Raw genomic sequence first — 70,346 nt, forward strand, 5'->3', positions numbered from 1 at the left:
TTTAGAAGTGAAAACTATTTCTGATTGTCCAGGCATTGTGCAGATGCCGGGATCCCAATTCTTGTTTCACGAACAGCAGGCCACACTACTGTAACTGTAACCAACGCTGTCAGCTCTGGGAACACGTCCATGTTTAGACCCTCTGCTCTGCGTTCCAAATGGACATGTATTCGTGGAGGTTTCTGGTTGCAATTGAGGCTAATTCAAACCAACAATCGATTCGACATCCAATCTGACCCTACAAATGTCTGGTACTCAGAGCCAGACAAAGGATCATGGGACAATTAGTGTGACTGCAGACCTCCTTGTTTCTCTGAGGGTTCGTAGGTGAATTATCAAATCATATCTTTCTGCTGACATAGCCAACTGTTAATCACTTCAGAGACCTGACCCATTTCACAAAGAGCCAGCACAATATGTAGTCTGTGTCTGTGCCATAATGAGCGCATTGTATTCAAGGCATTGACATAGATGGGAGCTGAGCAGATAGGCAAACTGTTATCATCTCTGTCTTTTAATGCATCTAATGCCTTCACCGCAAATCTGATAACTAAGACCTTCAGCATGCTGGGGAATTATTTGTTTTCCCATCATGCAAATCAGTTTAGCTAAAAATCCAGCAGAGCACAATGGCCGCTTTTATACTTTTTGCAATTAACATGCACAAATGCAGTTCTTAAAAAGCACAATGTCATGATCAAGTAACTTATATATTAAATTTATGATCACAAATTATTTGTATTAACATTACTGAGTTGTGTGTGTATGTGGTATGTTAATTTCAGACTTTGTTTGTACAAACTACATGGTTTTGAATTGCTTTGCAGCTAATAAAAAAAGCATGTAGATCCTTTTGAGGACAAGCTTTTTTATATTTGAATCAATTAAACTCAATTGTGATCGATTAATTCAGAAGAAATCTGCAGGCAAAGTTAAGCATCAAACTTTTACTGCAGAAGTCAGTCCACTAGCAGTGCAATGTCTCCTCCTAGAGGAGGCTCCTGAAACTAAAGCTTTAAGTCTATGTGCTGAAAATGCAAATCATGCAAATCCAGCTGTTACTTTTTCTGCAGTCTGTAGGTTAAATTGGTGTTGTGCACATTCTCATACGTCCATTGCTTCTTTTTTATTTAAAAATGTATTATTTCCATATGTTTTTGCTTAAACTTTATAGTATATAACCTAGAATCCCAATATAAGTTTAAATCATCTTCAACAGGTGGATGAAGTCAAGACACATTGAGGAACAATGACAAGGTTGACACTGGTCAACACTGTATTTATGTTTGTGTTCTGATAATGAGTAGAGCTTGTTTTCCATTGCTGCATCAAATCTCTCAGTATCTAGCTAGACTGAGAAGAGCCACGGCAGAGAGCTCCAACTCCACCTTGTATAAATATGACAGTTTGTCATCCAAGGCCCAAATTCATGATGTGAAGTTCCCCAAAACAACGAGTCAGACGAGGTCCTTCAGGCAGCAGATTGCAGAACAGCTACAGGGACTATCAGCAAAGATAGGAACAGTCTCTACCCATAAACTTACATCCGGATAAACTGTGTTTAATATGTCTTTGAAGTTAAACTAAATATTGATCCGGAAACACATCCAATAACCTTGACACGGTTCAGAATGCAGCACAGGTAGTGTCATGTTGACATATTTCACTTTCTGTTACAGTTTAAAAATGGAGGAGTTAATGTTTCCAACCGCATAAAATAAAATGCTCCCATGTAACAACATCATGCGTTTTTTGACACATAAAATAGTAAATAGCAGTAGAACTTATATTGATATAGAGTGTGTATTCTTTCATTATTTACCAAAGTGAATCATTCACCTATGATCTGTCACAAATGGCTGCTCAGTGTCAACAATACTTTGCTCAGTAGATACCATCAGTCAGGAAGGTTTTCTCTCTGTGTTCTCTCAGAAAAAACGATCTGAGCCACAGAGGTTTACACTAACACACAAAGTGTCCGTTAATATTGTTTGCCTTTGAGACAAAATAACACTCATGCCTGTCTCTGACCCCTGAGAGGACAGAAAGCAACACACACACCAACACGCACCAATCCTCACTTGAACTTCTTGATTCTCATACAAACAGTTGATGCAGTAAGGTCAGATTCAGAGATGATGTCATCACATTATACTGTCCACATTTCAGCCCTTAAATTAAAAAACACGATCAAGCAGCGGTTCACTCTACTGCCTGAGACATGTGAGTGAATGGATGAGTGGTGAAATACACAAAACAAACAAACAAAACAAACGGTTCAGTAGTTTGATCTTTTAGACGTAGAAAGGAAAGATGAAACTAACAGTTTATATATTTTTAGGCATTCATTAGGGAGAATATTCCTAGAATTCAATCTTGGGAGTGACATACATCTTTTCAGAGAAATATTTGTCCAAACATTAGTTGAATTAGCAGTTTTTACAGCTTCTATTTAATGTTTTTGCATTTTCTATGTGTAAAAAGACTCTTAAGTAAGTAATATGTCAGTGAAGGGTGTCTGACTTGACCACTGGACATTTTGACTTGTGGAGAGCTATGTTGTATTCATGTCTCAGTAAGACATGGCAGTGTCACAATGACCAAGCATGTACAACACCAGGCCTGTGTTCTGTTTTCAAGTTCTCCTTGTGTCTGCATGGAATCTCTCCTGGTACTCCATGTCCTACAATTTGTGGGAGGCTGGGACATAACGTAACATGCCTCAAACAATTAGTGGAGTCTGTCCTGGGGAGGGTGTACTCCACCTCTCTCCATGACCCATAAAAGATATAAATAGAAGAACAAAAAGATCATGAGATCAAAAGATGACAGGAAGAAAGGACACGAGGCACAACAAACATCACAAACTGATTTATCACAAACTGACACAGCGAAAACTTAAGTAAAATGCATACGTTTCATACGTTTAAAAATGCAGTCAGACCTTGTTGGGATGTGTCGCTCTTTTTGATATTTTTTAACTAAATATCTTCTTAGTCTTCGATTGGACAATGCCTGTATGTTATACTTGAATTATACTTGCAGGAAAATTATGCAAAGAAAAAAAGTACCAGGTCATTCTTATAGCGCCATTTCTTGATAATTATGAAATTATTTGCGCCCAGAAGAGGGCGATGCTCACTAACATAACAGCAGTGACTCGTCTTTCTCAGCAGTTCAGTTAAGAGGACAGGAAATCCCTACAAATCGAAACCAGCTAAACGTTCTTTAAGGGAGAATGGGTGCGACTCGTTAATACATTGTTAATACATTGTGATCCTTTTATCGATTGTTTCTATTCCCCCAAATAGAAATGGGAAAATTAGGTAGAGCTATGAGGAAATACCATAAATATAGTGGCTGTAAAAATGTATATGCCTCTCATAAAAGAATGTATGTGTGTGTGCACGTGTGTGTGTGTGTGTCCTCATTTGTTTATTCTGCTGATGACAAATGGCCTCCATCCATTACTCCCTAAACGAAGCCATATGTTCAACAGTATGTGGGCGAGGCAGAAGGACACAGACCTCTTTTAGGCCAACCACACACACACACACAGACGCACACAGACACACACACTCACTGACAGAAATATAAATCTCACTTAAAATATTTGACTGATATTTTCATATATATTGTTTCTCAGGGGTATATAGAATAACAGAACATTTGACTCCGGAAGGTGAGATAGCTGTAACACATAAATAAACAAATGAACATGACACTGAAAATTAGTGTATAATTGGTCTAATTTACAGAACAGGGCACCCAAGAGGACAAGCTGTTTGCAAGAAGGGAGTCACTCTTCCAGCCTGACCTGGGTGGGAAGTTCGGTCCCACGCTGGGAAAACAAAAGGGGAAGAGGTTTCGGGCCGGGCTGGGTGGAGTGATGTCCAGGCCACTGCAGGGCAGGACCAGCCGGCGGCCAGAAGTCACAAACCGAGCCCATGCATGGAGCGCAGGATAGGCAGTGTCGTCATGGTTCTGCACTTTTGTGGGAGTTCCTTTGCAGCAGTATCATGATGTTAGCGGTCAGTGCAGGGGCTGCAGTGTTTTAGATGAATCGCTGAGGTTGGAGAGAGTGAAGTTTAGCCAAGAAGGAAGTTACGGTAAAAACTAGAGTCTGGCTGAGGAGAATTAAGCAGATTTTGGTCAGTTTGATATGAGATGTAGCAACAGCACAGATAATACACAGCCCTCACATTTTTCGATGAAAAGTCATACAGTGACCTTTGACCCCTGGTGTTGGCAGAGACTTGTGGTTCACTCAACTGGGCCATGCTGGCAGTTATCAGCAGCCTATTAGCAAAGCGGCTGCAGGATGACGTCATACATTCTTCCTTAATGTGCTCTCAAGTGTAGCACCTAGATAACCTCAGCAATACAGCTTGGTTTAAATAGTAACAGCATCTGTCCTTGAGTCCTTGAGTTCCCCATTTACACCAGGTCTATTTGAATACTGTGTATGTAAAAAAAGTTATTTCTCATATGTATCATGGAGCGTGTCGTCTACGTCTGATGCTGAACTAATCAATGTTGTTTTAGTGAATGACGGCTCCAGTCTCCATGTGTGAGCTTTGACGGTCGCAGTGACAAACCCAACAGAGAAATGTCCCCCCTTTGCAGTTCCCCTCAGCTCAGCAGAGAGTTACAGCCTGTTTTTACTAATTGTTTCTGGTTTTATGGCCCACAACTCTACTGTTCTGCTTTAGCCCCACATGGCTCTTTTCCAGCAGCCGCAGCTGCAGAAGACAGATGTTTTCAGCAGAATCTATCCATCTATCCATCCAACTATACCCCTCCATCCATCTATCCATCCATCTATCCATCCATCCATCCCTCTACAATGCTTGTTGGCATCAGGAGCTTATCCGAGCCGACATTGGCACAGGGTGGGATTTTGCCCGGACAGGTCACCAGTGTATCACAGGGCCGACATACAGAGACAAAAACATTTGCCTTTACACTTACTTATATGGTCAATTAGGGTCTTCAATTAACTTAATTTGGGGGGGATTCACTCAGCCAAAAGTGTTTGCACATATATATGTGTATGTTTGAATTTCAATCATTTACATTAAATCAACAATGCAGTCATGAACACAAACAACTTTGCTGTAAATTAATTTAACGATTACATCTTATGCAGAACTTATGTAATTCTCTTGACAATACACAGCAATTTCCCATAATGACTTAATCTGTGTGGATGCATCTTCTTCTGTTTACAGTAGCTTTAGATCATTTTCCCCTGTGAAGGAAATGCAAAGGGTCCATTTCCCACACTCCTCTGGTCTTGGTATGACTCAGACGATAGACAGACCACATGAATGTTTCTCATCTCATGTGCAGCAGGTCACTAAAGACAAAGTCCTGACTGGGACTCATGTGCACCTTCAGTCATAAAAGCTTTGATAGTTAAATGCTATGTAAATATCAGTCATATAAATGAACACGGCTGCAGTCCTTATACAATAACAAAAAGATAGAAATGCTCAAGTTGTTCTTTCTGCTCCACTTAAGTTTTGTGTCTGATTAAAAGAAATAGGATTTTCTTCTTTTTAACTTTTCACAAAGTCTTTTCTCCGGCTTCCACCCTGCTCTCCACCGTCTCTCACTGTAGCTTTAAATGTGACTATATCTTAGCCCTGTTCCCTGGTGAGGGGAGTTTTGGGGAGTTTTTTACCTTAAAAGGCCATGTGGAGTGGAGAGCTGGTTTCCTGTGGGAGGGCTTTCCTCTCTCTGACTCTGGAGCTGGAGGCCGGGCCCATCCTCATCCTCTCTCTCCCTCGCCCCGACGGCTTCGGTCACTCCCACTTTACACACACACTCACGCCTTCCTCTCACCACTCCCAGAAAAGTGGTGAAATCCAGCTCCAGCCAGATGTGTACGAGTGTGTGTGTGCTTGTGTGTGGAATCCACACTGACCTCCTTACTTAACAGGGGGTGAATGCACGGTCGCACAGGAAAACAAGGTAGAGAGAGACAAAGAGAAAAGACATGAGACAAGAGAAGGAAGTCAGAAAGAAAGATTAAAAGGGCTTGTCAGGAATTAAAAGTGAGGGAGGGAACAGGAAGAAACTGCATTACGAAGAGGGAAGAAGTGTGGGGCGGGGACAGTGAACGCAACTTTTTGGCATCGAACCGAAGCCACTGAATGCCTCAGCTCGCAGCGTCCCGTCTGTCAACAGGCAGTCAGATAATAAATGAGTCAGGAAGACGTTGTCCTTATAAGGTCTGTGCTGCACTGATGAACCATGAACCAGGCCTACAGCTGCTGGTGTATCACCACCATGTCAGAGTGAAGTCATAGCTATCACACACTGTACCGGTCTGACTTTCTCTATCTCGTTTCCTGCACCTATGTGTTAACTCAGCCTCTCTTTTCATAGGAGCTCTGTCATTGTCTCCCTGCTCCTCACCGTCTCTCTCTCTGTTTCATGCAGTTCGAGGCCGTGTCCGCCTTTTAAACATTTTTCAACCATAAACCTTTTATTGTTGATAATCCGCCTTATATTTCCACCGCTTGTTTTATGTTCCCTTTAGGCTGTGGTATGTAATAATAGTTTTTTATTGTTTTTATACGAGCTCACAAAGCCAAATTCCTTTTACTTGTGTTGAAATCCCAGTATTGTCGTGACTTGTGTTCTCAGAATGTTGAGATCATTCCTGTGTTAACATATATGTGTGGATTTGAAGGGTTAGATGATGAGAAGAGGAGGTTACATTGTTCAATGACACCTATAACCCAAGTTTCTTGGACAAATTCTGATACATATAATGTGTAGAAAGTGTGTTTAGACAAACTTAGAAGAAAATGTATTTGCTATTCTCCATCAGGATTATTTACCAATAGAAAAGGCTTTGAAAGAGCATTTAGACTTGTATACAGCAGGAAGATATATTTGAATAGTAATGTGAATATAGGCATTCATCCATTTCATATCCTTGGGTGGTTGGTTGGAGTTGGAGCCAAACCCAGCTGACATTGGGCGAGAGGTGTGGAACATCCTGGACTAGTGGCCAGCGGGTTGCAGGGTGTGTCAAGACGAATATATTAAAAATCATGTGACACTTTCCACTTTTTGATTGTTTGGCCATAATCAAAGCTCCACAAACTTTATGTCCATATCACTTATCACGACACAAAAGTTTACAAGTCAAGTTGACAAGTGGACATGAGTCAAAAACTCTTACTAATCGTTAATACAATGACAAGAACTACATATGCTTTACTGCATTGAAATAGAACAGCATTTAAAAGCCTCTGCTCATGTTGGTAGTGGACAAGATTTAAATAGTGACAGTACGTCCTCTCTGCCCACAGCAAACAGTAATTTAGTTTTAGTCAGTATTTAGTTTCCATCACTCAGCCCATAATAGTCACACACAAGTTCATCTACATCCAATGGAAATCGCTGCTGGCAAAAATGCTGAAATGACCAAGTCAGTTTTTCAAGAGAGAGGAACATTAGTCTGAAAGCTTTCAAAACTGGATGTCAGTAAATGTGACCCTTCCTACAAATCTTAATATAGATTGAATGTCTGTTTTTACCAGTGGACTTCCTGGAAAATGATGTTGATACTAAATGTTTTACGACAGGGAAAACCCCCATAAATTAAAATAAAGCAGATTAATTTGTAACTAATTTCCTCATTGATCCTTCTCCCTAACCCTCTTTCTGCCTGCCTGTCTATCTGTCTGTTCTTTTATCACCAGTATTTAGTAGGTCAGTCATTCAAGCTCTCACCTGTTTTTAGGAAGTTGTGTGGCAACATTCACAGAATATGGGTCAAACTGTATTGTGCAAAAACACAATTAATTAATAAAAATCAATAAATTTGTACAGTGGATATTCCACAAACATGATGGTCCAGAGGTCCCACATCAGATTGCATTGACCTAGTTGACGTGTGCCACAGTGAATTTATCCGACTCAGAGAAAGTAAGGTTAGACCTGTGGCATTCAGCCAAACACGTCACACTTCCTCATCTAACTACCTTGAATGTTAGCGGTCAGATTCCTGTCTATTCACGCAGATCCAACTCCTGCTATCTGAACCTGAACTGCCAGTTTAAGTCTCCAGGCTGAACAACAATTCTTTGGCACGCTGACTTATGAGCCCAAGCTGAGTCTTTGTGCTACGCTACCGTAAACCTATTGAGCCGCAGACGTGTTAGGTGGTGGAAATACCTGATTGACCTTTCACAGATTCATTCAATTTAAACCACTGACTCTTTGTGGCACCGAGCTCTTCATGCAGATGCACATTTTCAGATTTTCTGATCTTAAAGAGAACATTGAATTGGCAAACAGTCAAATGTGCATCTTCAGAAATCATATTATGTGGGTGTGTGTGCATGTTTGTGATTTCACCTCCATCCGATTTACCGACAGTGACGTTGAGACACGCAGACTCACAGCTGATTGGTTTGCTTTGATCCAAACATCTGTGAAATACCTGTAGAAAAGGTGTGGAGTATGTGTGTGTGTGTGTGTGTGTGGGAGGGGGCTCATGACGTCACCTCAGGCTGCACAGAAGCCCGATGTCATACAGGAAACATGTGCCTCTACTTGTACAGACAAAATTTTTTTCAGAGGAGATGCACCTCACCGTCTGTTTGTGTCTCTGTGTGTGTTTGTGTGTGTGTGTGTCACTGTCAGTGCGTGTGTCACCAGAATCCAGGTGCCCTGTCTAAGTGAGTCATTAGGTATGTTTCCACCTCAAGGCCACAGCAGTTCACATACACAAAAACACACAAACACACACACACACACACACACACACACAAACACACTGAAGACCTCAAGCTCCATCTGAAGAACCAGTTCTTCAGCTGTGTAAAATCCATAATAATTTACTTACTTCTCCATCATAAATCAAATATAAACACTCTCATTGTCTACGTGCATTCACAAACGATCTCCATGTTTAGTCTGGGCCTCACCGCAGCATTTCTGTGGCTGTGCAGCAGTGAGAGGAAATATACTTGGAACATTGTCAACATTAAATCCTACTCTTATATTAGCAGAGAGGCTGCAGAAGATGGCAAAGGAGAAGCTTTCACTGCTTTTACAAATGTACTGAACATATTATTGATATTGGTGCAATGCTTGTTCTAAACATTCCTGTTTGCTTGGCTCGTGTTAATGCTCCTGAGCTACTTTAGAGATATTCCACATTATTAGTGAGTCCTCCTCAAACAATTGCATGATATGCTGTCACTTTGTTACTGTTTCCATGCTGCGACTTCTGTAGCAGAAGTAGTAGCAGTAGTTTTAGTAGCAGTAGTTGTTGTAGCAGTAGTTGTAGTCATAGTAGTAGTAGTAGTAGTAGTAGCAGCAGTAGTAGTTTTCTAAACTTTTCTAAACATTTAAAGAGCACTTTTAAAACAAATTACAAAGGCCTTTCAACAACACACATAAAATAAGAGCAATTTTAAAAACTGTTTAAATGTCAAACAGTGCTTATATATTGATAATACATTATTAGTTCATAAAATGTTACTGTTAGAACTTTCACTTAGTGTAAAAGCAGTTAAGATTGGAGGGACAATCAAACATCTGTGAAAAGAATAACACAACAATGCAAAGCAGCTACCTTCACTGAGAATTTTACAACATCAGCTTCCATTAAACTGACGATGCAGGTCATAACACACAACCTCCGACTGTTACATAACAACTGAAGCCGCAACTTCACACAGGAATGTTCTACAAATTTTATCTACAGGAAGCTGTCATCTGTTATTAAACACACAATAAATCCTTATTGTTGGCTGTATACAACAGAGATGTTTAGAAGGTTTTACTGTTGTTCATCTGGAGGCTGTGCTTCATGATGCGTTCACAAAGATCATATATGAGCAGATGAATTCCACCTCATCCATGTAAGACTTGGATTCAGCGTAACTGCTCCCTTTTCCTTCAAAACGTTCAACGTTCAGAAGATGTCAGGATGAATTTAAAGTCCCACATTTCTTGAGTCAGGTTTCGTGAGAGGTGTTGAATAAGAAGTAACCTTGATGAAACTCTGCAGATCGGCGGTTTTCAGCCTCTGATGTGAGCAGCAGCTGTTTGGAGGAGCCGCAAAACTGATCCAGAGCCAAAATGTTGAGAGAAAGCCAGGAAAAAGAAACTGATAGAAGAGAAGAATGTCACAGCAACCTTCTTCTGCTCAGATTGGTGACGTATAAAAAACAACTTGGTGTCTCACAGCCTTTCACTGCGACTGCAGCTTAAACAAGTGATGACCATGGCTTTGTATTCCTGTTGTTTGCTGTGGCTTCAATTTGATTCAAAATGGGTCAATCCAGACTAAATTAACTCTGATTATAGTGGGGGGACCTGAGCATATGTATTCAACAGCACTCAGGTCTCGAAAAGATTTGTAAAACTCTATGGAACAAACTCCCAGAGGAGAACAAACCTCCTTTTTCTCCTTTAAATGGCTCGTCAAAAGTTATTCTCATAAATGCTTTTACTGGGCTTGTGGTTTGAACTGGATTTTATCTGTTTAGTCACCTTATAACACAGATTTTTATAGAATGACATTCACGTAACCCTATTTCATTTGATTACTTTCAATATTTAATATGTAATGTTTCATTTATTTCTTATATTTAGCTACATCTGTATTTAACTAGGTTGTAATTCATCCTCTGTTTACACAACATCCTCTATGGTTGCCCACATTGTTTTCACAACAAGAAAATATATAATTATAGAAATTGGGGCCTCTCGACTGTTTGTAATGCTGTTTTCTATTTATAGTATTCTTGAAGATATTTTCGGCTCAGTCACAGCGGAGACTGTGAACTTTGCAGATTAGCACCTGAGTATTTAATGCACATCTGATGGCAGTCAAGTTAGTATAGCTAATCTTAGTGAAACATGCTGTATCCTCCTTCTGTCCTTTCATAAAATGTTCAGTTAATAAATAATGTCAATTCTTTTTTATTCCAGGAGAAGTAATGCTAAATATCAAGAAACAGTCAATGTGTGTCAAATAAATAAATGTGTGTCGATTTTAGTTTTTGTCATTGAGGTGCATACTTTAATATCGAGGGATCCTCTCCAGGGCCTTCTGTCTTTCTACACTTCTCTCTCCATGAGCGTCAGGGAACAGAGGCCTCCATTGTTCACATAAACTCTGATTATCCATCTGTTTTCACCAAACTCAAATATCAGGTGCAGGGAACTCACAGCTCCAATTTCACATGGTGCTTCTTACCTTCCCACAAACTTGTACACATGTTTTCATCTTACTCGAAACAACCATTCAGGAGCTGTGTGAATTATGCAGAGCCACATAACCCAAACAGCTGAGTGACGACGGCACACAGGTACCATCACAGCAGTGTGTATTACGGTGGAGTGATTCATATTAAGATAATGGTTCTAATTGAATCCTTACTCATCTTAGTGTTCATGTTTTTTGTATACTAGCTGGTTTGTGTTTTATTTCATAGCTCCAACGAGGCCCAACAGCCTCCATTTAGTTCAATCAAGTCACAGGGAATTGCACATACTTATGGAGATCCTGCAAAGGTTAAAGACGGTGATGAAGAATTCCTGGATCTTCCCCCGATCCGATTTCTGCATAGACAAACACCTTCAAGTTTAATGCTAATATTTGATGCCGTGGGAACTCCTTCTCATACTCTCTCATCCATTCACTTTGGATCTCTCTCTCTCTCTCTCTCTCTCTCTCCCTCTCTCTCCCTCAGGTGTTGGAGGCTGTGTGCATGCAGGACTCTTTATCCACTGACAGGAGGTTAAATGTGGAAACGGGACCTGCGCTCTTCTCAGTGAAATCACAGAGACCCAAATAAGGCGATCGGTGAGCGAGCTGCGTGTGGCAGCCAGGACCATTCCTCAGAGAGGACTTGGACGGTGGGCTTGATAGGGTGGAGTGTGTGCCTGAGAGGGTGATAGTCAGGGAGTCAGTGTGGAGCAGAGTGGTGAGTGAAGGGATGGAGAGAAAGGATGGATGGTAGGAGGGAGGGTGAGAACATGGGAGGAGGAGGTGATCAGAGACTGGAGGCAGGTTCTGTTGCAGTTTAAATAACTACCCATATAGGGCTCATCTATCTCCTTCCCTCCGTCTCTCCCTTTCTGTTTCTCCCTCTATCCCTCTCCGCTTCTCTGCAGCTTTGTTGGGCTCCAGCTCTCGTCGGTGCTGAACCTCCTGCATCTCGCCAGACATCCAGACAGGACGGGACTCGAGCTTAATCATCTCAGAGAGGAACACACACCCCAGCCCTCACCATGGAGGCCATCAAGAAGAAGATGCAGATGCTGAAACTGGACAAAGAGAACGCCATCGACCGAGCGGAGCAGGCAGAGACGGACAAGAAGGCGGCAGAGGATAAATGCAAACAGGTGGGGGGGTGAGAAAAGCAGATCAGAAATGGAGATAGATCAGATCAGGTCAGTGGTTGGGCAGCTATAAGTGAAATCTAATCGAGATCAGGCAAGAAAGAGCCGAAAGTCAAATAATATCTTAAATGTATGCATAAGATACTGAGCAAACAAACCTCCTGCTTTAAGGTTTCACGATAACTTGGAAAAGTATTGAGAAATAAAGAAATCTCCATGTACAAGAAATATGCAGAGCTGGCGTATACGTCTGTCTGCTTTCCCTTTTAAGGTGCTCTCTTAATCCAGCTCTTAGGCTAATCACAACAGTGATACCATACCAGACATACCTTTATGGAAACGGTCTGTAAACACTTCACATTTATTTATGCTACATTCCTCACAGCTAATTTAGTTTGACTTGAGCTGTGTCTCAGATAGAAAATATTTAAAGTTTCTTTGCCATGGTTGAGAGTCTGGACGGAGACTTTGGCCAATGTCAGTGACTGTATGAGAAACACACGTCACTCCTTAAAAGGTCAGGAGAAACTTCTGAGGATACGTTTTATTTTTTCAACTAGAGCTTAAACTTACTCAAGTAGGAAGAGCAAGTCCAAGCCTCCATTTTAATCAATATAGTTGATCGCTACAACACACAGCACAGACAGCAAACCATGATACGCATCAACAGGTGCTGAATTTGTGGACAATAGGTTGAACTTAAATCTGTTTACAGTGAGGCTCAGGGAGAAATCATCACACCCCCACACCGGCTCAGGTGATGAGACCACCCAGGATCCGGAGTGGGTCTTTGGGGAGAAATAAGTGGAGACGTCACTCCATCCCTCCAGGAGCCGTTTAAAGAGAGTTAATGGAGCCTCTGTCTCAGCGGACATCTGTCATAAAGTCTATTAGACAGATCTATCCAACACACAGGAGACAACACACACACACACACACACACACACTCACATAATAAGCATGCAAATGGAGACACAAATGTAGCCACACAAATGGGAGATTAGACGTACATACAAACACACCCATCGGGCCAATGGTTCCAGGCGTCTGTGTGTTCTCACTGATAACAGCTGTATTTTTAGACACCAGGAGAGAATGACACTGTGGAGTTCAGTGGGATTATCAGAAGTACCTCATGGGCTCAGAGGGGGGACACTGATTAGGGGGGCTGGGGGGGGGGACACTTTACCCTCTGAGCCTGCATGTGTGTGTGAGAGAGAGAGAGAGAGAGAGAGAGAGAGCGAGAGAGAGAGAGAGAGAGAGGACTAGTCTCTACATAGCAGACCTTCTTGTCATGAGAGACTGATAGTAAACTATTACCATTAAAATGTCCCCAAACATCATAAATACAAATTAGACTCTCAAATCAGCCACAGCCGCTTTATCAGACGCCTGAATTTAAACACCGTGGCTTTACCAATGTTCAATCGGCCTCAGCCATTATTTAACCAGACACTGCAAACACACGACACACACAACAACAAGAAAGACCTGATCTATCAAGTTGCTGTGTAGCTTATAATAATAGACATTAGCCTTTTGTGAAGCGGTGTGGACTGACAGGGTTTTGTGTTGTAGATGGAGGAGGAACTGCTGGACCTCCAGAAGAAGATGAAGCAGACAGAGGATGAGCTGGACAAATTCTCCGAGGGCCTGAAAGACGCTCAGGAGAAACTGGAGCTGTCTGAGAAGACAGCGGCAGACGTGAGTGAGGGGGTCACACACTTGTCCTGTGCAGATGCTCACACACAGGGGGAGGGGTCAACTGAGTTTCAATTCACTTGCCTGACAATGTGAAATGAAGCGACCAATCATAAAACAATGACGCGGCAATCCTCCTGACTCATTAGAAAAAGGACTCGGGACTCACTGTTTTTGATTACTTGCTGTCTCCTGATCTGACACACACACAAACACACACACAATCACATATTATTGTAGCACTTCTGAGAACCCAGGCCCCGTTATTCCACAGCTGGACAGTTTCTGAGGCAGTGTCAGCTGCCAGTTTACTTTGATCATCCATTGTGAACCGTTTGGAGCACTTCACTTCAGAGACCCTCACATTCCTGTGCAGCCACTCCTGAAAGATGAACACATGGATAAACTGTAGCCCCCTCACCCACCAACATGCAGCACACACACACACGCACACACACATGTTAACACACACACAAACTTAGGCCCTTCATGCCATCAAACCATAGAGCAGTCAAGGGTTAACAGAAAAACAGAAAAATATACTGTATTCATGCGTTTTCCTTTTACCTTATAGTTCTGTCACAGGTCAGTCCTAAGGAATCATGAACATTACTTATTTATATGTAAATACACAAAGTCACACTTCCCACAATTTGTATAGACTTGTACTCAAGCTCTAATGACAACAGAATGACCAAAATGAGGAAGTGTTGTTTTGACTGGTGCCAAGTGTTGAAACTGCATTTACCCAAATTCTCTTCTGCTTTGGTTCTATTTTGAGGTAGCGTAGCATTTCCATTGTTTGCTACACTGGTCTTACTACATTACGTTTTTATGGTTAAAGGATAGTAGTATTTTTACTCCTGATAACTTAACGTATATAGTTTGCAATACTTTTTACTTTTCATTGATTTGGCATTACACTCCTTCAACACTGTCACATTCACAACTGACAGTTTGTTTTAGAAAAGAAGGATGAAAACCGACGCTGCAGAACAATGGGTATCATTCGTCTTATTCTAGGCATTCTTCTCGCTTGTCAAAACCTGGTGGCTACATTACCCACAATACAACTTGACTGATGATAGTTCACTTGGAGGTAAAGGTGTGTTGATAGTAGCAGATAATGTAGCATCCATCCCTTTCAGCTGAGGTCAGGTACACTCACTTCCTTCTATCTCCACACGATCATATTCTTTGTATTTTTAAACTTGTAGTCCTCAGAGACTCAACCGGAATCACTTGAGGCAGTGAATAAGATGTTAGCAGAGCTCTGTGTGGAGTCACACATGACTTGTTTCACATCTAAAGGCCTGCAAACACACTTTATTGTGTTTGAGGTTTAAAATCTGCAGAGTACATCTTTAGTTTAACTCAAAAATCAGGACTTGTACTTATAACAGGCTATTTTTACACTGTAGTATTGATTTATTTTCTTTATAGTAAAAGATCTGATTACTTCTGAGAAGTATAAATAAGTTATGGGAAAAACTTAGGGTGGGATGACTGTGTCCTCTTCATCTGATCAAAACTAAACTCGAGTTTTGTAAGACTATTTGTGTGTTTGTGTGTGGACAAATATCAGTTGTGTGGCAGAACATTCAAAAATCCAGTTCTTCTTAGGCTAATCAGCTGCCATCTGGGGAAAAGGATCATATTTTAGGTTGTTGGCAGCACCACAAACCACAGAGCTATGTCTGTCAGGGGCTGTTTCTGAGGCAGTTTCGCATGTGTGCACAGGCGTGTGATTAGTCGTGTGTGTGTATTTGAAAAACAGTGGGTGTAAGAGAGGGGGGTTAGATTAAAGAAAAGTAATTTTGGGGGGAATTTGTTATGTATGCCAGTTTAGAAGTGAAATTTTACTTTAATAGCAACAGCTAGTAATCCTGTTCAAATTAGATTACTAAACAAACCATGAGCAGAGAAAGAAGCACAAAAAAGATAATATACAAGAAAAACCTCTCGGTGCTTCCACCGAGATGTGGTATTGTTTGAGTCTGGCAGAGGATATCCCTTGGAAATGCCGTGTTTTTCTACACACAAAGAGAGGGGAAGTGTCTGACACACAGACACAGAGTCGAAGGCCGAGACACGCTGGATTATCCTCACGCTGTGATTAAATAAACTCTGAGAATACTTCTGAGAAGCCTCATGCAAAGTGGGTCAAGTGGGCCCCTGGTATACTGAGAGGGCTTGTTGGAAGTTGTGGTTTGAAACAGACCAGTTGTGGCTTGCCATCCTGAGTGAGCGGAATCAGGACCAATGTTCAGTTCAGAATAGATTTTCACAACAACACTGGTAAAGTGAAGCCCCCTGATTTTGGAGTGTCCAGCCCGGGAAGCCTTTCGACTCCGCTTCCGTGAATTCCCCTCCACATGTCACTGTATTAGAGGCAGCAGTCAAGTGATTACACATCTGAATTCACACAGAGGGAGCATGACCAGACTGGAAACCTGGAGGGGGCTGGGAAAGCAGACCAGTGAGCCAAAGACCCCGACAAGCTAGCAGTCGATTCACATTTAGGTTAGCCCAGTTCACTGCCCGTTTAAAACAAAGTGTCTGTCTTTGGGTCCCAATATTAAGACACAGCATATAGGTGTCACCATGCAGGTGTCTATAACAACATTCCCCAAAGCAACAGTTACTGCTTGAGGGGAGAGCTCGACTGTGGTGGCCAGCCGGGCAGAGAAAGCAGAGAACAGGCAGGAGGGGGGGCTCTGGTATGTGAGGAATGCAGCTAAGGCAAACAGAAAGCCCCACAATCCTGTGTCTAATGAAATCAATGCTTCCAGCTTTTCCGGTGCAAGGGGGCAAATCAGACAGAGAGACCCAATCAGCAGAGGAGACTGATTTGTGAGAGGTTTTCTTCTTGGCGCTGACCAGCTGGACTGAATTTGAGCTGAACTGAGCCGAGCTGATCTGAGATCTGCCTGCCCTGCTCAGCCACCCGCCATCCTTGCATGCGGCATGTTTGCTCTCAGGCCGATGGAGTGAATGGGAAAGGGTGAGGGTAAACACAGGGAGGGCTCGTGGCAGAGAAACATGGAAGATGGAGCATAAACCTGAATTACACCCACACAATGGACATAATCCACGAGCAGGCAGATGATAGATGATGTTTGCTGATCTCTGCCCTCAAGACAAACAGTTCCTCAAACAGAATGATGTATGATGATATTGCAGATTTAAAGATTGAACCTACAAATGAACTTAGAATGCATACACAAACTATGTAGTACAACAGTTCCTAACTTTGCAGTTTCTATACCGTAAAGTCTTTCAACTATTTTACTTACTTTAAGTATATATACTTATATGTACATTTAAGTCCATGCAACTGAATTTCAAACTTTCCTTTTTGTACCGTTCACTATTATCTTATCATATCCCCTATTGTCACATAGAGGGTCTTTGAGGCTTCTGCAGTTTAACCAGGAGGTGACGCTCAATGATACCATTGTCTCATTTGAAGTTTTTTGTCACAAAGAAAGACATGTCTCTAATGTGTAACAAAAATATATATTTATATCAAAAAAGCAACATAAGGGACATTTATTTTTCACCCCCTTTGACAGTCCTGTACAGTTGGCGTGCAGGGTGGCAACTTCAGAGTTTGAAGATGGAAAAGGTAAATGTAATGGTTAAATCAAGTTTGAAGTTGTTGAAGTTTGAGTGTGACATCTAAACTATGGGCCCTGCGCCTTGACACTTACTGAAAGTAATTCATCCTGGCTGTTCTTTTTTCTCTTGAAAGTCTTGTAGTGGTGATCACATCAGTCACAGGGATCAGCTTTTCCACACACACACACACACACACACACACACACACACACACACACACACACACACACACACACACACACACACACACACACACACACACACACACACATTTTTGTACTTCTATCTTGGTGAGGACACTCATTGGCAAAATGCGTATCCTCATCTCAGCCACCACAACAATATACCCCACCCTAACCCCTGGCCCTTACCCAAACCACTTGACCATAATGCCTAAGCTTAACCACCTCGGTCTGAAACAAATAACCTAGAGGTCAGAAGTTAAAAGCCCTCTTTTGGTCTACCCACTAAAATCGCTCGTCTGGGTCATAATGCCTTGATCAACCGAGCGTCTTAGCCACTAGATGCCTAAACCTAGCCGTCTTGGTCCGGTACTAAATGACATAACGTTAATCCAGATCTCAACCGCTTCAAGACTAAGCTTCAAGTCGGAAATCTTTCATCTAAAAGCTGAGCTAGAACTTCACTGTGAATACAGGGAACAGAAGTCAGAGATTGGACCAAAATCCAAACCACTGAAATCACAAATTTGGACGACTCAGTCTGGATCCCACCTGAGAGCCTGAGCCTGGAAGTCAGAGATATGATTTGGTTATTAAGTGGTATGTGGATGTAGAGCTATTGACTTACATTTTATGAATAATGAATTCGCCCTAACCCTAAAAGCAAATCTTGACTCCTAAACAGCCTATTGAAAAAGTGAAGACCGTAATGTCCCAAATATTCTTACTTTTCCAATATGTCCTTATTCTAAAATGGTCCTCACAAAAATGTAAGTACAAGTACACGCACACACTACAGATACACACACTGTACAGATACACACGCACACACAGGCCCCGCCCTCTCTGACCTCATAGTGCCAGTCATCTCTCTCCTCCTCCTACTCCTCCGTCTCTCAGTCTGGCGCTCTCTCTCTCTCTGCTCTCCTCTCCGCGCTGCCTTCCCCAATCCTCCTCCTCAAGCTCCAGGCGTCCGGACCAAAACTGCCACATTCCCGAGGACAACTTTCAACTTTCTGCTCATGAACTTTACATTCCGTCAGACCAGGGGAAACTTTTGGACCTCACCTGGACACCCGCACTTCCTGGTTATATAACCTTTGTTGCACTTGAACGAATCCTTCACATTCCAAAGACTTTGGCCCCGGACGGAGATCGCTATATATATTTTTTTTTTGTTGTTGGTCTTTTTCGATCTTCAAAGCCGACGATCACAGGCGTTACCACAACATTCCGCATAGACCGAATAATCAGGGAGCAGCAGTTTACGTGTTCTAGCTTTTGCACAACTTTTAAGCAGTCTTAACTGTTTGCGTGGTTATTTTTCTACGTGTAGTCTTAAGTTAAGTGCATAAAGAGTGAAGAATGGCAGGTGTGACCTCTCTGGATGCGGTGAAGAGGAAGATCCAGTGTTTGCAGCAGCAGGCCGACGAGGCGGAGGACCGGGCGCAGGTCCTACAGAGAGAGCTGGACAGTGAACGGGAGGTCCGAGAGAAAGTGAGACAAATCTTTCTCTCTTTTAAGTCGTTCTCTCCTCTTTCACCACCCTTCTCTCATAGTCTCTCCTACTTTCGCTCCCTTCTTCTCATCCACTTCTCAGTCCCTTGGGCTCGTGTTATTGATTCATTCGCGGGCGTGATTGTGCCACAATGCAAAGGCGTTGGTCTCTAATGAAAAAAAGAGAAAAAAAAGTTTGGATTCCTGCAGGTCCGTGCGCATGCGCAGTGCGGCCTGATCTACAGGCCTCCGTGGAACTACAGTGAATAATGTGGACCACGTAGACATTCTGTGCCTAATTCAATTGACCTATTAAGACTCAGCAAATCAATTCCTATTAATGCCAATTAGGCCATTAATCGTTGTTTGTGTTGTGATGCTGCTCTGCTGCCAGCGTTCAGAGGGATGTGATCGTGTTTGGAGTCAGTGTTAATCCCAGTGGCACTTCAGCAGGGTGGATGTGTGCCAGCTGAACCACTGCCATGCCATCCACAGAGGAGAGGAGGAGAATGGCCGCAGAGTTAGAAAGTAGTCTACTCTGTTATTAGGGAATCAAAGAAAAAAATATATAAAGTTCAAATTATTATCTCTTTTAAGACAGATTTTTTTGCTCCTGAGACTTATTTGAAGACTTATTTGAATTGAAATGGTTTTGTTTTATTGCCCAGCCTGAGTGGAAGCTGAATATAGTTGTGTTTTGTTACATGAAGACGTCTCTTTGGGTTCTGAGAACCTGTAATTAACATATTTTTTTTTTGCTATTTCCTGACACTTAAAGACCAAACTGTTGATTAGTGCAATTATCAGTAATGAATGAATGGTCAATAGTCGCAGCCCTTTTATACGTTTATATTTCAGTATCAACCGCAGTTGCACAACCAGGCCTGTAAATATTCACTGCTGAACTTCACGAGGGTGGGGGATTTCCTCATTCTACAGGCAGGCAGGCATGTGTTGAAAGTGACTCGACTGTCTTTTACTGTGAATTGGCCCAGCTCGGTCACCTGCCTGTCTCTTGACTCTACCTACATTCAGAGTTTTACAGCTTTACACAGAGAAGGTGGAGGCAACAGACAAATGCTGAGCTGCACAGATAGATAACAGTCTTGACTTGTTTCACATGTTGCTTTATGGCGCACGATGCCATATCCTTTTGCATAGGAGCTGGTTAATGACAGGACAAGTGGAGAGATTGAAGGAGAGTGGGAGGGGAAGGTGTGGCTGTAAAGATATGGCAGCAAGGATGATGAAAGGAGGAGGAAGGCTGGGGGAATAACCCCTTTGTTACAGACTAACTATTAGGTAACATGCCTCTTTTTTAATTTGACAGTAGGCGTTCGCTCAGCTTGTGGATAATTAACTTGTACATTTACACTGGTAGCATTCATAATCATTATTTTAAAACAACTCTTTTTCATAACCTTTGAGTTCAAAACTATCTTGGAACATATCAAGTACAGTGACTTTAACGTAAAATAATGGAATGTTGTGATTGGTCGATGGACGTCTGTTCTTCTTCTCTCTGTAAATATCTTCAGTGAATTATCCCTGTATGACCTGTAGAATCCAGAGCATTAAAGTAGAGATAGTAAATGTGCAAGTAAGTCATACTCGTTTTATTTCATAGGGTAAATGAGGTTAATGTTTCACTTCCTGTCATTTTTAAATGTGAAGACATAAGTGCAGTAACCTTTTTAGTAACTATTCCTAAAGCTATATCTCCACCATTTGAGAAACGTGACACATCATACAAGATAACAGTGTAAATCACCTCTATATTTTAGAGTTATCAAAGCACAAACTTTAACACTTTCCCTTAAATGCCCTCATTCATCATTTATAAGCAGAATATAAACTATACTCTAATATAAGAAAGTTTTGCCACTGCCATTGTTAACTCTGTATACTAATGTACAGTTATAGATGCTTCACATGAGAAGTTTAATTCATTGATAACTATATTATTAGGCATTTATAAAAAACCTGTATCTGCGTACCACAACATTATAGTGTGTTTTAAATGTATTAAACGTGTGCCAACTGATTATTAATGCTCTATATTGATGCTTGAAATAATCTTTTATCTGCCGAGTGGAAATATCACGTTTATTTCTTCCATTGCATCCTAGTTAGCTATGATGTGTCAAAGCAGTTCCAGCTGTCACACATTTCGCTGCGTGTGCGATCACAGTGAAACAGAGCGCTGCGTTTGTGTGGCAGTGCTGGTGTGGTGCCATATGTGAATAATTAGGACAACCTGCAGTTATTCCTTTGGCACAAAAACTCTTTCATAGCATCACGGGGAGATCAGAGCAGGAATCTTGCTGAGTGTGTTAAGGTAGTGAATCATGCTTTGAAAATGCGAAGGCAACAGGCAAATAACAACAACACTCAGCCACATCTCTCACTAAAAACTAAAAGTAATTGCTTTGTGTTATTTATAAAGTGGTTTCGTTGCCTCGAGACGTTACTCAACTGCTCAGTAATGCTTTTAGGGTCCGTGAGGTTAAGAGACATGACTTTGTCTTGAAACGCTCATTGGAGCTGATTAGATGAGTTATATTTACGGCCTTTACCCTCAACAAGCTGTTCAGTTTTCACGGTGTTCACAGTCGTTATAGTTGTTTGCTGTTGGGGGTCCAGTGTCGAGAGTCGGACCAAAGATCTTTTGTGCTTCATTGACAACTCTTGAGGACTCAGTGAGCAGCCAGATAAACCTGATTGGCTGGTTGTGTGTGTGTGTGTGTGTGTTCAAACGATTTTAAAAGATTGAAATAACTATGAATGTCAAATGATCATCAGCACAAGTATCTGTTGCCTACTTTTGAGGTTTTTATGTTGTGTTCATGTTGTCACCAGAAAACATTCTGGTTGCCATTGTTACATGTAGTGTGTACCACGTTGCATGCAGTGATACAGTTTGTGGTATAATGACCCACATTTAAAACCGCATTTAAAAGGGAAGTGGGGCTCCACTGAAGTATTTGCTCTGGGAAGGCTGTCCCTCCCAGGATGTCGTCTGCCGACTTGAGTCCAGCACTTCCTGTGCTTCTACTCCCAACACTTCCTGTCCCTGAGCTCTGGCCTTGATCAACAGGAAGATAAGCGTGAGCCGGACTTATTATGTGTGCTTAATGGTGGTTCCAGTTAGTGTTGAACAACTTAAGTAAAAGTTTAATAACATTTTTTTTTTTTTAAATACCTTCTAATGTCAACATTTCCAACATAGAGTACATTTCTGAAAGTAAAACATAAATCATGCTCATTCTAAGGAGAGCCTCTCACCAGTTTGTCAAAATCTACTGAAGCTATCATCCATTCGCTCCTCTCTGTGCTCAGTGGGCTCCAAAGTTTTCTGATTCAACAGTCCGACAGTTTCAGTGGAAAGAATTACTTCCTGGTGTCACTGTTTTCTTTGGACTTTCTCCCCGCGAGTAGCTCAACTTTCCAAATATAACTGCCACATGTTGATACTTTTTGGCAGTGGTTGGCATTCTGGGGAACACTCCCCTGTAACTGGCTTTGTGGCTAAACTGACTATGCAGGCCAAGGTTGCGGGTAGTAGAATATTTCTGTAGAATCCTTACTAGCGAGTTTGCTGAAATGTCATTAAGTAGCATTTACAGATTGGAAATTGGTGTTTAAACCATTTCAAAGATTCTGTCAGATGCTAAATGTTCAGGGATGTCAAAGCAGGATCCCTACATGTGTTAGCATGACAGTGCTACTGCTGCAGAGTTGAAGTGGAATTCATCTTCCCTGAAAGGAGTGTAAACTTTTATTGGAAGAAATCCTCAGCTCTTGGTTAAGAGTGCAGCTACTGTCATTTGTCATTTTACAAATGGGTTGGAGTCAACTCCCTGTCAGGTTTTGACACTTAGCCTCAAACCAGCCCACAATATGTGTGGAAATCAGAAAACACACTGTAGTAAAAATGGCACAAAGAATCTCATTGTTATGTTTTTCTTGAGGTTTAATGGTCTTCTTCATCGTCTGTACCTCATGACAGGCTGCGCTCGCACTGTATGCATCTGTCTTTGCATGCCACATCTCTTTGGGATGATAACGATAACACATGTTCACATTGAGAGTAGCGTGTGGCAGTGTCAGGAATAACTTACCCTGAAACCTCAACAGCATTGTGCTGCTTATTAGCCCACTGCCCCAGAATTAGCCAGTAATTGGATTCCTCTTTCACTCGTCCTTGATCCTGTCTCTAATGCATGTAATACACAGAGGTATTTATTAAGTCATTCCCAGTAGAATTGTATCTTCAATGCAATGTAGACTGCCCACTATGTGGAGGTGAATGAACATTTGTCAACCCCAAATAGCACATTAGAGTCCTGCCTTCTAACATATTGTAATTTATGTCACTTAATGATGCAGCTGGAAACGGCCAAACAGCAGTGACTGTAAAAGGAACAGTTGACATTTAGCGGAAATTCTTTTTTTTGCTTTTTTGCTGAGAATTACGTGAGGGATGGGATAAGATTGACACCACCCTCTTGAATTTACAGTTAATATGAAACTACAGCCAGCAACCAGTTAGCTTAGGTTAGCATTAGGCCAGGAAAAACAGGTAGCCTGGAATGTTGGTGTCTAAATAGCAAAACTTAGCCAATCAGCACATCCAACGCTCATTAACACTGTTTATGTTCTAAATTGTATTCATAAAAAAAGCATAAAAACGACGTGGTGATTTTACGAGCTTCAGTGACAATCAGACTGTATTTAAAGATGGATTATGCGTCTCGACTTCCTCCCACTATCCAGAAATTAAGCTAAAAATATAGTTGTAGCCAGAATCTGTTTAGTAGTGATTTGGGGAAGGAGCTGTGGATCCGAGGACCTGAAGGTACAGGTCCTCGACCAATCAGTCAGACCTGTCTATCATGACTTATCATCCCTGCAAATTACTAATTAAAACCAAACTTACCACTTTAAAAAACAGTGTGTTAGCAGTGTGATAAGAACTACCTAAAATGACAGCAAATATATTTGACTTTACTTTTTAGTTTGGGCTATGTGCCTTCTGTTAACATGGAGAAGGTGGGACTTGTGCCATCAAGCCAACCAGCAGGTGGTGGACGCAATGCGTTGGCTTCACTTTTGGGAGCAGTCACGTTATTCATCTTTATAGTCTATAGTCTATGTTGCTGCCAGGCAGATGTTGCTACCTTTGGACTGAGCAGTTTCCCTTGGATTTTAGTCTTTGTGTTAAGGTAAGCTAACTGTCTCCTGGCAGTAGTGTCATTTTTACTGTACAGTAAAGAGAGTAGTAGGAAAATGCTGTTATCTAACTCTTGGAAACAAAGCATTTAAGAACCTCATCCTTTAGGAATGTGGCTGCCAATGTTGCCAAATGCCCTTTAGCAAGGCATCAACTGGTCCATGGGAACAGTTAAGTGGGCATCAACTCCTGAAAAAACCATTCACCTCTTAGAAAGCGCTGGTGTTACACATTAAAGTAGCTTGATAACAGAGCACACACACACACACACACACACACACAGTGTTTGTGTGTTTCTGTGCAGCTCGCAGCCACAATCTTCACGATACTCCACCACAAACCTTCTCCATAGTTTGTTTTACCATATAAGGCGGTGGCAGCACGGGAATGCAAAGTGGGTGCTAAAGGAAGGGGCACGGCCAGAGAGAGAGAGAGAGAGAACACCGGCTCAGAGAGAAAGAACAATCAAAGGGAGGATGTGAAAGGATGTCGGGTTGCTAACTTCCTGTCACTTTTTTTGAGAATCCCCATTTACAGTGATGTCAGTCATTTGACAGAGTAAACTCTCATGCCCTGAGACCTTTACCTGGGGATTACAGTGAATAACTTGTGCAGCAGCTGTGAAAACTTTTCAAAAAGCTTGTGTTACCATCAGCTACACGTCATGTCACTTAAATCATTTTCTAAAGCCGCAAAGGGAAAAGTATTTCAAACATCGCCGTCAGAATCCACAGCAAAAACAATTGTCTTCTCTGGTCATGGCTAAGTGATTTAGAGACATGAGACTATGTACTGTATGCACCCAGGTGTTTTAAAACTTAACACAAAGCTGTCTCTGTCTATAAGGGGACCCTCCTCCCCGACATGTGATTGTGAAAATCTGAGGCCAGATAAATCAGGTTGCACACTTTAGATTGTGTGCGTAGATATACTACCGCCATAGTGGTATGAGCTCAGAGTTTGTGTTTGTGTTGCTTAACAACAAGCTTTTTACTGGGCAGGAAACTAACAGGTCGCTCGCTGGCAATTTTATTGTGTGTGGCAGACATTGACAGAATGAAAGTTTCTGTTTGCATGTTTGCAGTGTGTGTGTGTGTGTGTGTGTGTTGTGTGTGTGTGTCTGGAAATGCATTACAGCATCTGAGCTGCCAGTGTAGCTGACCTAAAGCTGAATGAATGGCGTGTTTGTTTGTAGGCAGCCTGTATTCTTCTCTCAGGTCTCAGGAAGTAACGCTATCTGTTATTCCAGGCTCCGGTTTAACTCTGTCCAACATTTCTCCCCGGCCAGATGTAGTTTGGACAGAAATGGACCCATGCAAAGGGACATCGCTGATGAGATTTCAAGGTGTTTTGACCGATTTACGACTTTTCATTCATTCTGCGTTGGTTTAGGTTTTCCTCTTGTCGAGTTTTGGTTGTTTTAAGACACGTCAATGCTCGTATCTGAGGCAGCTTCATGGCAGCGGTGGGTGCAGCAGGGCAGGACCTGTGAGAGGAAGAAACAGAGCTAAAAGAGGGAGAGACACACAGAGAGAAAAAAGGAGATGTGGAAAGAGTGAGTGGCCAGTCAGCAGTTCTAGACGACATGGAGAAAATGTGAAAAATTAAAGAAGCGGGTGCCAGCAGCCGACAAGCAGGAAACCTTATGTTCATTTCCTGAAGTATTGAGTGTATGACAGAATGGAAGAGAGGAGTGGATGGAGGTCTATTTTATTCTCGGCACAGACAGACTTAACTATTTTCCACTTTGGTTTCAGAGCTCTCTGTCACTTGCTTCTCTGTGCAGCAAACCTTCCCTTCCTCGATGCCAGTCCTTTGCTTTCAGACTTTATCGGCACAGATGTGCAGCAGAATGACTCAAGCACCTGTAAACTCAATGGCAGACCCTTTGACTTTTGATCTGACTTCTGCACCGAATGACTAGCTAATGAGTCACTGACCTAGTAAGTGCTGCCTGGCGGCAGTGCACAGAATAATGTCTCAGCCGCTCGGATTCAGGCACGGGCTGTAAACGTGGGTTTGAATGAATGGTCCAGTATTACACCGGTTCAAAAGTGCAGCTATGTAGTGCTCCCTGGTTGTTAACTAAGATTTTAACAGGGGAAAGTTTCTGTGAGGTAACGTTGAAAAGTGAACTGGGCTGGATTTCAGCTTGAATGCGGCTCCCTAGGAGGTGGTGGTTGGAAAAACTCCCTGACCGACAGAGAGGAAATGCCTGTGTAGTTGTCTGTTTGCTTTCTTTTTCCTCTCTGTGCCTTTGTTTACCGAGTGCAGATGAGAAGAAGCCCATTCGTCCCCCCCTACTTGCCCCAGTTCTGCATTCACAATCCCTGGAAATTGAGTTCTAAGTAAGCGTTTCATTCAAATCTGACGATCTTCAGATATTAAACAGGTTTACGTTCTCCAGCGTGACTCAGCTCCAGAGACTGATTATTTCAGGGTAGAAGCTGCTCCTAAAGGAGATCCTCTCGCTGTGTCTATTTCACATATTATTCATTAGCTAGAGTCAAGTATTGATTTGTGAAACATGAGTAACCCCATAGAGCAAGAACAATCGATTACAGTATCTTACGTTCTCAGAATGACGGAGTTGAAAGTATTTATTTCACTTGCGGTCAAACCTCTATGTCCATTCAGGCTTCAGTGTGATAAGAGAATGATACCGTGCTTTATGACAGAGAACTGAGAGATCATGCTAAATATTTATCTGTAGTTACCGTGGTTACATTTGGGTATTTTAACATTAAATTGAATGTTGCTTCTTGAGCTGCCTCTTTTCTTTAGCTGCGTGGTTTTCATAAGAAGATGCACTGTTGTGATGAAACATTGGAAAGTTAAGAATATTTGAATTACTGTTCTCCAATCTATTTTAAAATCTGAGTCATGTTTTTTTTATAGCTTATATTTCATTATTTTTCTATATAATATCAGCACACTTGGGAGAAGTCTTCATTATACAAAAAGCTGAGTTATTTAGGGAGGAGTTGAGTTGAGTGCATCTAAATTGTAATTGATTTATTACATTTACAATTTATTTACAAACCATTATTTAAAAACAAGTGGAAGTAGTTGAGTTAATAAAAGTCCGGTTACGCAGGGACTCTTTGTTACGACCAGGGATATGTGATGATACGTTTTGTTCATGTCATTTTGATGAGTCTGCTGCACAGCATCAACGAGATGCCTGGCTGCTGGTGGCAGTGATCCAGGAAACTCAGACTGTGCAGATTCCCCTGATCTCGAGAAAAAACTCTGACTCACCTGCTTGCTCCTGCAGAGACCTCATCAGCCATAAAGCAAAGAAAGCAAGAGTTTAATAGTTGCTGCTGTGCAAACATGTAAAACGTGGCGGTCTCTTCTTTTCTACATATTTTATGTTTGGCTGTGGTCCATGTCTCTCTCCCCCCATTGCCCTCTTTGTACCTTTCCCCTCTCTTCCCTGTTTTATGGGTGGGAACAGGGGGATGGGAAGACCAGTTTGGATGATTTAAAGCTGAACAAATGACTAAAGTTCTCTCTTCTCCGATTCCCCCCCCCCCCCAGGCGGAGGGAGATGTAGCAGGCCTGAACCGTAGGATCCAGCTGGTGGAGGAGGAGTTAGACCGAGCCCAGGAGAGACTGGCCACAGCACTGCAGAAGCTGGAGGAGGCCGAGAAGGCTGCCGACGAGAGCGAGAGGTCAGAACAGAAATCCACCCTGATATCCCTTTAGACACCTGCATTTCATTTCCTGCTGGGCGGATTGAAACTTTTACTATTGCAATAATGTGAGATTAAGTTTTACCTCATTTGTTGCTATACCTTGGCTTTCACAAAATAAATCATCTGAAGGTTAATTTCTACTCTCAGTACATTTGGAGTCATTTACACCTGACCTTCACTGTGTCCTGTCCTCTCAGAGGGATGAAGGTCATCGAGAACCGAGCGAGTAAGGACGAGGAGAAGATGGAGATTCAGGAGATGCAGCTGAAGGAGGCCAAACACATTGCAGAGGAGGCTGACCGCAAATATGAGGAGGTGAGATGGAGCCTGTTAAGAACAACACTGACATTATCAACACGGGATGACTTCCACTACTACTTTTTGCCTTCAGCCGCTTAGAGTTAGGGTTGATAATCGGTTTCTCTTATTTGTTGAAATCCTCTTCCTGTCCCACTGGCCATCAATAAAGAAAGCCGTCTGAAAAACAATATACGGAATATGTGGATCTTGCAGGACTGTAATAAACACAACCAATCATTTAATTGGGATTGAATGAAATGATTGGTCAGCTTACCTGTCTGTCACTAACTGACCTGCCTACCTGCATGCACCCTGACCCCTGCTCTTCCTCCGCATGACCTGAGTCACAAAGCCAGAAGTTAGTGAGCGAGTCCCGACACGTTTATGTGTTTTGGGGGCGTAGCTTTGACGAGCGGGTCGATGGGAGGGGGTTGGATCCAATGCTTGCGTTTTTTCAAAGTGTTGCCTGCTCTACTGCTGACATGTCCAGGAATTCCAACCCTAGCTTTACGTTTTTTTTTATGTTCTTCATCCCAGGTGGCTCGTAAGCTGGTGATCCTGGAGGGAGAGCTGGAGAGAGCCGAGGAGAGGGCCGAGCTCTCAGAATGGTAAACCCACTGACTTCTTAAATGGAACTACGCACATAGGTAGCACGTGCCCTCACCTCCCATTCCTTTTCCATTAAAACCAAGCATGTGTCTATGATTATCTCCACAGTAAAGCCAGTGACCTGGAGGAGGAGCTGAAAAATGTGACCAACAACCTGAAATCCTTAGAAGCCCAGTCTGAGAAGGTGAGACTGAACTTCATAATAAACCAAGTATATTTGTTACATTTAGGATTAATATTTCTATTCTCTAGCCCCCTGGAGTTTTTCCACATAGGAAGACTTTTAGTTTTTATCAGTAATGTTAAAGATAAGCAGGGCTTCATGTCAAAGCTACTGTATATACGCCATAAATTGGGAAAGGAAAAAACACTTGTTTACCAAGTTAAGATGCATTCACTGACTCTGACAAACATCTGGCCAAACGTATGCTTCAGTTGTAAAAACATATTATTTTTATCAGAATAGCTACTATAAGACAAAGTTTACTCACACTGCAGCTCTCTTTCACAAACAACCTAAATTTATACAGCAGTATTTAACGAACAGCAGGCACACACTAATCTCCACGTCCTTGCAGCCTGTTATTTGGGCTGTTTTTGTGGCTCGGTTGGTAGTCATTTGAGTGAGTGTTGGGGGCGGACACCACATCACCAGGGTATTGTTCTAAACTCATTATAGTATTATATCTACCGACCCCTTACATATGAACCCTATTTTTTCGTCCTCAGCTTATTTAGAGTCAAAAATCGAAATGTATCGAGAAACCAGCCCTGGTTTGTCAGCCAGCAGAGACCTGCAGCACATTCTTCCTGTTCGCTGTGTTTCCTCCCTGGGCGCAGACAGGCGGCACGACAGCATGCCAGGCTTACCACATGACCGCGCTCCCTCAGCGATACGAGCTCTCGCTTTGTTCAGTCTGGCCTGCCAAGGCTGACATCATAGCTCAACCTGTTGTCAGGCCCGGCCAACACCTCTGTTCTTTTGTGCAGCTCCCTCCCTTTTTATTTTTTTACTAGTCACTCCTTACAGGGAGCGGTTTTACAGCTCATGGACTAATTGTAATGTGTGATGGCTGCGAGCAAGTGTGGGCATGCCTTTTTTCAATATCTGTTTTCTAATTATATTAATTGTCTGCGTGTCTCTCTCTCTCTATCAACAGTACTCAGAAAAGGAAGACAAGTATGAGGAGGAGATCAAAGTTCTCACTGACAAACTGAAGGAGGTGAGCTCTTAGTGATTCCACAGCAGAGAATATTTCCAAAAGATGGCTCCCTCCAGTGGCAGTAGTACACACTGTCTGAGCATGCACTGTATACTTTTTATAGACAAATGAGCAATGTCCCACATAAATTAAGGTTCTTAAGGACTTTATTATCTAGTAAATGGACTTTCAGCCGAGTCTAATGACATTTGCTGCATTTCATTGTCACTTCTTATTGTCCTACACTGTATGAAACTTTTAAAACAGAAAATGATCAACTCATATCAACCCCAGCTTTATTTTATTGGGTTAATTATGTGCATGCATTCAAAACTAAAATGTGAAACATATGATAAGATAAACCACATTAGTTCCACGCCAGGGAAATTCACTTCTCACTCACAGTAGCAGATGAGGTAGACAAGAGAAGATGTGAAAAGTTAAAGTATATAATAGAGGAAACAAACAAGTAGAGATATAATGTACATAATATACACCTTTGACTGCAGACTAAGTAAGATATGTTTGTAGTGGGGTCATTGTCGCACACCCTGTGACAATGTGTCTGTGTTTCCGTCAGGCTGAAACCCGTGCAGAGTTTGCAGAGAGGACAGTGGCCAAACTGGAAAAGTCCATCGATGACCTGGAAGGTATGAGACCGGTGCAGCTTGGATTATATAGAATCGTAAAGTTGTGGGTTTGATCCACTTAGAACCAAAATACACAGTCGTCTGGTCACAAGGTTACATTCAGTGTCAGTGCTTTAGGAAATGTCTGTTGATGAATCACCAGTATACGGTCTAACAGTTTCCTGTGGGTAAGAGTTTAATAACATGCACAATGGTATAGTTCAGTTTGACAGATCCAGGAAGGAATGTCCAATTTCAGCATAAAAATTCTTGTGGAAAGGAAATGCTTTCCTGCCAAATGTATGGAAACTCTTTACCTAAGACCAGCTAATAACAGGTCCTTGTTTCCAAAGGAGCACGGCTTTGTGGCGGCCATGTTGTAGAGAGTAGTCACTTTTTAGGTGTCAGGCAGCTGAATTTATAGAGTTATTGGAGCGGTTTTATGTGACAATCAGAGTGCTTTAAAATGCTCAAAGCTCACGTAGCACGAGAACTGACATAATTAGCGATGCATCGTTCTGTCTTCCAAGCAATTTCTGCATCTTTAAAAAAATAAGCCTGACCTTTTTTTTGTCTTCTCCTTCCTTCCCTCTGCTTTTTTCTGCCTCCCTCTGTCTCTCGTTCTCGTGCCGCTTTTGGCTTGCTTGTGTCGCCGCTGTCCTTGACACCTGCCCTTACTTCCTGTCAACCTCTGACCTCCAGATGAACTGTATGCGCAGAAGCTGAAGTACAAGGCCATTAGTGAGGAGCTGGACCATGCCCTCAATGACATGACTTCTCTGTAGATGCTCTGCTTCTCTCTGCCTCGCACTTCCACTCTTTCCTGACTTTCTCTGAATGTTTGGACTCCTCGTCCTCCCTCTGTGGACGATATGTGCCTTCTGCTCATCTTACTATGCAAATTAACTAATTAAAAACTACTTTGCAGCTAATGTCTCTGTGCTTGATGATCCATACCAGCATATAGCTTGTTGCATCACAGAATAATTACATATTTAACCCATAGCCTCAGTTTCCTACAAAGTTTATTTTTCTAACTAGGCAACCAGCAGTTTGTTGTTGTACTATTGGTTGTGACTGTACATTGTCCATCTGAATATCAGTTATACAAGGTGAGCTCTTCGGGTGATATTTACTTTGGTTTTGCTGTGAATTAATGGAGTTTTCCGATCCCCCTTAACCCTTGAAAACCCCTTTAAGTCGAATGTGTTTTTGATTGTTTCTGATATTATAGATCAATTTGTCCACAATTTAGCGTCTAATACAGGAAATGTGTCCACAGTGTTGCACACAAGTCTTCTAATAAGTCCGTATACGGTTCCATACTAAGAGTCTGCAGTTCGTGCATGGACGACACATCGTGTGGTTGAATATTTTGCATGTGGCACAACTTACCCAAAGTATTCATGCATATCAACTGTCTAGTTACACAGTGCTCTGTTTGGTTCCTCAGGGGAAGCCTTCTGGCAGACCCACTTTGTGAATTAGCATGACATTGCATTCGTGAGAACAGTATTATTTGCCGAGGTTTACTCTGTCACTTTTCTTTCCCTCAACAGAGAACTTATCAAGAGCCAAAGAGGAGAATCTGGGCATGCACCAAGTCCTGGACCAGACCCTGCAGGAACTGAACAGCTTATAAACACACAGAGAGGAAACTACAGAGGACGAGATCGTCACGTCACATTCCATTAGATGATGTTCGACTCCATTCCACAGTTCGAGCTGTAAAATCTCCCCCCACCCCCCCTCCCCCCCATGTACCAGGGGGATTAACTTAATGCTTGTCCCTTAAATTTTTTTTTTTCTAAGGCACAACTTTTCTTCTTTAATTTTTGGGGGGATGGGAAGTCGTTTTTAAACCATCACTTGTTTGTTTTTTATCTCCAGCTGCGATTACAAAAATTTTATTTTTGACCACTCGTTTAAAAAAGAACTGGCAAATTAAAACACCCAAACCAACCTCAGATTCGGTCACTCAACCACTTAAACTGGCTCATTTTTTCCATTTTATATGCACATACATTAAAGCCTCTGTCTGATTATTATTATTACACAGGTTACAGATGGTGCTGGGGGGGTTCTCTCAGTCTGCACAAGTGTGGCCCTGAAGTGCCACCCAGTGGTGACCTAAAGTCATGAAGTTTTTGATCATGTTCTAACTCCTGAGGAGGCTCCAATCAACTCGTCTGTCTCGGCAGCGTCCTCGTCAATCTGTTTGTGTGCGAGATGGACAGCTGGGCTCATGGAAAGGTTTCATTCAGAAATAAAACAAGTCAAGACACATGGTCTTACATGTTGGAAGATGCAGAGTATTTACAGTGCATCGCTTTACTTCATCTCTATTCATGGGATGTGGGAATCAATGCCATGAAATGAACGACCTTTCCTCAAGCACCACCTCCTCATCGCGACTCCTGCACCATCGCCGACAACATGCAATCATGTAGCCAATATTAACTACACTTACAATATGTTGTATTACATGAGCAAGCTAAACCCCAAACCACTGGAATCTTGGTTAAGTTTTGCCAACCATGGATACTTATTGTATATAGTAGAATAATGGTTGGTAAGTCGTATTGTTTGATATTTTTTTTCCGTTGGATGGGTGGGGGGTGGGACTGGGTTGTTTCATTTACACCACTTTTTTTTTTTTTTCTAGGGGAAATCTCAAGACCAAAGAACACACATTAGACTAGACAGTTAATTCTTCAAAATGTTTTATTATTATTTTTTGATTGTGATGGTCGTCGTGGTTTCATCTTGTGCCAGGGCCACGAGCAGCGCCTCACATCTGATTATGGCTTTTTTTAAATATTACATTCACCACCCCCTCTAATGTCAGTCTAATAAATGTTTTACAGAAATCTGGAGTCCTCCGACTGTTTTTTCATTTTTGATGATTACAAACACACGAAACATGATCATCTTGGTAAAAGTATTTTAATCAATACTACATCATGTGCTTTGCTATATCATTCTGATACACCTACAATTCAATATGAGCGCATTGGAATGTATATATAGTTCCCTTAACCTACTCTACCCCATTCAGCCCCACAGGGGGAATTAAGTTTTACACCACATTATCAAGATACAGATGGAAGCGATGTCTCTTCTCTCTTTTCTCACATTTAAATCATAAACATAGAGTTTGAGCCTCGGAATCCTTTTCCCATCCTTCCTGTCATGGATGCTCAGTCGCGTCTGCTCAGTAAGAGGCTATTTCCGTCTGAAGGCGCAGCCTAGTGAGATTGAAAAGATAGATTTCATTATCTCAGCATGGACAAAATTGTGAGCTGGACTTATTTGTTTATATATAGAGTAATTAAAGCAGTTGGGGACATTTTCCTCACCTGGAGTGAGTCTGCATTTCCCCCCTTGTGGTTGGGTGAGGATTAAGGAGCAGCCCGCACATGGTACCACTGTCTGTGAATGGCTGAAGATGGTGGTGATCCTGTAGCAGCCTGCAAATTATCCAAATGTGAGAATAAAGAGAAATACAAATAAAGGATGATTGAATAATAGGTATAATAACTGGTATAAAAAAACATTTTTTGCCCTGGAGCACAGATGCAGAACACTTTGAGTTACCAGTTTATTAAGTACACTTAATCTTATCTACACAGCCTGATTCAACAATGCAATGATGAAACACACCCAACCTTTATGATTACAATGTTCGGTTTGTGTTTAAATTGTTTATCAAATACATTGTAACATCAGTCTGGGAATGAGATGTGTGGTGCAGCAGGGACCCAAGGTCCTAACCTGTGCATTTAACATCCATGAAGTAGGAGTTCGGACTCTGCACCAGCCTCTTCTTCTTGTGTCGCCTCCTCTCCTCAGTGACGCTGGGGTGCATCAGATCCTTGGCCAGCTGCAATGAGGAGAGACCCACAGGATTTTTCATTGAAGAATTTCATTCACTATTTTTCATCACTTATTCATTGAATGACGAGGCCACTGTTTGGTTTTGGTGCCTCCTACAGTCTGAGAAATGAATCGCAAGGAATAACAAGTACACAAACATGTCCAGACAAGTCCAAGCATCTTCCTGACAGCTACACTGACTGCTCTGCAGAGTTCATGGTAAACTCTCCACATATCAGCTGATTAAACTTTATAACAGCTCTCTGTCAGACACAATTGATTTGCAACCTCTAACCACACAAAAAAACACATGGAGTTGATTTTAAATCCGCAAAGAGGCAGGGTTGACAATAGTTCTCCACAACAATCGAAGTTCAAGAATAAAACTAAATAAAATGATTTACAGCAGCACAAGATATTCACTCACCGGCATGTTGGTTCAGATCACTCAGGTTTTTCGTCTAAAACAGACAGAACGTGATACAGTGTGATCGGCCTCTCTGACGGTATGATGTTGATCTGAACCTGCTGATGAACGTTCAGTACCAGAGTACACCAGGAGGCGAGTCCTTCTCGTCAGGGGCGGGGTTACTCATAATACTGGCTGAACTGGTCCATGTTATGAACAATGATTTTTATACCTACAATTTATGTATGATTAGCAGGAGTCAAATACAAAAGATGTACAGATAACTAGGTCATTGTTTCGATCACTTCTCTGTCTAAATCCAGTTTTAAGAAATGATCTGTAAAGTTTATACTGAGCTCACCAGATGCAAAATTGTGTTTTATCAATTTGATTCTATTCTATCGAAGTGTTTGTGTATTTCTTGTGTTCATACCAAAAAGTCAAGTATAAAAAATTTGCTCTGTACTACTATGATAAAAATATGAAATGTTCATATTTGAGAATCTGGTACTTGTAGCGTTTTATTGAGTATTATTGCAATGAAATTACTCAAATTATGAATACCTTGTAAATATTGTTGACATTAAGTTTTAATCGTTCTACAAAATGATTAATCAAAGCAATCGTTTTAGCTTACTGTTGTACTGGTGGATTTGTAGACTTTAACTCTAGCTTTATTTATAAAGAACTTTAGACACAACATTGTTGATCCAAAGTGCTTTACAACATTCTAATGGAGCCAGCAACAATGTTTTACGTGCCCAGGAGGTTTATCTCGCCATGGTTCTAGGCCCATGATTATTTAAGCCATAGACTGTATATGAAGAAGGGTTGACAGATCCCCAAAAGTGAAGCCAAATTGCTTTATCACTGGTGGACTCCTGCAGCATAGCTCATAAATCCTGCCTCTTCTTAGTTATCAAATAGGACATGAGTCAAACTAAAAAGTCAAAGTCCACTATGAAGGAATTGAAGTCCTTATCACACGGATGTTCGTAAAAGCCTAAAGTATGGTTTTAATTATTTATTTGATGCCATAAAAATGTGGCAAAACGTCATGATTGACTAATAATAAGGTGAGCGTATGTGTGGGTCTTTGTTACCACATATCTATACCTCAATAGTTACTCCCTCAAGATGGCAGCACTCGTGTCTGGGATATTTTGGCTTCATTTCTCGATAGTTCAGAGGAAGTAGAGACGCATTGTCCATCGTTATTTACAGTCTATGGTCTAGGCCAGTGTGTCCCAAAGTGGGGGCCAAGGGCCACTGGTGGGTTGGGAGGTATATCAGGTGGGTCAAGAAATTGTTCCATTTAGCAACATAAATTAAATTAAGAGATATTAAAATATATCTCTAATAAAGTATGATATGGGTATAACTTATGAGTGAGTAAACGTTAGGGCTGATTATGGCCACAATGGTTACCGTGGTTCTTTTGATCAATATGGAGATCATGATTATTTATGACTATTATTCAAAATAATTTTTCTGCCCACTCACATTAATGTCATGCTACATTTCTGCTAATTTACCAACCTGGATGTCAGCCTCGGGGCTTGGCTGAATATTTCCGGGGGCCACGGGCCTCTTCTGTTTGGGAAGCTCTGGTCTTAAACTTTAATATGTGAAATAAACCTTAATATATTACATTTTCAGAAATGTTATAAATGCAGTGGATTGTCATGAAGGCATGAAAATGAAACTAAGTCTGACTCAAGTGTCATTGAACATTAAATATTTTTCTTCTATTTAAGTTGATGACATAACAACATTGCTCAACACTTAGAGAAACAATTTCCATGTTGTAAAGAAAGTTTTAATTTATCAATGATCAATCAATAACTCTCTTAATCCGGGTGACAGCGTGCATGAAAACGAGCACACCCCGCGACTTCCGCAGCCACGACGACAGCCCAGAGTGGCAGCTGGTTTGACCACACGGCTGCTCACTGCACTGACGTCTCTACACCGGGCGGGATATCCGCAGCACTAGTAACACAGCTAATAACATGGCGAAGACTTACGACTACTTGTTTAAACTACTTTTAATCGGCGACTCCGGCGTCGGGAAGACCTGCGTGCTGTTCAGGTTCTCAGAGGATGCCTTCAACTCCACGTTTATCTCGACTATAGGTGGGTACAATGTGGCGTATGGCGGGGTTGTCTTTGGAGGAAAAGTGTGAGAGGAGCAGCCCATCCTGTCGAGCTAATTTGCTGCTAGTCACTCCTCTGGCTAGCATTCGTGTTGTGCTAGCGGCTAGCCAGGAAGCAGCCCTGCCGGCTTCGTTTAGAGGGGCTTTTCCAGACCTGTCACTGATAACTCAACATGTATTTATACATAATAGTGTCACTTTAATGAGTTCTGTGCATGTGCTCGTACCCCGAACAAACATTTACGCGAATCGTAGACACACATGAACTATGTCAAGTTGGGCTAACAGGCTACAAAGTGTGTAGCCTGCACAGCTAGCATTATGGGCAGTGTCATTCCTCCATATGACCAGCTGCCTGTACTTTGCTCCCCAGCCTGCGTTACATAATGTTCCCTGTGCATTGATACAACTTATCTGTGCGACGTTGAGTGAGACTTGACACTGCACAACTTTGAGCAATTGTTGTCTCAATAACGGGGTTTTAAATAGTTGTTTTTGTTATGTTTCTCCTCCAGGTATTGACTTCAAGATCAGAACAATAGAATTAGATGGGAAGAAGATCAAGTTACAGATATGGTAAGAAAGTCTCCAAAGTCTCTCATTTCACAGCTTCCTTGTAAAGATTCAAAGATTGTGGACAATTATCACTCAATCAATCACAGAAACTACCAAATAAAAAGCTTATAAACATGGGAATAAACGTAGAAACCTCAGAGAGAGAGCCACGCGTCAGGGATCCCTCCCCCAGGACGGACAGATTTGCAACAGATTCCATCATTACACTCAGTTACCAGCTACATCAAGCTAAACCTTGAGCTGTTGTTTATCTCATCAGGCCTGATTAAACTCCTGCCTTCGTGGTAGTTGTAAAAAGATGTTGCTTTACGCTGGGAGGTGCTTTAGTCTTGCCTCTTTATAAACTGGGTGGACAACATATTAGAGACAACTCCCAGTCTAACACAATACAGTTCAACCAGCACTGCAAATTATAGAAACCAAAGTGACCTCTCTTAAACAGTTTAAACACAAACCGAACATTGTAATCATAAAGGTTGGGTGTGTTTCATCATTGCATTGTTGAATCAGGCTGTGTAGATTAGATTAAGTGTTCTTAATAAACTGGTAACTCAAAGTGTTCGGCATCTGTGCTCCAGTGCAAAAAAAAATAAATTTATACCAGTTATTAGACCTATTATCTAAATATAATCCAACTATTGAACACTCACGATAATTAAAAGTCTAGTCAGTATAACATATTTAGGGTTAAGAATTGTAAGCATTGTTTATATCTGCTTTCATAGTTGACAATTTTCTTGTCTGTGTCACGTTGCTCTTAAACAAGACACAATGTTGGTTTCCTGTGTTTAAAGATTTGTACCACTGTGGTTTCCCGTAATGATAGAGACTATTCTTGGTTTACTCTGCATTTGATTCAGGAAACTGAATAACTCAAGTGATACCTACTTTTGTACCACTGTGTAGTACATGACTGTTTGCGTTTATAAATTTACTTGTTGTCTCACTAACATTTTAGATGAGAAGATCAAAATCTGGTTTATTTTTGTGATCAAAGAAGCGGTCGCCAGTGATATGTTAGCTCTTGCACAAAACTGGGACCGGGCTTAAACAGCCTTGTGTTGCTAAAAGTGTGTTCCCATACACAATCTGACCAATCTAAGCTTGGTTTATGTCATTAATACTTATAGAAGGAATATATAACTATCTGTAGTGGTGCTTTCCGTGTTGGCAAGGTTTTGCCAGACAAAATAAAAATGTTTTCTTTGTAGGGATACAGCAGGACAGGAGAGGTTCAGGACCATCACAACAGCCTACTACAGAGGAGCCATGGTAAGTTGCACCACCAGCCTCACAACTCCCACACTGTACTCGCATAGTTCAGATCATCTCAGCGTCTGTGGGTCAACTCAAGTGTGAGCACTTCAGCTGAAACTTTTCCCAGAGCCACACCCAGCATTGTTGTTAATATTGTACTGTCACATCGGGGAATTCACTTGTGTGCTCAGTGTATTATTGTGTGCTTTGTGTTAGCCTCTCCTTTAGCTCATGTTTAACTGGATGCATGTGTTTGTCCCTTTGACATCAGAAACCTGATTGATTATGGATGCCATGCTCTCCCTTGAGGCTGCACAATCATGTGATCCATCACTTATTCATGTTGAAATCAACAGCAAAAACACATTAGATCCTTTTATTTATAGTCTGTTAATACACTAAGAAATATGATTAGGAAATGGCCTTACAGTTGTCTTCTCCTCTATGAAATCTCCAGGGCATCATGCTTGTGTTTGACATAACCAACGAGAAGTCCTTTGACAACATCAAGAACTGGATACGGAATATAGAAGAGGTAAAAAAAACATTTTAACACAAGTTGAGTGTGCCTATTTGTGAGTTTGTATGTATACTTGCTTTGTACAAATGTTGCTATTTACATCTCCTTGGTATATGTGTATGTGTTGTTTTGATATGTATGATTACATCTCCTGTTTTATTATTCGCAGCATGCCTCAGGAGATGTGGAGAGGATGGTGCTTGGGAACAAATGTGATTGTAATGACAAGCGACAGGTGTCCAAAGATAGAGGAGAGAAGGTGGGGCGATACATCAAGTCAAGTGCACTGGGAACTTGATTAACATTGCACTAGTAGCTCTCTTGGCGTACACATCTATTATCTTTACTGACATTTACTCTGCCTCTTTTCTCTCGACGTCAGCTGGCGCTGGAGTACGGCATTAAGTTCATGGAGACCAGTGCAAAGGCGAACATCAATGTCGAGAATGTGAGTTCACACTTTTCCTGCTATGACTCAATTGCAGTTGACTGTTTTGTTGCCAAGGGCTGAGGCTGTGTGCATTCATTTAAATAATTCCATTCAACCTGTTTTTTTCTGTCCACATCAACAATTCCCACAATATGATAATAAGTTAACAGAAAATGGATAACAAAACATCTTATGATACCTACACTTTATACACAGAATTCGTCTAATCAACAAACCTGTGAGTTCTGAAGCTTAGTTCACTTACAGACTACAGTAATGCCTCCAGAATTTAAAGCAGAATAAAATAGGTGTGGAGTGGAACAATGTATGTCTTTGTTTGTAAAGGAGCTCAAAACTACAATAATCAAGCAGTGTTCCATGTATGACACATGGTCATATTAAACCATTTAATTAGCCATAGCCATGATTATACTGCAACCACATCATTTGTTCACTGCTGACCCATAGACGGTGTGTGTGTGTGCTCATCATTTACATGTTTGCCTTTTTGTTATACAATTATTTAGTTACTTGTATCATATTGAATATTAAGCCCTCACCTGAAATCCTGAATCCTGTGTGTTTGATTTAGTGACACAGTCTATATGTTGGTCATTGATATATTGCTCACACACTTTGTTGATAACTTTGCTTTATTCAACAGTCTAAAATAGTATCTATCTATCTATATATATCTATATATATATAGATATATATATATAGTAAATTAAATTTAAAATACGATGGACTATCTCCTTGCTTGCTTTACGCATGTTTAAAATATGTGTAGTGATCAGTTACTACATCTTGTCATCATTATTATTATGGTAACATTTTTCTGACCTGTTCCCGTCTGCAGGCATTCTTAACCCTCGCCAGAGACATCAAAGCAAAAATTGACAAGAAGCTGGTAAGCACATAGTAAAGTGAAAGAATTAATTGTCCGGCTCTTTTGGATACAGTATGCTTTCTGTGTCGGGCAATGTTCTGGTGTTTCTCATGTTGTCATATTTGTGCTTTGTCATGCGCGGCGTGTCTTCCAGGAGGGCAACAACCCGCAGGGCAGCAGTCAAGGAGTAAAGATCACAGAACAACCCAAGAAGAACAGTTTCTTCCGCTGCACGCTGCTGTGAGGTGATGGGAGAGTTGGCATCCACCATCGCCTTAACTGTGTCCCGCACTGGACAGAACTGGACAGAGCACACTCTGAAATCCATCTCTTTTATCCTCCTCCACTTGTCTTCCTCCTCCTGTCTGGTTTGTCCCATGCTTATCTTCTAGGAACAACAAACGTTCATCGCTTCCTAATTCTACCAGTTGTCTGTGGCCGCTGTTACATGCAAATCTCTTATTGTTTTTTACAGTTGCTCCTTACACCTAAGATTTCCACTTAATTCCTTAAATTGTATTGACTTTTAAAGATGGCCTTCTCAGCATGAGACATTGAAAGTGATCAAACTACTTTTTGTAGGTGACTGTTCCCTGTCTGCAGGTTATTATCTTACAATAATTCCTGATGCCAAGGTTTTTTTTTCCACCTGTTGTCACTCGGGGTGTAGTCTTAATTAGTTATTCTTGATCTGTAAAAGTATCCCAAATTATATTTCCAGACCTTACCCACTAGTTTAATGGGCTTCCTAATTTTATAAATGTAGACTATTCAATAATGCGACACACTGTATCTCTGCAAGGTGATCAGGGTAGATTCCCAGTTGAGTGCTACCATATTACAGACTGGTTGGTCCAGAGCTCTATATATCTGCATTAGGTAAAAGCTAAATGTAAATTTGTTGAATTAATTATTATGGACCATATGAAACAGCAGTGCCAGTGCATTTTACTCATATCAACATTGGAGTTTACACCTTTTCTACTCATGTCTTTCTATGGATTTTTTTTTAGGCTGAAACATTCCATTCATTGCTCTTGTGAACACTTTAATGTGCAATGTAGTGTATTTAGAGTCCAGAGTTTGTCTGTCTTAAGTATTCATGCAGCTGCAGTAACAGCTGGGTTCTTGAGAGCACACAGTTTTCGAAGTTGATTTCCTCATGATGGGTTTTGGCTGTGTTTCTCAGAAAATGTGTTTTAGGAGGAAGACAGCTCTTTGTTGCACTTCCCTTTTCGGACTAGCAATACCCGACTCTAACACCAGGAGGCGACGCAGCTAACCAGCAGAGGCACAGAAGGAATCTCAGTGATTAATAAGAATCATTGTTTTATGCTTTGATCTTTTTTCCAGTTGTCAGTTCCAATGGGGGAACATGTTACACAACTGTTTATTTCTGGGCCTTGGATCAGGGCGATGCTGTAGCAGTATTTATGGAGTGAAACAACAAAAAGCACCAAATGACAAAGTGGCCTTTTATGTTCTTATTGATTATGCACTTTTCCTTTTGTTCTCTCTGTTAAAAAAAAAAAAAATTCTTAATGTGTTGACTGTTTGTTGCAAGCCTTAACAGAAAGCAAATAATAGTCATGCACAACTTTCCCCCTGTTTTATAAATCTGGGATTCCTGAAAACATCCGAGCACTGACGAGGCCTATGATATAAAGAAGCATTTCCCAATTACAACATTCACTGATATTTTTCTAGCATTTTAGACATTTGCATCCATGTTGATGCTTTCTGGAACCCCAGATACCCCTTACCCTGCATTCTTTTCCTCTTACGTTCCCCCCCCTTTTGGCCCAGCATAAGAGCCGTCTGAACTATGCATTCTGGGTCCTTTAGAAAACCTCAAAAAGCTTTGCACATTTGACTCGATAAGCTTTGTATGAGATTATAAATGTGCATAGGATCCTTACTATTTTATTTTCTGCTGTCACTCCAAATGCTATTGTGTGTGTGCGCAAGGGTTGAGGCGCAAGAATTGAACTGACGCCTGGTTAAAAGCGCCTCAGGGCAAATCATTATTAGTTCTGCTGAATTGAGTCATAAATATTAACCTGTGGATCTAAATCATCATCTTTGATGGACTCGATGGTTTCAGCACTATGTTTGTTAAACTGACTCTCGCACATAAAAGATGCAGTTTTTAGATTGAAGTGGTTTAAATTTGGTCTGTAAAATGAGCACAGTTCTGCTTTTGATTGGATTGGTTGTAATTCTCTCCCCATTGTAAATCTGTCAGTTCTCAGTCAACATGTCTTCAGCAGCACACAACTGATTTTGAAGTGCATCACTGATCTTTGATGGATTTCATGGGTGGGAGATGAAAATTCAGCAATTGTAAATAAGATCTACAATGATTGTACTGTAGTTTCATAAATCACATCTACACCTTTTGTAGATAAGTGTTCTTTGATTTATTAAAATGAGATTGTTAAAAACGTTTTGCACCATTTATCATTGGAGATGTATATTAAATATGTGAATAGATATAAGGAAGTTTAATATAAGCTTATGTTTTGCTAATGATTTATATTTGACCTATGATTAGCTCAGATTATGATTTGATCATGTAGAGTTTCAAACTTTTCTTCTAAAATCTGATTTATATGAACAAGAAAAAAAACATGTTCAGCGAGATATGATAGTGTCATGTTTTCTTAACCAAGCCTGATATATGGGGGGCCTGATTTTGTAGGAAATACAAAATTTGAGCTCATGACCTGGACAAAGAAGGCTGTGATCAAAACATTTGCAAACAACTTGACCAATTAGATACTGTGTAATTAATTTAACTGTAGATTTGACTCAATTTGATTTATTTTGATGACATCAAAATAAATCAAACCCTCAAGATCTTGTTACTGTTATAAAGACACACCTGAGAGATAAGTGGTGAGCTATGTCACCTCAATAACACGTCTCCCAACTCGATATGTCATCCTAAGGTGCTCCATCGTACACATTTCAATGTTCTCACCCTCTTGCCATGCACCTGCTGCTCCATGCTGTCATGCAGTATCACCTCTCACCAGCAACTGACACCAGGATGTTTAAAACAATCATTAATCACCTAAAGTGAAGTTTAAAAGATTGTGCCTCTGAGATTCAGTGTGTGCATGTGTGTTGCTTGTGTGTTAATGGAGGAGCCCCACAAAAACATTCACACTGAACGGCATCACTTCCTCCTCACACAGCAGCGTGAAGCGAAACCATACCGGAAAGTTTATCAAACACTTACAATTGAGTCTTTTTAACAGTTAGCAGGTGGGTGTAAAACATCGGTGATTGGTTCTTTATTTTCTCAGACAGTGAAGTTAAACTGTGACCAGGAGTTTGCATTGAAACTGTTAGTCAAACAGATTTGTCGAACAGCGAGCTTGAACTTGGTTGTCAAGATAAACCTGATTGTCCAGTTAGTTCCTAGCTGAAAGAGGTGGAAGTCAAACCCCTCTTTTTTTTTTAGATGCACATAATTGGACAGTTTGATCATAACATGATTTTATTATCACAAATTCTAAAATGGATACATTATGGGTGAAAACCGAAATATATTATATTGTATGCTAATTGAGTTATATGACATTGTAATGGAATCTAATGGCAACAACACTAAACAGTATGTTAACAGGATGCAGAGGTGGCATAAATGTTGGGGCACCAGTCACATCAGTGCTGCTCCCTCCATGAAACCTGTGACCACTGGATTTCATTTAATTGCTGTCACTGTGTGCCTACCCCCATATCTCTATTAATAAATAAATAAATAAATAGCTAAAAAATTAAGTATTCACAACAGTCAGTACATGAGTTCTTTCTGAAGAAAACTCTGAATAAACATTGAATTATAAAGACTTATGAAGCCTCCCAAGTTTGTACTTTGGACTGAAACTTGAATAAATAAATGATGTCATACAGCAGCAGCAGAAAAGGCAGCATCGATTCATCCGGTTTTATCTGGTCGGGTTCCACTATATAAAAAACAGTTGGATGATGTTTGGCTTATTCGTCACATGACGTTCTGTTTTAATGTGTGGAGCTGTGTGACAGCAGCTTCGTAGATAAGGTTTAGCTCCGCCCACAGTCAGGTAGAGTCAGGTGCGTGCCAGTTCTGCTGTGTCATTTCATCACGGAGGCATCAGACGAGGTGAGTCTATTTTTACTGTGAGCTTTGTTTGAGTTAGACAACATACTGATTGATTTAAATTATTTGCAATTGGTTATACTGCAGCAAACAGAGCAGGTAGAGTTTACTTTTCTCTCTCTATGATGTTAACATTTTAGGAGAAATATGTTCATGATTTAAAATAAAACATTTATAATAGTGTTTATAGAAAAGTTTGACATGGAACAAGTTTTGACAGTGCATCAAACTATGTGTGAGAGTGGTTCAGTGAGAATATGCAACAGAAAGAGAAATTATGAATGAAAAGAAGTAACAAGAAATCACATAATTGCTGTATCATTCTGAGGCTGTATATCATTGGTATTCGAACGAAGTATCTGCTAGTTCAGCCTATATGAATTTTTGCAATGATATATATCTACAAGTACTCACCTACTCTACAAGTCATACACTGTACGTTACAAGTATCTTACGTATGAGTCAGTGAGCTGTAAATCATAACAGACATCAGAACCTTTCCCTCAGGATGATGGAGCGGAGTCAGCCGTCACAAGGACAGCACGATCCTCGCACCTGGTTCACCGAGTCCCAGTATCGGACTGTGATCAGGAATGGTATCATCCCAGAGTGGTTTCACGGCATCATTTCCAGAAAGTACGTTTGTCTTTTTATGTCACTCTTTTCTAATTATTATAGCGTTGGTATATTTTAGGTTTGGCTGGTCTGTGTTGTATGTTAAATGTTCCACTGAATATCTACACTCAATGTCATATAAATAAGAAATTGTGAAAGGTTCATGTGCAGTAATGTAGTGTTTTACAATAAAAGACAATGAAAACATTTACAGTACGAGATTGATAAAATATAAGAGGAACTCTGCGCAATAATTTTAAACAATGGGAATCTATAATTAGTCTGAAGGTTTTCAGGAAGTAAAAACAAAAAAGTTTATTTTTGACAACCACATAGACATGAGAGTCAAACTTTTCTCAAATCCGACCCGACATGTTCAAAGCCCGGGGAAGCAAGTGAGGAAACATTCTGTATTTTCTCACAAAACAAATGAATAGCTTTGCCTGTATGGTTCCATATCAAGGTGGAAAACATATTTTCTGCTCAAAGGGCCTTAGAAATGATTTTTGAAGCGAGAGAAGCTTTGGAAGATGATGTGCAGGACATCAAGTCTTTGAACTTTTCATCCTTGATGCTAATTTGGAGGGGCAGCATGTTTTTGGAGAGAGGTTGAAGGAAGTTCACCAAACCCATCTGCATGCATACTATGGTGGTTCTGATCATAGGTTCTGATCCATGCTGGAGTTTTCAGATCCAAAGGGGCATACACAGAATCCCTGTAGGATGTAGAAACTGGCAGAGAACTTTTCTGTGTAACAATAACTCTGGAAGACCTCCAGGATTATCTGGTCTTAGAACAGAGACCACAGGCAGAAAGACAAGCTGGCTGAATTTCCATCATTCTATGTTTTGGCCAGTGAAACGCTGCCATGTGTGTGGACAGGACACAGAGTATACATGCATCAGGTGCAAGAAATACATATACAACACACAGCAAAAACTCTGCCCGTTGTGTGTTGCATATAGGGTGGCATGATTAGGCTGTGTGTTCAATGTGTTGTGTAGACTGACATGAGTGGGTTCAATTTCTTATTAAGTTCGAAGAAATAAGCATAAATAGTGATGAAACATCTTGTGGACCCAATTAATGCAGGGGGTCCACCAAACCTTCGGACATTGGATGAGTAGCAAAAGCATGAACGCCACACAAGGGTTAATGTATTTTGATTATTTGTAAGACTAATCACTTCAGTAGTTTTTGACAACAGTGCACATTGTTTATGTGACCACTCATAGATGAGAACACGTAATGTGTTAAAAGCTAATGACAAATTTCCACTGTGATATCACAGAAAACTGATTCAAGCTGTAATTGATACCAACACACCTCCTCTGTGAAGCTATGCTGTGCTCGTTTTAGTTTTATAATCATTTTGTAGGGCAGCTGAGGACTTGCTCATGCCAAAGCCTGCTGGATACTTCCTCATCAGAGTCAGTGAGACCAGGGTTGGATACTCCCTCTCGTATCGGTGAGTGTGTGCAGGACTACATGAGCTTTCTTTATTTATAATATTATAATACTCACAGAGTCTAACAGCTCAAATTCCTCTCCTCTCCCCTCGTGTGCACTGACCCCTCAGTGCTGACGACCGCTGCAGACACTTCATGATTGATGCGTTGGAGGACGGCAATTACATCATAGTCGGGGAGAGCAGGCATCATCGGTTCCTGCAGGACCTCGTGGACTTTCATCGTAGAAGTCCCATCTTGCCTTTCACTGAGGTGCTCACTGTTGCCTGTGGACAGGTGAGGAAGTGTCTTTGTTACCCTACCTGTGTACCTGAATTGAAGAGCCAGTCAATTTAATATATAGATTTGTATGTAGTTGTAGGTATCGTGTGTTGTGTTGTTTGAACTCCCCATTTGGCTTTAAGGTAACACTATGTCACTGTTACTGAGCAGCAGCAACCTTATGTAACCACATGTGGTGATTCCTTCTGTTGGACAGTGGATATTACCCATGGTCCCAGACTTCCTGCTGTAACAAATACACCCAACTCTGTTCAAAATTCTTCATATTTCCCCAAAAAATTGAATTCCTTGTAAAGGGAGTTTCCTCACTGAATATCTGGGACAAACGCTGGTTTATAAATGATTTACAGTTTGGCTTTGCTCTTAAACTTGCTGGACCTGACTCTGGTAACTAAAGGTGTGACTATCAGTTAGTTACACACTTATACTACCTGCTCACCAAAGTTACTGGAGCAAGCACAGGCAGTAAGGAGTGGGAATGAAAGTGGCACCAATCTCACTATTAGAAGTCAGATAACCATCAAACAAATTTTGAAGCTACAATATTATAAGATTAACATAAAGTTAAGGAATTGCTTTTATGTTTAATTTATGATCTGATGAAAACTCAGTTTAGCTGTTTTAGGTATAATTCACCATCTATACAACACATTCACTTTTATGTGTTTACTGTGCGTCATGCATTCAAAGAGGAAACTGTCTACCTAATTTACACAATATTTGTTTATTTGCTCACTACCTGTACACTCTGCAAAACCAAAACCAAAAATAATCATGTCCTGTCTCTGTCTCTCTCTGGCTAATCTTATGTAAGTCATCAAATGACAAGTCAGACTACGCAGAACTTCTGTTTCCCCAAAGACGCCCAAATCCCAACCCAAGTTTGCAGCATACCTCACTGCAGCGGAACGTGAGCCCCCCCGAACCACCACAAGAGTTCATGCCACCGGCTCCTCCTTCTAGACCAGACAACCTATGGAACAACGCAGTCCCGGTTCCAAGCAGCCAACAAAAATACCAATACACTTTGCAATTTTCACACAATACCTCTCAACTTCCAGCAATGGTAAGATGCTGGGCCTAGTTGTTTAAGTATAAACAAAAAAAAAATAATTTTTACTTGTAGTCACATTTCCAGGGCCTTGCACATTCAATGGCCAACAGTGATTTTAATTCTTAACAAGATTCCCTGCTGTTTTGTTGGTCTCATGAAGATTCATACAGCCGAGGACCCTCAATACAACCTGCCTCCTGGGGTCCCTTCTAGGGGTTTTGTGCCTCAACCGAGGCAGAACCAGCCCTGTATCGGTTCAGCCCCTGCACTCGAGGGTCCCTCCTCACCTACAGCCTCTCAACACTCTCCCATCGGAAACATTCAGCCTGGAAAGAACCACGACGGGAAGCCATCGGTCGTCGCCAACCTAATGAACTTGAAGAAGAAATTCCAAAAGAAAATAAGTAAGTCCCAGGAGAACTTTTACACAGAGATTAATGGGGAGGCGATATACAGCAATGCATACCAGGGAGAGCAGACATGCGATGAAGCAGTATATTCCAACCGTGGCACATATGTGATGGCAACTCATGGAGCTTTACCTCCAGAGTACATGCCACCTCCTCCTTTTGCTCCAGGCTTCTGATTCCCCAATGCTCCAGAAAATGATGCCTATAGGATAGACTGCATTGTGCAGAACTGAAACCATGTTACAAATATTGAGGGCAGTTGTGTCTCAGGAGGTAGAGAGGGTTGTACACTAACCAAAAGGTCGGTGGTTCAACCCCCCACCACCTTCAGTGTGTGATAGAAAAAACTCTGTTTGGTAGTTCTGTGTGAATGTGTGAGTGAATGGATGAGTTGAAGGCTCTTTGAGTGGTCGATAAGACTGAAAACGTTGCTGCATAAATATAGTCTGTTAATGAATCAAACCAAAGAAGGTGTACACGTATACGTGCAGGGCATAAAGGCCACATACACAGAAAAAGGGTGAGGGAACCCAAAACATCACCACTATTCCAAAAGTCTTTTCATCTGCACACCCACATTTATAAACTTTGGATCCAGGTTGAAGACTATGACATTTAAAAATTATGAAGTAGATCAAACTGTATATGTGACAACTATTAGTGACGTGAAGTATGTGTCAGCTTTTTCAACAGGGACAATACAGATAAACGCTGATACATAAGTAGGAGTGCAATACAAGTCTATAGTTGGAGTTAACTTGCTTCCCCATTCACTTGTTGGGCCTTCGAAAGTCTGGTTAAATGTTCAGAGGTTACAGATGGACGCGTACTCTCGTGAGAAAAGGGAGTTTTATGTATCATATGAAAATCCGCATGACCTTGTTAATGTCAGAGGATTTGAATACACGGGAGGTATACTGCAACCCCAGAGATCTGAATCAGTAGCAGCACAATGACAGAGAAGCTGGAGGAGAGAGGAAATTAAGAAACTAGTCAAACTTGTTCCTCACGTATAGAAATGGCCATTGACGTCAGTTAGATGCACTTTCACACAGTTTCTGAACCAAGAGGTGGTGGTACATTATATCGTTGTTACTGGAAATAGCCAATAGCCCAAGATGAGGATGTTAAAGTTACTAGATAGTGTGATGTCTACGATTTTTCATGTTTCTGTCTACATAATTTAGCTATAAAGTGTGTAATGATGTTATATGACTGTAAAAAAAATAAAAGTCTTATTTCCGAGCCTGCATACGTCTGAAATTCAGTTCTGTATAATTTTGTTTCATTACATATTATCACCCACTGTAGCATAAGCTGCAGATATGTTTGATTTATATAATGATGAGATAATTTCATTTCCACACACTGGACATACTGTACAGCTGTTAATAGGAACAAACAGGACAGACAGATATTGTCTCTGCACACTTCTTCCTTCTTCCTTAACTTCTCCTCTCCTTCTGAACTTTGCATGCTGACGCTTAAATGTCACTGCCCTGGTGTGGACTGTGATGAAGTCTGTCTGTGCAGTAGGTTCATGTGCAATCCATTCACTGTACATATTCCCACACTGCGCACATCTTTCTTGTTTTTACACTTAGCTTTTTAGAGCCCGAGCACTGACCGGCCACTGACAGACAGTGAAGCCCTAATGAAATTGTAAGGATTATTGTTATTATTTTTCAGGCAAATGAATTGGCTATTTGAGGGCTTTAACATGCTCAAATTCTTACCAAAAACTGCAGAAAAGTAGAAAGTGGTGGTAAAATGGGCGTGGTAAAATGGCTCAACGGTGCCCCCAGAGACCCCTTGAACACGTTCACATTGACCGATCTTCACAAAAATAATCCAATCCTCAATGTTAATATGATGGTTAAAGTTTGGCAGGCTGTCGTGTTGGCAGGACTTCAACCAATTATCCATTGCACAATAACTTACACTATGTACATTTAAAAAAAAAGAAATATTTAAAAAAAGGAAACAAAAAAATTAATTTTAATAAAAAAAATAGATAATTTAAATTAAATCAGACCTGCGCAGTAGCGATCTGCACACCTCCTGGATTAATTTCATTTAAATAATTTAATTAATTTCATTTAAATTTGTATATATTAAATGTTTTATATATTTTTATTTATTTGAATTTACATAGTGTAAGATATTGTGCAATTAATAGGTGGTTGAAGTCCTGACAATTTTAGGGGTTCAGTATCTTGTCAAGGCCACTTCAGCATGCAGATGGGGAAGAGTATGAATCGAACCACCAACCTTCTTGTTGGAGAACGACCTCTCTTCCCCCTAGGCCACACCGCCTGCTCATTCCCATGAGAAACTAAGGGTTGTATTTTCTACTTTACTACATATATTTGACAGCCTTACTTAAAAGTTACTCTTATATTTTTGGCTTTTAGATACTGAATGATTTAACATGCTTTAAAAACCTATTGTTAGAGAATAACCCAGTAGTTTCCAACCTTGGCTTCTGACGCCTTAAAAGAATCACACTGTGGGACACATTTAATATTGTTCCCATCAATTACCCCTAGGAGTAAGGGTCACTCATTAATCATTAATCAAATCAAACCTCCGGCCTCCTGAACTTTTACTTTGAAGGTGAGCTGCTTCTCTGTCCCCCTCTGGATGTCCTCGTTCAAGTTTAGCTGCTTAATTTCCAAGCAGTCTGCTGCTGCTTGTTTCCATGTGATGTCCTGAGGCTGCCCCCTGCTGGCTGCTGGGTTCCTCTGCTGCTCTTGCTTGGTTTGTGCAGCTTGTGATTAACTAAAGTTCTCCATAAAAGAAAAATCTTTATTATCCTTCAAGGGCAATTTGATTTACAACCAGCAATCAGTGCACGACCAAAATAAACCAATATATACAATGTTAATAAAACACAATATAAAAACCCTGTAGACTAAGTAGCAGGGGGAAATTAGCTTTTATTTAATGTTATAATCAAATACTCCTGATTTCATTGACTTTATAACAATGCATCATATTTCGTATTGTATGTGTTTTCAAATTCTGAATTGGCAGAGTTAGCAGTGGCCTAACTGAAGCTATGAAATACATTTATAATAGAATATTTATGTAAGTTTCTTGTCCATTTGTCGGTTGTTTGTTCTCTGTTGCCTTGTTTTTAATGTACATTGCCCCTTTTGAATAAATAAAATTAATATTATATAATATATGAATACATATCTGAAGCAGAAAATGTAAATACTCGAGTATTTGTTGAGCACAATAATTGAGGGTGCGTACTTGGTTAATTTTCATTCCATTAATATTTTATGTATTTCTTATACACGTAGGTTGTTACTTATTATAAGTTACTGGTGCCTATTTTTGACAAATTTCCCCACTGTGGGACTAATAAAGGATTATTTTATGTTATTCTAATTTATATTTCCCTATTTACTATGAATTTTATCAAAAGGGTGTCAAACTACTTGGAAACCTTTGTGAATCCTTTCTTGTTGAGCTGCTAATGCTTGCAGTGATTAATTTATTGATTCAAACATGAATTTCACGGCACCGACTACATCAGAGTGTCAAATCCATACCAAGCCAATAGAAAAAACCCTTCTTTCATTAAAGATAATTGTCTCATAACACATTTTAGATTGACTTTTCAAAATAAGAAAACATATGATAAACTTATAAATAACAATATTTCTTGTTTAAGAGTAGATGAGAAGGTTCCCTACCTTTAACCTGACAGAAGTTATTATCTAAAGCAGAATTTATATCTAAAAACGTGTCTGGGTATAGTGTTGAACAGGTAGCATGATCTCAGCACGTTCACAGAGGCGGTGACTACTGGGCACTTCCTTTTAAGGCGAAACACGGAGCCTCGCCCCGGGACAGCAGCCACAGAGATAACGTGGAGAGTTTGACTTGTGTCGCCCGTGTGTGAAGGGGGAGTGGAGCCACGGCCAACACCCTAAACACCGCCCTCCCCTGGCTGCCCTGGTGCTGCAAACCGCGCGGGGCTGATTGGCTGGGAGGCTGAGTGACGTCACTGGGAAGCCGCTTGGATTTTGCACAGGGATCAGCCGCTTGGATCACTCACTCCTCACGAGCACATCCAGGAAGTTGTCCCGACGTCGAACCCCTCTTTGTTTTCTCTGACTTTTTACAGCAACGAGTTATCATTTCACTTTTGGCCACTTTCCACCTGATATTTAACACCAAAGCTCCGCAGCGACGCCATGGCTTTTGTCCCGGGTCAGCCGCTCACCGCTGTTGTGGTAAGTTTTCGGTTGAACGGCACTCTGTTGTCCCACGCTGACGTTAAACCGGGTCAAACACCGGGTTAAGCCCTGTGTGTTCACGTTAGCAGCAGCCCGCTTATCGCAATGGTCATTAATGCTAGCATTTACTGTTAGCGTTACTTTCTTTGTTAAGCTAACGTGAGATGACCTCACCCGCGCCCACACTGCACCGCTTCCCCGAACGTCTGAAAACCATAAAAAAACAACTTACATTGCATCAGAAAATGGAACAAAAGTATTTCGAACATTTAAAATACCTTGAGTGATGATTCAAATGTGTGTTTTAAAGCTTCAGTAAGTACTAGTGTAGGAATGGGCGTCACCGTTCAGTCTTCCTGGGCGAAGAGGGCTTTAAAATCCCTTTGAGTGGCAGCTGTGTGTGTTTGTGCCACAGGAGTCACAGCAATTCATTGGAATGTGTCCAAACAGTTGTTAGGTTATTGGTGCATTATTTTTTTAATTAACTTCCAACCTTTCTATCCTCTTGACTGATGGAGTGAAATGTGTTGCAGTGGTGTAGTCCTCACTGGCTGATTGACTCTTACTCGGGCATAGAGGAGCTCCAGACATCCTCTTTGACTTCATTGTATCAGCCAGACCACTGAGACACTGTCTGGTGATTCATCAACACACACACACACAAGGCAGTCTTTGTGTTGTTGTGACGAGTCCTAATGTCAGAGTCGTAAGTCCAGCTGTTTTCATGATCCTCCAGCTGTTGTCGGTGTCAAGAAAAGAGCAGCACTATCACACTGTCAGTGTGGAATTCAGTTACAGACTGAAATCCAACATGTGTCTTGTGTTGAAATCAGATCAATTATCATAAATCAGTGCCTCATCGTCTTACATGTTAGTAATTGCCCAGTAACTTCTATTGGCTAGTAAGTGGTATACCAATGGCTTGTCAGTTTGCTATCAGTGACAAAACATTTGCCTTTTCACAGTATTTTCAGTGCTGCTGTAATTCCTAATAATTTACAAACACAATCTGCTATAAACAGTATGTCAATGTGCATCCTTTAAATTAACATAAGTCATTACTTTAGTATAAGTAATACTCACACTATAAATAAGTTACAGAAATCCCACAAGAACATCCAGAGTGATGCATTTCACGGCCGATGTCATAAATGCGCTAGGAGATGAGAAGCACTCTCCCCTCCCCGTCTTGCTTGAGTTGAATCTTGTACGATTCAAAGTATAAATCTCTGTAGCTCATTGTTGCCAAGATGTGAAGAACAAAAGTACACAAACCAAGGCCCACAAGTTAAATGCATGTCATTACGTCATACAACAAAAGGGTCAGCATCTAGCCGGCCAATATAAAGAAAAAAAATCTGTGTTTACTCAGGTGTTGTGTTTCCAACAGTGCTGATTAGAGCCAGAGTTGATAAAAACCAGAATCCGGGCCCAGACCTGTCTCTGTTTTACATGTGTTTTAAATTGGCTCATTAGGCTCTGTGATGGTGTATCATTTTGTTTTTTCTTCTGTTGAATAGCAACGAATTGAGATCCAGAAGTTGCAGGAGAGAAATAATTTGATCCTGGGCTTCAGCATCGGTGGAGGGATCGACCAGGACCCCGGGCAGAACCCCTTCTCTGAGAGCAAGAGTGACAAAGTAAGTGTTTTAGTGTGTGTTATGTGTGCACTGTGTAGTGTCTGTGCTCCTTTCTGTTGAGGCACTCTGCTGCTAGAGCAGTACTTGAACTCTACCTGAGGAACAGGCCTGAACACATTACCTGTTGCCTGAGGAGACAAAAAGGAATACTGCAAGTTTACACAAAGTCACATCAAATCTGCTGACTGTCTTAACTCTGTGAGCTGCAGTGACAGATACCGAGCTCTTCCTCTATAAGGAATGATTTGGTTTTCATAGTGCCTTCTCCCCTTTGACTTGTATAATTTCTCTCGAATTTTCTTGTATGACATATTGAAATGGGTCGTTGATTATTCAGTTTGCTGAATCGTCATTTAAGTCATTTATCAAGCCAATCATTTGTTGGTTCTAGCTTCTCATGCTTTGCTGCTTTCCTCTATCGTACATATCTTGGTTAGCTAAAAGTCTCGTGATTGTTGGACGGTTAGTTTAACAAATTAAGAAATCTCAAGACATTACAAGTTAGAGGGCTTTATTTGGTCCAACCTCCTAATTTTCTGTTTAGTCTGAGGCAAAATAACAGGTCTCTCAGACAGTCCAAAACAACATGGTCTCATTCAGTGTTATTAACCTAGTGAACATTTAATTTATTTGTCATCATTCAAATGGAAAGACAACCTTTTAGTAAGCTAGAGCTTGAAATAGCCAAATTGTCAACTGTGACGCACGCCCATCTATACACCAATCACTATTAAGTAAAGGTAGACACACACACTATGTGGGTGTGGATGACCGGAAATATTTTTGGCACTCCAAAAAGTCTTCAGGCCGCTCCCTAACGTGAGACCAAAACGTGTGACAGTATCCCTCATGGAGTAATTATAATGTATTTACTTTGTATTTGTTAAACTATGTTATCTTATATTTGCAAGGTGTTATTTTCTGTATCTTTGGATTTTTCATTGTTAGTTTGCCTGTATTGGTGATAGTGTTGAATGTGTGTGTGTTGGTCAAAGGGCATCTATGTGACCAGGATAACACCAGGAGGACCAGCTGACGTGTCAGGCTTGATGATGGGAGACAAAATAATGCAGGTATGTTGTGAAGTGTACCGTTGGTCTAAATCCACAAGATGGCACTAAGTGTACGCTAGAGTGTCAGGTGGGAGCCCACAGTAGAGAACATGTTATTTATTTAAGTTTAAGAAAATTACTAAAATTCTTGTCTTTTCTCAGGTGAACGGCTACGATATGACCATGGTGACACACGACTATGCTCGTAAAAAGCTAACAAAGAAGTCTGAGGTTGTGGTTCGGCTCCTTGTGACCAGGAAGTCGTTGGAGCAAGCCGTCAAGCAGTCGATGGGGCCCAAACTAACCCCACAATTTGACAACAGTGTGACACGACACTACTAACTCAGCTGCCACGGAATGAACACACTCATGTACTGCAATCACACACACTCAGATGATGGTTGCACTGTGGCCTTTATAACCAGATTATTGCAAAAAACAACAACACATCAGTCAGTTTAATGTTCGGCTGAAACATCCTGATGCTGCACAAGTCAGTTCTTACTTATCCTGGTCAGTCATCAAACAATGAGAGGGCGCTGTCCCTTCCCACCAACACTAAACTCACCTCAAAGTTCCAGTGCTATTTCCACTACAAGTATAGATTTAATGAAAACAAAATCTATTTGGATGTCAATCTTGTTAAGATTACATCATCAAATGCCAAACACTGTGAAGCAATCAAACCTTGTGAAAAGTGTTAATTTTCTCTTTTTTATTATGATACAGTAAGCTGTCCAAAATATATCAAATATTAAGGTTTTCCACTAATAATCTCTTAACTGGGGCTTAGTTCCGTTCTATTTATCTTGTTTATGTGTGATATCCTCGTAGTTAATTCCATGTCCACCGTGAACATTCTGCTGAATCTACATTTGGACGACACGCCTGACACATCATTATCAATATGTCACTCTTCATCATCCTCATCAGGTTGAGCAGGAGAAAGTCCATGTTTTGACTCAAGCTGAGTTTCTCACTGGAACCAGCAACGTGTAAACACTTTAATGGTGTATTGAACTTGTTTATTTGTCAGAGACCAAAAGTTAAAAGTGTAACTCTGAACCCTACAAGAGTGAAAGTTCTTCGTGTGCACACCAGCTTTTACCTCTTGTCTTATGATGCTTTGTTTGATTCCATTTAACGATTCCTCAGTGGTTTCTATGATGCAGTGAAGATCTGTGGCCTCTGATACACGACATACTAACCCTGTAGATGATTGATTTAATACTAATCATTTACAATATTTTGGGTTTTTAATAAAGGTTGTTTTTTTACTTGTTATGCTGGGAGATCTCATCGGCTCTTGTTGGGCTGGTGATAGAAAAATCAATTTCTATGTGTTTAATAGAACAATTTAAACTGTTTATCAGCAACTTCCGTCTTGATGATTAGATAAAGTTTCTGAAATGCTCGTATAATAATAATAATCGTGTCTATCTAAGATTCTAATCTTTCAGTCAATGAGCGACTTATTGTCTTGTCAGACTGTAATTTCAAGGACTGAGGCCTAACAAGGCAAACAGAGTTTTTTGCATCAAAAATGTAAAACCTGGACTCATAGGGGTTTTTGTTTTATATATTCCATTCATCATTTTGGTTGCTTGGGGGGGGGGGGGGGGTTCCAGCCCCAGGTTACAGACTGTCACTCCAGGAACGTCCCTTCAAACAACAAATTACTAACAGTATTTTCTATTTGAATAATTTTGTATGGAAACTGCCAGCAGAGCACAAATGTCCGGCAATTGAATGTGTACAGTTTTGAATCTTTCTCATATATAAAATCACTGAGAACAAAATATGCCTCTTATCCTGTTTTTGATAAAACACCAGTGTAATGGGATCTACCCCCCCCCCCCCCCCCACACCACCACCACCACCACCACCTCCTCTCACACACACTGCAAAGACTTTTTTTTACCTTCCAGGTCCTTCAAATAGATCCATGATGCCAGTTATCAAGTAATCAGCTGACATTTCACAGCAAAGAATCTATTCCCTGACCTTTCTGTGTTTACCAAGGCATTTTGATCGAGAGCGTTCTCCACTTTCATCTCTTAAATATGTGTGTGTCTGGAACCAATCACTGGCCTTTGAACTGGGGACTTGCAGGAATGAACCAGTCTATAATGCATCCAAATGAGAAAAACCGTTGGCACAAAGAAAGATTATAAAAGGCTTTAATCTGCTCTGGTTTAACTACTGATTTTGTTTTTTTGAAAACATTGTTCCACCTTGTATGTCTTGAAAGCAATTAGTTAAATCATGACACACGTTTCCCAGCCTTTCAGTGCGTGACTATCATTTATTATCTTCTCTCTTCAGGACACTCTAACCATCCTTACTGTAGGTGTAGAGATCATGTTCGCTATTTCTTACTGCCACTGAGTTTTCTGTGTTCTGGAGTCAAAGCCAGTTGAGAGGAATTTGCTGCGTAATGGATTTTTGAGTCTTAAAATAACATCAGGTCCATGTCACATCATGGGAGAGGGTCGATTTAGGGCAACACTGAGCTAAAATCCCTCCTTTGAGAAATAATTGATGAGGAATCCCTGCGTGTGTGTGTGTGTGTTTACTTTTATGGGTACACATCATAAGGACCAGTTTGAGTTTTAAAGCAAAGTAGTGAGAACATTTTGGTCGTTTCTCACTTTCTGACACAAGTTTGTGGATTAAGACTTGGTTTTAGATTTTAGATAGATTAGATATAGATATTATAATTAGGTTAGGATGGGGCTAGTTGGGTTTGTTATGGGTGAGGGGCTGGGGAATGTGACACAAAGAGTGTGTGTGTTCAAGACAAAGGGAAGCAGGCTTCATTCCACTTGCCTGGGCCTCATCGTACTATTACACCGTGTTACGAGACAAGAAAGTGGCTGCAAGAACACAGTGTGCACCAGCGCTCAGACTCACAATACGAGTTTCCTCTCCCCAACACCACAACATGAACACATTGAAGGTTGCTAGGTAACTAATGGAAAGTTATAGGTGGAAGCAATGAGAAGCCAACTTCATCGCAGCCATATTCCAATTAGCATGTAGGAAATATGGTCACTCGTCATCATTTTGTTGCTAAGGCACTGTTAGTGACCTAATTAATTTTTTTTAATGTAAAATTCTTACAAATATTTACCTCTGCGCTTATTCAACCATTTTATTAACCAAACGCCACTGATGATTTCACATCAGATCAAATGAATTGATATTGTACAAAAAGAAAGCATTTTCTAACCCGCTGGGAGATAACACAGAGATAAATGTTCCTTCCTGCAGGCAGGAGAATAATTACACCATCTAAACGTGGATCATACATGATCCATGCCTCCCACGTTATGGCAGGATAATTATGTTGCCATGGCGATGCAATCTGCTCCTATCACTTTGGTCCTGTACCAGATTGGAAGCAGAGGGAAGTCCACAGCATCAGATCCGTCCTCATGTTAGGGGCGATAAACGCCAGGAGAATTGGTTTTGCTAAATGCCTGGAGAAAATGTAAAGGTATGCAGACATTATCTCTGTGTGCAGTCATCCTGTTAATACAGGTTAGAGCAGTTTAGTATGTTGTTATAGGGAGATATTTGATCATTAAAATCATAATTACATGCTATTAGCCACACATTAATGAAATCTACTGATCTTTATCATTTCCAATTAAGATCTCAGTTTCCAAAGAAACTAATTGAGTAGTTTAGCTGTTAAGCTCACAATATCTTGTGAATACATTTTTGATGTAGAGTCAAAATCAAACAGCTCTAACTATATACAGACTAAAGCAATGCCTGTGCAGGTTTTTGGGGAATCTTTGAAAGGGACGTTCTACAGACACCCTCGAGTATTTTAAGAATTTCACAATAAAAAATAATTGTTTTTGAAAAAGCTAACAAGGATTTCCTGTCAATTTATCTGATTACAATTGTACAATCAACATACCTGTCTTTGTAAATTCCTTTTTGTCCAAACCTTCATACAGCTGAGATTGAAAGTTCAATTATTACCTTGGAAACAGTAGTTGAAGGAAAGATCACCTCAACATTGTCCATTTAGCCTTATGGAGCTGGAGACTGGATTCTCCTCAGCAAACAGTTTGCACAGTTGTCATAGAAATGTAGATGTAGAGGTTTTCTGAGCACTTGTCCACGTTGAAGTGTGTTTGATTCGATAAAACGTCCAAAATATCTCCTAAATGCACCTTGGAATTGAATTCACTTTGCCACAGCTAACTGAAGTATGTGACCACTGTGTCTAAGGACTTCAATGAAGTATCTGTTTTAAAATGTACAAAGTGTTTAGAGAAACTATTCCATGACAACATGAAAACTCCCGTTTGCGGAGGATGACATGTCTGACACACTCAAATGAACTGAAGAAATGAAAGAGCACTTTTTTTTCTATACTTAAAACTCTTTTTTGTGTGTTCTTTCCTGACTCTAGTCGAGCATTTAAGGGACGTTGCAACTTTTTAAGCCCACTGAGGAAAATTCTGATTTGTGGATATTGGCCGTACAACTAAAATTGGAATGATTTATTAAAGTGCAAATATCTACAGCATCTAGAATCATTTTAATATATCAATTCATTTTTTATCTGAAATCGAGTTCCTTTGATTTCCAATGGAAGTATTTTGTAGTTCCTTTTATAATTATTCCCCAAAACCCACAAGGACATTGCTGTAAAGTTTATACAACCAATTTGTTTAAGCAGCTGTGGTCTGTTTTCAAAGAGTTCATTCTGAACCATCAGTATTTTGGGCCTCAAGGCTCGACTAAGTCAAAAATACACAAATCTGACACACATTCCTCTTCTTGTTTTGGTCTGTCCGTGCAAACCCCCTGGTCGTTGTAGGCCTACCTGGAATCTCTATCATTTCCTCTTCACGATGGGCAGCTTGAATATGACTTGAGCACAAATATTCAGTTTTAAGTGGGCTACGTGAATATCAATGTCAGTGAACGTGAACATGGTGAGTAGGTGTGAGAGTGGAAAACGGGGCAGAGAGATGCCAAAGGGCTACAAATGCACGAGTTCCCCAGAGTGGTGGAGAGCAGACCCTGAGCAGTGAGCAGATGCATGTTGTCATAGCAATGACTGCTGTGTGTTTATACTGTGTGCGGGACCCAAACCCAATGTTTAATAAGTGGTCCGGATGCTGTATCCTCATCATGTAAGGAATGTTCATCACAAAAAGAATATTTCTTTCGGTGACTTTGGTGTGAAGTGAGAAATCCATGAGGAGCTGCATGATGTTAACCTGAGAGTATATTTCACTCAGGCTTGGTGGTTGTGGCAGCAGGTGGTTCATGTGTATTTTTCTCTCTCTCTCTCTCTCTCTCTCTCTCTCTCTCTCTCTCTCTCTCTCTCTCTCTCTCTCTCTCTCTCTCTCTCTCTTTCTCTTTCTCTCTTTCTCTTTCTCTCCCTCTCTTGAAGGGTCTTTAACCTCTACTCCTCCCACGCAGATCTCCCAGGCGCTTCCCTCTGCCGGAGGCTTCATGGACAAGCTACAAACGGCTTCATAGTAAAAAAAAAAAAAACTAAAAAAAACGGGCGATAACTGTGAAGATGGTGAGTGGAGATACAGTGTGTGGGCAACACCAGTTCATTATCAGCTGCGTGGTGGAGAGGAAGACATCCACATGACGGAGTGAGGAGCACAGGCAGAGGTGGGGGAATCTTCTTTATACCTAATTAAATTGTCCTCTTGTCGCCTGCTGATAAATAATTACAGCAACTGCGTCATTTTTGTTTTTTAAACATAGCTTGAATCTGATATCGTTAGAGCGCAAGTTCATTCTAAGATTGTGAAGTTGTAATCCTTGTTTCTGCAGCGTCTAAAGAAAGAAGAGGAGAGGAGAGGATCTGCTTCTTCATGACAGCTTGACACGTTCAAAGGAAGAAGATACAGGGTATTAGACTTTATCTATCTATCTATCTATCTATCTATCTATCTATCTATCTATCTATCTATCTATCACTGAATTATCATTTTGATTGTTTTGGTGGATGCAGGGTTGTGATGATACAAATTTAATTCGTCCTTTAGCAATTTGGTTTTAAACTTCCATATGGAGGTTAAAAAAAAAAACGTCCAAGTGATGCTTACTCTTGTGTCTCTCTTTCTATAAATCAAAGTCTTGTGGGCCTGTTTACAAAAAATGTAGATATTTCCCTGGCAATGTTTTTCAATGCATTGTTTTTCATATTCAAGTCCTACAAGTTATTTCATCCAGAACCGGAAGGCTGTTGACTGTGATGATCGGCTTTTCCTCGTGGTTACTTGTATGTGACAGTTGAATAGAAACTCTGGTTCTGTTGCACTGAGGGAATCAAACAAGTGCGATTGGTTGTTGCCATGGTCACCATTCACATGAGCCCACAGGACGTTTACATGAAACTACATCTTTCATAACTGCACCACTCTTTTGTAAAAGTGACATTTTGAGTTTTTTCACGTTTTGATTGGAATGAATGTCAATCTTTCATATATCTAGCTTTGGAGTCTGTGTGTTTAAAGTAGTGTTTGCTGAGAGTTAACAAAAATCTATTTATCCTGAACCTACACAACTCGGGCGGCTGTGGCTGAGGGGTAGAGTGGTTGTCCTCCAACCTGAAAGTCGGCGGTTCGATCCCCAGTCTGACCCATCTGAATGCGGAAGTGTCCTTGGGCAAGATGCTGAACCCTGAATGCCCCCCCCCCCCATAGAATAACAAAGTGCTGCGAATAGATGCACTGTATAAATGTGTGTGTGAATGGGTGAATGTAAAACTGTACTGTAAAGCGCTCTGAGTGGTCATCAAGACTAGAAAAGCATTTACCATTTACTACTCATCTCGAAAAAGTAGTCAATGTTGTTGCTGTGCTTGTTTCATTCAGTGCAATAGTCAGTACTTCACTGAATGTGAAGTACAAGTGCTGCATCTCTCTTCAACTTGGTTATTGTTCACTCTTCCATCTACAACACATAACAAGTCCCTGCTGACGAATCCCACACTCTATGGTCCCAATGTGGGATCTGTGGCCACAACAGCTCCAACGTGTAGACATAGTTTTCAGTAGGTGCTCGACAAACATATTATATTCACACCACAGGATTTTAGCCAGAATTTTTCACTTGCTGACAGTTTCTGGAGATTGCTGGGTTGAATCCCAAATCAGACACTATTTATGAACTGTCAAAGATATAATCAAATTCAACTATATATGTCACTTTCAAATCCAATAGTGTTGTGACCTGGTTTTGAGTGCAGTGACATAAGCTGCAGCCAATGAGAGGCAAGACGCAGAGTGAGAGCAAACCTGAGGATACCTTTAGCCGATGTATCCCAACACATTTCTATGGCTCATATTTGTCATTCCTTCCTCGTTTTTTCACAGCAAATCTGCGTTTTTCTCGCAGACATACATTTTTTTGGAAAACAAATCCGGTCTCCAACAGGATATTGTGTTATTTCCCCTGATCCTTATCGCAAAGCATAGTTTGGACACCCGACAGACTTGTAAGAACTATTCCATCTTGTGATCTCTGACACTGATCAGTCGTGTAGTGTGCAAATGGCCATGACTTCAAGATTCGATAGAAAACAACAGATACAGCAATCAGGTATCTTCAAAAGTCATATAGTAGGTACATGTCATAAGGTATAGCATTTGGTGTAGCTACTGTATTTGGCCCATGTATGTAGCTTAACTTCTTAATACAAAACCATAACTTAACTTCTAATCCCTTGTATGTGTCAGGTTCTAAAAACTCTCACTGACTGGTTGCATCTATGTCTTTCAACTGCACATTAAAAATCTTTTGGCTTAACCCTGAGGGGTTGTTTAATCTCAAACTAGACTTTAACCGGTTGTTTGCACAGACTGAGCGACTCTGTTCATGTTTTTTTTTGTCAAATGAAATCCAAAGATTTAGGTTGAGGTGCTGTGTTCAGGACAGTGGAGCTTAAGCGAAAAGAACTTAAGATCAGGAAACTAAATTGATGTGACTTTGATGGAGTGTGTGTGTGTGTGTGTGTGTGTGTGTGTGTGTGGTGTGTGTGTGTGTGTGTGTGTGTGTGTGTGTGTGTGTGTGTGTGTATGTGTGGAGTTGTGAGAAGGTCAGACCACATGAGAAACCTTTCCATGTGTGTCTGCTCATGAGAGGGGCGAGCAGCGAGACACTGTCATTTTCCCACTCAGCTCCGGACACTCTCACACACTCTCACACACTCTCACACACTCTCACACACTCTCTGAATCTGTTCTCCGCACTTGTGAAGCTGAGGTTTTTCACCTGACTTTGATTGGACTGACTGAGACAGACTGTGAACCATGAGTGGTGAGTAACCAGTGAGCGGCTGAAGTTTACAGAGTGAATTAATATCAGTTATTACTTTGTATCAGCAATGTGTTACTAGGAGTAGAATAAAATTATAATAAATCGTAGAAACTGTTATTAGTTAATATATTAGTAAAAAAAAGAAGCTTTGTGAATAAAATAAATGTGCACAGGTTGATCTGAGCAACCGTGTACATGGACTTTAATTTGGAAACCATAACAACTATAAACCAGTAGTAATGAGGCACATGCAGTAGCTCGAGATGGGATCCTTGTGTCCCAGTGTGTTTTAACATGTGAGTACGAAGTCTTTTTCTACTGAGGTGTGAACTCACAAGCTGCATGCCCTTCTACCAGCCAATGCTGATGGCTCTGAGTTCAATTTTACAACATTTACTTGTGTTAAGTTCTGTAGTGAAAAAAATAACATCTTTGCCCGTAAAAATATAATTTGACCACCTAAGGGTTTATGATTTTCTCCATTACTATTAGAGATTCTAATATCCTTGTGTATAGCTTATTATTGGATTGTTTATCACCGGTTTGCTGCCCTGGCAACGCTGGATGTTTGTGTTGTCAGACAGAGGAGTGCTGACTCTGGTCAGACCAGGACTAAGCAGTTTCAGCCAGAGTTTGTAGGTTTAGGTCGCTGCTGAGGCAAGGAGGTGGCTACCCAGCCGGTATTGACCTGTATTGATATTATGTTAACATCCATTAAATAACCCGGCACCTCCTAAATTACTTCTGATTCTTTCCATCATCGAGCAGTTTCATCCTCCAGGCCATAAGACTTTTAAACTCCTCCCAACTGCAATAACTCCACTAAATAAGCACCGTGGCATATTTGCACTATTGCACAAAATTACACTAATGTATTTCTTTCTTCAGCTGTATATATATATTTAGATAAATATATATTTTATTTAATATTTTTAATTGTTGATATTATATTTTACACTATTTTATTCAAATTTTGTTTTTGTTTTTTTAATTCTTGAGCATTGTTAGAAGAGAGCCTGTGACTCAAGCATTTCATTGCCAGCGACAGCTTAATTGTTATCTCTGTGCATTTGATAATAAAACTCTTGAATCTTGAATCAAATGGTTCTAGCATGTTAGGTATTACCTATAATTACTAATTCTACCATACGTGTCAATTTGGAGTTAGGGTCAAACAAACGACAACTCACAATCTATGCAGCCTTGCATCTAAATGCATCAGACTTGGCCCGAGGATTGCGTGTGGACCCTGGTGTTTCAGTGACTGGTCAGATGGTGCAAAGGAGATTGTTTGAAGTCAGCCTCGACAGATGGCATCAAAAATCAAAGCCATTGCTCATAAAATGGCACAAGACTGTGAAATTAAACTTTGCCAAAGAACATGAAAAGAGGCCTGATGGATATTGGCAGAACATTCCTTGGTGAGATGAAAACCAAAATACGAATTTCTTTGGATCAGCTGGGGTCCAGTATATTTGCTGTTGGCATTGCCAGGACAAGTAGAGTATTTAGCAGCAAAACTCCTGCAGCAACAAGCAGCTGAAAAAAGTTCTTCCTGAAGAACATGTCTCCACAGATTTGTATTAGAATTGTCTCAACTGCATCCGGGTGGATTTAGCGTGATAGTTGCTTTCATTATAATTTAATTAGTCAAACATTTCAGTTTTTCCAATTAATTAGGCTCTATTCTTCTTTGGCTGTGGCTTTAAATCGAAACGCTGTGTTTCTATCTTAGGGAGGAAACTCATTGGCTTAATGCTTACCCTAGCCCCTTACCCTAACCATCACAACTAAATGCCTAACCCTAACCTAAATCTTATTTTATCTCTTACCCTAAAACCAAGTCCTAACCTTCAAACGGCCCATTAAAAGTGGGTTCAGAAAGTGAGGACCAGCCAAAATGTCCTCACATTCCCAAAATGTCCTCACTCTGTAGGTTCTACACTCAGAATGGTCCTCACAAAGATATCTGTACAAGTACACACACACATATATTCTTGAACTCATTGACATAATGCATTTTATAGCACCTTACCCTAACCATAACCATAACCATGACAATTAAACAATTAATTCCAATCCTTATTTTAAGCCTAATTTAAACCTAGTTGTAATCCTATCCCTAAAAGCAAGTCTTAATCCTCAACATGCCTTTTGAACAGCGACGAGTGATCAGATGCTCAGTGCTCGTGTTAGTGCATCTATCCTTATTAGGGCTTTGTATTGACTTCCATTCATTGTGGACAGCCTGACCAAAAACAATAAGGATAACAAGTCCCCATACTGTGACTGCAAACACAGATGTAGGTCCCCACAGTAATGCCTGGACCACAAACACACACACACACACACACACACACACACACACACACACACACACACACACCTACTGTAGGCAGCAGCTGGTTATTCTGCATCTGACAAAACTGAATAATAGCCTTGATTATCCTGGCTCATCCCACAACCTGCTCAACAAAGGCTCTTTTACACCATATGTAATAAATATAAGTGAAGCTCAGAACAATGCACGAAAGAAAATCAATAGTCAAGAATGACACAAACTTAATAGATGACGTCTTTGGAGATAATACATTGTGTTTACCCCCCGGGAAAGTGTTGGAGTGCATCGTGATTAGATGGATGTAAAGGAGAAGCGGATAAAGAAGTCGGTGTCAGTGTTCTTTAAGCGCAGGCTTCAAGTGTGGTGCAGAGGATGATTCACAGGAAACACTGTAGCCTAGATAGATAAGGACCAACCGCCATGTGCTGCACACAGACTACTTCTTGTTTTCAGCAGAGGGAAACACGGTAAGACCACAGACACTTGATATTTTGAAGTTTTACAGCGTTGATACAGCTCTTATCTATTTGAACATATAAAAAGAGATCACAGTAAAGATTTAGTAACACAGATCTGAGATTAACTTACTTGATGTGGTCGTAAACAAAATGAAGAAGTGCATAAAAGCCTTGTGTGAAGTTGGGGAACCATAGTCGAGGTCATGAGGTGGACCGATCTATCTATTCATTCTGTTTTATATGCACCGTCAGATCCAGTGTGGGATATAACTTGAAAACTCTAAATTATCATCAGTATGTCAGTGTCTTTCCCTTCGTTTGTGCCTCACCGTCTTAATGAATAATGATTTGTTCCAAGTCTGTAACGGAATATTAAATATTGGTTTATGTGATTTTCGATTGCTGTAGAGCTGCAAAATGTTCACCATTGACCAATCTGTTGATAATTGTTCTGCTTTAATGGTAGAATCTTTTAGTCTGTAACATATCAGAAAATATGGTGATACAGATCCCAAAGTGATGTCTTTAAATCATTTATGGTTCAATAGCCATTAATAATCCTCACATTTGAGAGGCTTGAACCACTGGATTTTAATATCTTTACTCCATATTGACTCTAAATGAAATTAATCTAAATTGTTGTTGATAATGTTTTATCCATCTACTAACAATTACAGCACTATATAATATATATTTTATAGAAATATATTAAATACCCTCCTGGGTTGTACAGTTTACATCTTCATGTTTCGTGTTACCCGTAATCATTGTCAGAGTTTCTTAAATCTTGCAGAAGCAGCAGCCTTAAAGTGTTGGATTTGATTTTACCTCCCACACTTTTACATCATCCCTTTTAAAAAGTGTATGCTTTCCACTCTGTGTGAATATTCTAATTTTCCCTGTTAGTGGACACTGTATATGCTTTAAACATTGTCATCCAGTCGATGAGATAATCATCGGCATAACATGTGACAAATGACTTCTCTCCATGCTTAGTTTCCCAGGAGACCTGCCTTTTGGACCAGGTGCTGGAGCTGATTATGAACGAGAAGCCCCCCGCAAGTACGAGTCTCTTCCTAAACGAGGACACGGACAAACCCCCCTTGCCGGAGAGAGGAGACCTGAGGAGGCGTTTGCACAGGGCAATGGATAGGAGAGCCAGCACCATGAAGGAGAGGATGGGCTCCATCAGCAGGGGCAGTGTCAAGGCTTTCTTCAAGAGGAACCTATTCGTCCTGTTCACCGTCGCGGCTGTGGCTCTTGGTGAGATCAGAGTTCATCAGCGTTTTCTCCGCAGACCACTGACTTTATCTGACTTTTTGTGTTCATTGGTGCCTTTTTTTGTGTGTGCATGCAAATGTGTTTAGGTGTAATGCTGGGCTTTGCTCTGCGCCCCCACAATCTGTCCATGAGGGAGATCAAGTACTTTGCCTTTCCTGGGGAGCTCCTCATGAGAATGCTGCAGATGCTGGTGCTGCCTCTCATCGTCTCCAGTCTGGTATCAGGTTGGATTTGAACGAGCACAGAAGAACAAACACACTTAACGCTTACAGTGTAAATTACAGGGGATTACTGGTTTGCTGTCCAGGAGTTTTACTCGTCCGTATGTGCATAAAATTACCAAAAAAGGCCAGGACCAATTTTTCACCAAACTTAGTGGTCAAATTAAGATCTCAGGAGAGCTATGCTGAATACTGTCTACCTGCTGAGGACAGTAAACCTATATGGATGCTTTGACACACCATCATATGGATCTATATGTGTGTGTGTGTGTGTGTGTGTGTGTGTGTGTGTGTGTGTGTGTGTGTGTGTGTGTGTGTGTGTATGTGTGTGTGAGAGAGAGAGAGAGAGAGAGAGAGAGAGAGAGAGAGAGAGAGAGAGAGAGAGTGAATGGGAGAGAGAGAGAGAGAGTGAATGGGAGAGAGAGAGAGAGAGAGAGAGAGATAGAGCGCTACATACACCTCTACAGAAAACATGTTAGGGATCTGTTGTGTTGTGTAAAAAAAATTCATACTATCATGACTATGGTGGAACAAATGTTTTATACTGTATATAGTGTATATATAGTAGATGTATCTCAAATTTAATAACAGAAATCAACAAACAATAAGTAAACTTGCATCAGACTGATTGAATTCTAAAGTGACTGTCCTCTGTTTTAGGTATTTCCTCCTTGGACAGCAAGGCGTCAGGTAAGATGGGTATCCGTGCAGTGGTCTACTACATGGTGACCACCCTGATTGCTGTGTTCATTGGCATCGTCATTGTGATGATCATCCAGCCGGGCAAAGGCAGCAGAGACAGTCCTTTGGCCAAAAGTGGAAGCATTGAACCTGTTCAGGCTGCTGATGCTTTTCTGGATCTCATCAGGTAACCACAGCTTGGAAACTCTACTGATTTGTGAAATTGCACAGGAGTTGTTACTCTATCAAGCTATTTTGAAAGTGTCCACATAGAAGTAATAGTAACTTTCATATTTAATATGAAGCTACGATCAGTTAGTTTAGGTTAGCACTGGCCAAGCAACAACTCAGAACAACACCACAAACAACAGTTATTTCCACTTTATTAATCGGTTATTGATTTACAATGTGTAAGATTAGAACATTTACAAATTACTGTTTTCTGTTTATTTAATCTCGTTTCATTTTTATTTCAGAAACATGTTTCCCCCCAATCTGGTAGAAGCTTGTTTCAAGCAGGTGAGGCCATCTTTTTTTCTATTTTCATTTTTTTAATCCCCAAAAAAGCCCCCGAATTTTATGTTTCATGATTTATCAAACTAGTGAAAATAACAACAAAGGGAATAAATCAAATACAGAAAACCTGTAAAATTCTGTAAAAAGCAAACCACAAGCCTTAAATTCAAGCTGCACTAAATTGTACACCCTTATAGATATCAGTCCCCTAAAAGTTCCAGATTTCTTTCATCTAGATCCATAAACGATTCCCTGGGAAGTTGTTGAAACCATCAAATGAATAATCATAATAAAATCCTATCTCTGAATGTCAAATAAAGAGAAAAAAATCCTGGATCCGTCCCCTGATCTGGATCCACACCCAAATAGTTATGGGTCTGTCAGACTTTTAGACCCAAACAGAACGGATGCATCATTTCAGTTAATGCCACCGACTCTCT

At 40.7% G+C, this 70,346-nt stretch overlaps 6 protein-coding genes and 1 long non-coding RNA gene across 10 annotated transcripts in view; 5 read left to right on the forward strand and 2 right to left on the reverse strand.

Annotated features, from left to right (window-relative positions):
- Positions 1 to 2,856: 2,856 nt before the first annotated feature.
- On the reverse strand, positions 2,857 to 11,602 carry LOC128448680 (uncharacterized). Its single transcript, XR_008339785.1, has 2 exons — positions 5,687 to 11,602; positions 2,857 to 4,066 (listed from the first exon to the last, which is right to left on the reverse strand). It is a non-coding gene; the product is annotated as an uncharacterized LOC128448680 (long non-coding RNA).
- A 474-nt stretch (positions 11,603 to 12,076) lies between these two features.
- Positions 12,077 to 33,929, forward strand: tpm4a (tropomyosin 4a). 3 transcript variants are annotated; one of them, XM_053430855.1, is made up of 9 exons: positions 12,087 to 12,387; positions 13,963 to 14,088; positions 28,162 to 28,295; positions 28,517 to 28,634; positions 29,157 to 29,227; positions 29,337 to 29,412; positions 30,389 to 30,451; positions 31,011 to 31,080; positions 32,619 to 33,929. In XM_053430855.1, exons 1-9 carry the CDS (start codon positions 12,274 to 12,276, stop codon positions 32,699 to 32,701), a joined length of 855 nt encoding a protein of 284 aa, XP_053286830.1. In that variant the 5' UTR covers positions 12,087 to 12,273; the 3' UTR covers positions 32,702 to 33,929. The 3 variants fall into 3 exon arrangements, with proteins under 3 accessions (XP_053286831.1, XP_053286830.1, XP_053286832.1); XM_053430857.1 differs by lacking the exons at positions 12,087 to 12,387; positions 13,963 to 14,088 and adding an exon at positions 18,766 to 19,385; XM_053430856.1 differs by lacking the exons at positions 30,389 to 30,451; positions 31,011 to 31,080; positions 32,619 to 33,929 and adding an exon at positions 29,573 to 29,946 and having other exon boundaries at positions 12,077 to 12,387; positions 29,337 to 29,469.
- On the reverse strand, positions 32,875 to 35,521 carry LOC128448277 (40S ribosomal protein S27). Its single transcript, XM_053430859.1, has 4 exons — positions 35,363 to 35,521; positions 34,834 to 34,942; positions 34,419 to 34,529; positions 32,875 to 34,307 (listed from the first exon to the last, which is right to left on the reverse strand). Exons 1-4 carry the CDS (start codon positions 35,366 to 35,368, stop codon positions 34,285 to 34,287), a joined length of 249 nt encoding a protein of 82 aa, XP_053286834.1. The 5' UTR covers positions 35,369 to 35,521; the 3' UTR covers positions 32,875 to 34,284.
- A 1,755-nt stretch (positions 35,522 to 37,276) lies between these two features.
- On the forward strand, positions 37,277 to 43,616 carry LOC128448276 (ras-related protein Rab-8A). Its single transcript, XM_053430858.1, has 8 exons — positions 37,277 to 37,480; positions 38,016 to 38,076; positions 39,288 to 39,348; positions 39,791 to 39,868; positions 40,023 to 40,112; positions 40,236 to 40,301; positions 41,143 to 41,193; positions 41,327 to 43,616. Exons 1-8 carry the CDS (start codon positions 37,357 to 37,359, stop codon positions 41,414 to 41,416), a joined length of 621 nt encoding a protein of 206 aa, XP_053286833.1. The 5' UTR covers positions 37,277 to 37,356; the 3' UTR covers positions 41,417 to 43,616.
- A 1,552-nt stretch (positions 43,617 to 45,168) lies between these two features.
- On the forward strand, positions 45,169 to 50,400 carry hsh2d (hematopoietic SH2 domain containing). 2 transcript variants are annotated; one of them, XM_053430428.1, is made up of 6 exons: positions 45,169 to 45,322; positions 45,813 to 45,955; positions 47,314 to 47,403; positions 47,515 to 47,680; positions 48,501 to 48,752; positions 48,901 to 50,400. In XM_053430428.1, the coding sequence occupies exons 2-6, from the start codon at positions 45,828 to 45,830 to the stop codon at positions 49,324 to 49,326; spliced, it is 1,062 nt and encodes a 353-aa protein (XP_053286403.1). In that variant the 5' UTR covers positions 45,169 to 45,322; positions 45,813 to 45,827; the 3' UTR covers positions 49,327 to 50,400. The 2 variants fall into 2 exon arrangements, with proteins under 2 accessions (XP_053286403.1, XP_053286402.1); XM_053430427.1 differs by having other exon boundaries at positions 45,170 to 45,322; positions 45,827 to 45,955.
- Positions 50,401 to 53,152: 2,752 nt separating this feature from the next.
- On the forward strand, positions 53,153 to 57,894 carry tax1bp3 (Tax1 (human T-cell leukemia virus type I) binding protein 3). The gene is made up of 4 exons (XM_053430166.1): positions 53,153 to 53,400; positions 54,924 to 55,043; positions 56,039 to 56,116; positions 56,258 to 57,894. Exons 1-4 carry the CDS (start codon positions 53,362 to 53,364, stop codon positions 56,435 to 56,437), a joined length of 417 nt encoding a protein of 138 aa, XP_053286141.1. The 5' UTR covers positions 53,153 to 53,361; the 3' UTR covers positions 56,438 to 57,894.
- Positions 57,895 to 64,165: 6,271 nt separating this feature from the next.
- slc1a6 (solute carrier family 1 member 6) overlaps positions 64,166 to 70,346 on the forward strand; it is a 9,692-nt gene continuing 3,511 nt past the window's right edge. The window contains exons 1-5 of the mRNA XM_053431407.1: positions 64,166 to 64,408; positions 68,204 to 68,470; positions 68,575 to 68,712; positions 69,370 to 69,577; positions 69,867 to 69,909. Of these exons, the coding sequence (XP_053287382.1) occupies positions 64,402 to 64,408; positions 68,204 to 68,470; positions 68,575 to 68,712; positions 69,370 to 69,577; positions 69,867 to 69,909 (663 nt within the window). The 5' untranslated portion in view covers positions 64,166 to 64,401. The remainder of the gene's footprint in view (positions 64,409 to 68,203; positions 68,471 to 68,574; positions 68,713 to 69,369; positions 69,578 to 69,866; positions 69,910 to 70,346) is intronic.

Source organism: Pleuronectes platessa, chromosome 9, assembly GCF_947347685.1.
Source record: "Pleuronectes platessa chromosome 9, fPlePla1.1, whole genome shotgun sequence".
NCBI lineage: Eukaryota > Metazoa > Chordata > Actinopteri > Pleuronectiformes > Pleuronectidae > Pleuronectes > Pleuronectes platessa.

Coding starts and splice junctions, on each gene's coding strand:
- LOC128448277 (XM_053430859.1), bottom strand. Junction 34,530..34,833: donor CATGGATGTTAAATGCACAG/GTTAGGACCTTG, acceptor GATAATTTGCAG/GCTGCTACAGGATCACCACC. Junction 34,308..34,418: donor GAAATGCAGACTCACTCCAG/GTGAGGAAAATG, acceptor CAATCTCACTAG/GCTGCGCCTTCAGACGGAAA.
- hsh2d (XM_053430428.1), top strand. CDS start 45,828: ATGATGGAGCGGAGTCAGCCGTCACAAGGACAGCACGATCCTCGCACC. Junction 47,404..47,514: donor GGATACTCCCTCTCGTATCG/GTGAGTGTGTGC, acceptor CTGACCCCTCAG/TGCTGACGACCGCTGCAGAC. Junction 47,681..48,500: donor TCACTGTTGCCTGTGGACAG/GTGAGGAAGTGT, acceptor ATCTTATGTAAG/TCATCAAATGACAAGTCAGA.
- tax1bp3 (XM_053430166.1), top strand. CDS start 53,362: ATGGCTTTTGTCCCGGGTCAGCCGCTCACCGCTGTTGTG. Junction 55,044..56,038: donor CTGAGAGCAAGAGTGACAAA/GTAAGTGTTTTA, acceptor TGTTGGTCAAAG/GGCATCTATGTGACCAGGAT. Junction 56,117..56,257: donor TGGGAGACAAAATAATGCAG/GTATGTTGTGAA, acceptor GTCTTTTCTCAG/GTGAACGGCTACGATATGAC.
- LOC128448276 (XM_053430858.1), top strand. CDS start 37,357: ATGGCGAAGACTTACGACTACTTGTTTAAACTACTTTTAATCGGCGAC. Junction 40,113..40,235: donor CCAAAGATAGAGGAGAGAAG/GTGGGGCGATAC, acceptor TCTCGACGTCAG/CTGGCGCTGGAGTACGGCAT. Junction 40,302..41,142: donor CGAACATCAATGTCGAGAAT/GTGAGTTCACAC, acceptor TCCCGTCTGCAG/GCATTCTTAACCCTCGCCAG.
- tpm4a (XM_053430855.1), top strand. CDS start 12,274: ATGGAGGCCATCAAGAAGAAGATGCAGATGCTGAAACTGGACAAAGAG. Junction 14,089..28,161: donor CTGAGAAGACAGCGGCAGAC/GTGAGTGAGGGG, acceptor CCCCCCCCCCAG/GCGGAGGGAGATGTAGCAGG. Junction 30,452..31,010: donor TCACTGACAAACTGAAGGAG/GTGAGCTCTTAG, acceptor TGTTTCCGTCAG/GCTGAAACCCGTGCAGAGTT.